General features: G+C 33.4%; 1 protein-coding gene across 4 annotated transcripts; it reads right to left on the bottom strand.

Annotated features, from left to right (window-relative positions):
* Positions 1 to 50747: 50747 nt before the first annotated feature.
* LOC140048621 (uncharacterized) lies at positions 50748 to 56986 on the bottom strand. 4 transcript variants are annotated; one of them, XM_072093380.1, is made up of 9 exons: positions 56932 to 56986; positions 55633 to 55699; positions 54109 to 54177; positions 53776 to 53847; positions 53373 to 53438; positions 52981 to 53040; positions 52579 to 52644; positions 52089 to 52184; positions 50748 to 51513 (listed from the first exon to the last, which is right to left on the bottom strand). In XM_072093380.1, exons 4-9 carry the CDS (start codon positions 53834 to 53836, stop codon positions 51371 to 51373), a joined length of 492 nt encoding a protein of 163 aa, XP_071949481.1. In that variant the 5' UTR covers positions 53837 to 53847; positions 54109 to 54177; positions 55633 to 55699; positions 56932 to 56986; the 3' UTR covers positions 50748 to 51370. The 4 variants fall into 4 exon arrangements, with proteins under 4 accessions (XP_071949481.1, XP_071949505.1, XP_071949489.1 ...); XM_072093404.1 differs by lacking the exon at positions 52089 to 52184; XM_072093388.1 differs by lacking the exon at positions 52981 to 53040.
* Positions 56987 to 72089: the final 15103 nt, after the last annotated feature.

Below are 72089 nucleotides of genomic sequence, written 5' to 3'. Positions count from 1 at the left end.
TATTTGAAAATAAATATTGTTTTTGAAAGTGAGATATTTTTATGGTTTTAAATGTCAAGCCTAACCAAGTGGACCTTTTTTAAATCAGAAACAAAATTGCATAACATCATTTTACATTGATGGATTATTCCGCATTTCATATAAATAGACTATTATCAGCTCTTCATTCACCTACTGGTTTGTGGCGTAACCGGTAATGCTCAGGTTTGAGTTCTATCAGTAGTGGGTTCAAAGCTCTATGAATATTTTTTTTTCTTTTTTTTTTATTTCAAAATAAATATTGTTTTTGAAAGTGAGATATTTTTATGGTTTTAAATGTCAAGCCTAACCAAGTGGACCTTTTTTTAAATCAGAAACAAAGTTGCATAACATCATTTTACATTGATGGATCATTCATTTCATATAAATAGACTATTATCAGCTCTTCACTCATCTACTGGTTTGTGGTGTAACCGGTAGTCCTCAGGTTTGAGTTTTCGCAGTAGTGGGTTCGAACCTCTACGAATAATTTTTTTCTTTCTTTTTTTTTAATTGAAAATAAATATTGTTTTTGAAAGTGAGATATTTTGGGTGTTGTAAATGTCAGGCATAAACAAGTGGACATTTTTTTCATTCAGAAACAAAGTTGCATGGCATTATTTTTCATTGATTGATCATTCATTTCATATAAATAGACTGTTATCAGCTCTTCAGTCATCTACTGGTTTGCCGGGTAACCAGTAGTGCTCTCAGTAGCGGCTTCCAACCTCTAGGGATATTGCTTTTTTTTTTCTTATTTAAAATAAATATTTTTTTGAAAATGAGATATTTTTTAGGGTTGTGAATGTCAGGCCTAAACAAATGGATCTTTTTTAAAATCAGAAACAAAGTTGCATGGCATTATTTTCCATTGATTGATCATTTATTTCATATAAATAGACTATTATCAGGTCTTCAGTCATCTACTGGTTTGTGGCGTAACGGGTAATGCTCAGGTTTGAGTGCTCTGAGTAGTGGGTCGAACCTCTAGGGATATTTTTTTTTCTTTTTTTTTTAAATTGAAAATAAATATGGTTTTTGAAAGTGAGATATTTTGAGGGTTGTAAATGTCAGGCCTAAACAAATGGACCTTTTTTAAAATCAGAAACAAAGTTGCATGGCATTATTTTTCATTGATTGATCATCCATTTCTTATAAATAGACTATTATCAGCTCTTCAGTCATATACTGGTTTGCGGCGTAACGGGTAATGCTCAGGTTTGAGTGCTCTGAGTAGTGGGTCGAACCTCTAGGGATATTTGTTTTCTTTTTTTTTTTAAATTGAAAATAAATATGGTTTTTTAAAAGTGAGATATTTTGAGGGTTGAAACTGTCAGGCCTAAACAAGTGAACCTTTTTTAAAATCAGAAACAAAGTTGCATGGCATTATTTTTCATTGATTGATCATCCATTTCATATAAATAGACTATTATCAGCTCTTCAGTCATATACTGGTTTGCGGCGTAACGGGTAATGCTCAGGTTTGAGTGCTCTGAGTAGTGGGTCGAACCTCTAGGGATATTTTTTTTTTTTTTTTTTAAATTGAAAATAAATATGGTTTTTGAAAGTGAGATATTTTGAGGGTTGTAAATGTCAGGCCTAAACAAGTGGACCTTTTCTAAAATCAGAAACAAAGTTGCATGGCATTATTTTTCATTGATTGATCATTCATTTCATATATATAGACTATTATCAGCTCCTCAGTCATCTACTGGTTTGTGGCGTAACGGGTAATGCTCAGGTTTGAGTGCTCTCAGTAGTGGATTCGAACCTATACGGGTTTTTTTTTTTATTTTTTTTTAATTGAAAATAAATATTGTTTTTGAAACTGAGATATTTTGAGGGTTGCAACTGTCAGGCCTAAACAAGTGAACCTTTTTTAAAATCAGAAACAAAGTTGCATGGCATTATTTTTCATTGATGATCATCCATTTCATATAAATAGACTATTATCAGCTCTTCAGTCATATACTGGTTTGCGGCGTAACGGGTAATGCTCAGGTTTGAGTGATTTCAATAGTGGGTTCGAACTTCTAGGGATATTTTTTTTCTTTTTTTTTATTTGAAAATAAATATTGTTTTTGAAAGTGAGATATTTTTATGGTTTTAAATGTCAAGCCTAACCAAGTGGACCTTTTTTTAAATCAGAAACAAAGTTGCATAACATCATTTTACATTGATGGATCATTAATAATAATAATAAATAACATTTATAAAGCGCAAGAGACAAAGGTTTCAAAGCGCTGTGTTATCCAAGATCTGTGCAAGTAGTAGCGTGCGATTATGCTTCTCTGAAGAGATGAGTTTTGAGTTTAGTTTTAAATGTGATAACAGATTTTAATGAGCGTATTTCGAGGGGTAGAGTGTTCCAGAGTTTTGGGGCTGCGACAGCGAAAGCACGATCACCGTAAAACCGAGTTCTGGAACGGGGTTCATGTTTTAGAAGAAGTCTGCTGGATGAACGAAGCGAAGAGTTGGTTGACGGAGTAATGATGTCACATATATAGGCTGGAGCACATCCGTTGATGGCCTTATATGTCAGCAACAGGATTTTAAAACGAATGCGCTGATCAACAGGCAACCAGTGTAAGTCACGTAAAACGGGAGAAATATGTTCATGTCGTTTAGTGCCAGTGATAAGTCTTGCGGCGGAATTTTGGATTCGTTGAAGAGGAGACAGATAAGAAGTTGGTAGGCCGTACAGAAGCGAGTTATTACAGTCCAGACGAGATGAAACAAAAGCATGAACAAGACGTTCAGTTGATGTTTTGTCAAGGTACTTACGAATCTGGCCGATATGGTAAATTCCAAAGGAAGCACCACGGCAAACATTACGAATGTGTTCTTTTAAACCGAGGCTGTTGTCTAGTTGGACGCCTCGATTTCTGGCTGAGCTGGAGGTAGAGACACTAGTATCTCCGATATGGACCAAAGGAAAGGATGATGCCTAACGGAACTTTGAATGAAAATGGATCATTTCAGTCTTGGAGTCGTTGAGCATGAGTTTATTTTGAATGGCCCATGAGCGAACATCTGCAATGCATGATTCAAGGCTGTTAACAGATTCAGAGTGATGTGTAGGTTTCATGATTAAATATAGTTGATTGTCATCTGCATAGATCATATGACGAACTTCCGGGTGGAAATCAATGATTTTGCTGAGTGGTCCAGTGTATAAGATGAAATCAAGTGGACCTTTTACGGATCCCCGCGGTACACCCCAGGGTAGAGCGAACTCATCAGACATCGAATCACCCACAATGATTGCTTGTATACGATTCTCAAAATATGAAATAAACCATTTCAATGCGGTTCCGCTTATGTCGTATCTTTTCTGAAGACGTTGAAATAATAAATCATGATTGATAGTGTCAAATGCGGCGGAGTAGTCGAGTAGAATAAGTACCGCTTCATTACCTTTGTCTAAAGCAAGTAGTAGATCGTTTGTAATACGTAATAAAGCGGTTTCAGTTGAGTGGAAGCGGCGGTAGGCTGATTGGACTTTTGAAAATAGGAAATGTTCATCCATATATGCTTTTATCTGAGCAGTTGCAATTCTTTCCAAGACTTTGAAAAGGAAGGGAAGATTTGCTATTGGTCTATAATTTTGTAGGACGTTGGAGTCGAGATTTTGCTTTTTCAACAGTGGCATAACGAGGGACAATTTAAATGCAGATGGTACAGTACCTGATGACAGCGACATGTTGACGATTTTAGTGATATGCGGTAGTAGAGCGTCAATGCAGTTTTTTAGTAACCGTGTTGGAATTGGGTCAATTCTACTGGACTTAGATGCGCTTTCAGCGATGACTTTGCATACCGTATCTTCTGATGTTTGCTCAAATTCAGCGAAACTACTATTACATGACTCGTCGACGTTGATAGTTATTATTCAGCATTTCATATAAATAGACTATTATCAGCTCTTCACTCATCTACTGGTTTGTGGCGTAACCGGTAATGCTCAGGTTTGAGTTCTCTCAGTAGTGGGTTCAAACCTCTAGGAATATTTTTTTTGAAAGTGAGATATTTTTATGGTTTTAAATGTTAAGCCTAACCAAGTGGACCTTTTTTTAAATCAGAAACAAAGTTGCATAACATCATTTTACATTGATGGATCATTTCTCAGGGATATTTCTTTTCTTTTTTTTTTTATTGAAAATAAATATTTTTTTTGAAAGTGAGATATTTTGAGGGTTGTAAATATCAGGCCTAAACAAGTGGACTTTTTTTTAAATCAGAAACAAAGTTGCATGGCATTATTTTTCATTGATTTATTATTTATTTCATATGAATAGAGTATTATCAGCTCTTCAGTCATCTACTGGTTTATGGCGTAACGGGTAATGCTCAAGTTTGAGTGCTCTCACTAGTGGGTTCGAAACTCTACGGATATTTTGTTTCTTTTTTCTTTTTTAATTGAAAATAAATATTTTTTTTTGAAAGTGAGATATTTTGAGGGTTGTAAATGTCAGGCCTAAACAAATGGATCTTTTTAAAAATCAGAAACAAAGTTGCATGGCATTATTTTTCATTGATTGATCATTCATTTCATATAAATAGACTATTATCAGCTCTTCATTCATCTACTGGTTTGTGGCGTAACGGGTAATGCTCAGGTTTGAGTGCTCTGAGTAGTGGGTCGAACCTCTAGGGATATTTGTTTTTCTTTTTTTTTAAATTGAAAATAAATATGGTTTTTTAAAAGTGAGATATTTTGAGGGTTGTAAATGTCAGGCCTAAATAAGTGGAAATTTTTTTAAATCAGAAACAAAGTTGCATGGCATTATTTTTCATTGATTGATCATTCATTTTATATAAATAGACTATTATCAGCTCTTCAGTCATCTACTGGTTTGTGGCGTAACGGGTAATTCTCAGGTTTGAGTGCTCTGAGGAGTGGGTCGAACCTCTAGGGATATTTTTTTTCTTTTTTTTTTTAAATTGAAAATAAATATGGTTTTTTAAAGTGAGATATATTGAGGGTTGTAAATGTCAGGCCTAAACAAGTGGACCTTTTTTAAAATCAGAAACAAAGTTGCATGGCATTATTTTTCATTGATTGATCATTCATTTCATATATATAGACTATTATCAGCTCCTCAGACATCTACTGGTTTGTGGCGTAACGGGTAATGCTCAGGTTTGAGTGCTCTCAGTAGTGGGTTCGAACCTATACGGGTATTTTTTTTCTTTTTTCTTTAATTGAAAATAAATATTGTTTTTGAAAGTGAGATATTTTGAGGGTTGCAACTGGTAGGCATAAACAAGTGAACCTTTTTTAAAATCAGAAACAAAGTTGCATGGCATTATTTTTCATTGATTGATCATCTATTTCATATAAATAGACTATTATCAGCTCTTTAGTCATATACTGGTTTGCGGCGTAACGGGTAATGCTCAGGTTTGAGTGATTTCAATAGTGGGTTCGAACTTCTAGGGATATTTTTTTTCATTTTTTTTTTATTTGAAAATAAATATTGTTTTTGAAAGTGAGATATTTTTATGGTTTTTAATGTCAAGCCTAACCAAGTGGACCTTTTTTTAAATCAGAAACAAAGTTGCATGGCATTATTTTTCATTGATTGATCATTCATTTCATATATATAGACTATTATCAGCTCCTCAGACATCTACTGGTTTGTGGCGTAACGGGTAATGCTCAGGTTTTTGAGTGCTCTCAGTAGTGGTTCGAACCTATACGGGTATTTTTTTTCTTTTTTTTTTAATTGAAAATAAATATTGTTTTTGAAAGTGAGATATTTTGAGGGTTGCAACTGTCAGGCCTAAACAAGTGAACCTTTTTTAAAATCAGAAACAAAGTTGCATGGCATTATTTTTCATTGATTGATCATCCATTTCATATAAATAGACTATTATCAGCTCTTCAGTCATATACTGGTTTGCGGCGTAACGGGTAATGCTCAGGTTTGAGTGATTTCAATAGTGGGTTCGAACTTCTAGGGATATTTTTTTTCATTTTTTTTTTATTTGAAAATAAATATTGTTTTTGAAAGTGAGATATTTTTATGGTTTTTAATGTCAAGCCTAACCAAGTGGACCTTTTTTTTAAATCAGAAACAAAGTTGCATAACATCATTTTACATTGATGGATCATTCATTTCAGTTCAGTTGCAAGTAGTGGGTCGAACCTCTAGGGATTTTTTTTTAATTGAAAATAGATATTGTTTTTGAAAGTGAGATATTTTTATGGTTTTTAATGTCAAGCCTAACCATGTGGACCTTTTTTTTAAATCAGAAACAAAGTTGCATAACATCATTTTACATTGATGGATCATTCATTTCATATAAATAGACTATTATCAGCTCTTCACTCATCTACTGGCTTGTGGCGTAACCGGTAATGCTCAGGTTTGAGTTCTCTCAGTAGTGGGTTCAAACCTCTATGAATATTTTTTTTTCTTTTTTTTTATTTGAAAATAAATATTGTTTTTGAAATGAAATACATATAAAAAGACTGCCATAAAGCCTCCAAAAGAAGCCAATGTGCTCCTTCATATTCAGTACTCATGGGTGAGCTTCTTTTCCACCTGAAGTTCTTTTCGAGAGCTGCTGGGTTCCCGGCCGGAAAATATTTTATTTACATTATTTGAACAATATTCTAATGTAAATATTAACAGCATCAAAATTTAACAGTGTGGCGTGTTGACCGCGAATGATTAACATATTATCTTCCCCATAATACACGTGCACAAGCTCATTTGCATAACAACCACGACGGCATACCAAACTGTTTAAAATAAAAAAATAGAGTTGCACAGACTCCCGCCTGAAAATGGTACTTTACATGATTTGAAATTATATGAAACAAAATATATAAGACTAACAAGGACAATAGAGCTTGTCCCCGGAAAGTGCACCTATTCATTGAAATATGAAATTAAATATTAGGTCTCCAGTAGGCCTACTAGCCCACCGTGTTTGGGGCAGAGCTAATAATGAAAATAGAGCCCAGAATTGCACTTATACTTATACTTATTACCATACATAATCACCTATGATATTTATGATATTTGTTAAAAATTCAACTATCCAGATGCGAATTCAAAAGTTTAGGTAGAGTTTTCTACTTTAAAAACTCGACTTCGTATATGCCTAAGGCCCAGCCCGGCGGCGGAATTAGTCTAAGTTTCGAAATTAGTCTGGAAATCGGCATCTTTGCAAATGTTCTATATTTGATCTATTTCACTCTCCATTAACCCCATACAAAATCATCGGAGACAAATTATCTGTTAAAACATGTTTATTCTGGGACGGTGCGGCCATACACACCAATTACCATCCATAAATGTTTATTCATAACATATTACAATACAATATCTTGCATGAATCGGACATTTCACTACCAATGTAGCAACATTGATTAACAAAATCAAAATTCAACAGTGTGGCGTGTTGACCGCGAATTACTAACAATACCATCTTTCCCACTACACCTGCAAAAACTCATTTGCATAATAACAAACGGCATACCAAACTACGGTGAGACATACATTCTCTTCTAAACACGTAACGAAGATAAATTAATTTCTTTTTACATTAAATTGAGGGCGCTAAACATAAAATTTACGAGATCAAATACATGTAGCGAAAGCCCCAAAAAAATTTTAAAAATGTGCTCTCCCTGCCTCAGCACTAAGGCCCTGCCACGGCCTTGTGGTCGTTTCCACCACATCATCACCAGATGCATTGCTAGTGCCTTCTCAAGATGTGTGGTGGAAAGGGGGACGTAAATTCTGTGAACCCCAAACACAGTTGGTCGCATACCTTTAACTCTATTCCACCGACCAGCGTGGGAATCGAACCCACGACATACGTGTTGTCAACACGACGCTCAGTCGTCTGAGCTAACTGGCCATTTTGGTTTTAAAAAGGTTAATATGATATTTATGACGTAATGATGAATTACGTAATACACTTATAAATAGACTATTATAAACTGTTCTGTCGTGTACTACATTATGGCATAACGGGTAATGCTCAGTTTTGAGTGCTCCCAGTAGTGGGTTCAAACCTGTAAGGATATTTTTTTTTTATTTGAAAATAAATATTGTTTTTGAAAGTGAGATATTTTGAGGGTTGTAAATGTCAGGCCTAAACAAGTGGACATTTTTTTCAATCAGAAAAAAAGTTGCATGGCATTATTTTTCATTGATTGATCATTCATTTCATATAAATAGACTGTTATCAGCTCTTCTGTCATCTACTGGTTTGTGGTGTAACCGGTAGTGCTCAGGTTTGAGTTCTCGCAGTAGTGGGTTCGAACCTCTACGAATATTTTTTTCTTTTTTTTTTTTAATGGAAAATAAATATTGTTTTTGAAAGTGAGATATTTTGAGTGTTGTAAATGTCAGGCCTAAACAAGTGGACCTTTTTTAAAATCAGAAGCAAAGTTGCATGGCATTATTTTTCATTGATTGATCATTCATTTCATATAAATAGACTATTAAAATAAAAGCGTCTAAATTTGGCCATTTTTCGTAAATTTCCCGGAGGGGAACCATAAGATTTTTTTTTCGAAAAATGGCGAAAATTTACACTTTTTAAAATTCGAAAATTCAATAATTATGCTATAATATTGCCCTTTTTATATTGGGGAGGGGTGGGGACCATAGGAATTTTTTTCGAAAAATGACTAAAATTCCCACTTTTTTAAATTCAAAAATTATGCTATAATATTGCTATCTATGCACATATATTGTGCTAACATCATCTTATAGAGCCATAGTAACTAGTTATCTTAAAAAGCAATAGTAAATAGTTATGTCAAAAAATAAAAGGTTTGAAATTTGGCAATTTTTGCGAAAATTTCCCTGCGGAAAACTGGCCAAAATTTCCACTTTTTAAAATTCAATAATTATGCTATTATTTTATTGGCATTTATGCAAATATATTGTGTTAGCATCATCTTCTTATAGAGCCATCGTAACTAGTTATGTCAAAAAATAAAAGGATCGAAATTTAACAATTTATCGAAAATTTTTTCCGAAAAATGGCCAAAATTTCCACTTTTTAAAATTCAGAAATTATGCTATAATATTGCCATTTATGCACATTGTGCTAACATCATCTTATAGAGCCATAATAACTAGTTATGTCGAAAAATAAAAAGGTCTAAATTTGGCCATTTTTATAAAATTTCCCAGAGGGGGACCATAAGATTTTTTTTTCGAAAAATGGCGAAAATTTACACTTTTTAAAATTCGAAAATTATGCAATAATATTGCCATTTATGCAAATATATTGTGCTAACATCACCTTATACAGCCAGAGTAACTAGTTATGTCAAAAAATAAAAGGGTCGAAATTTGGCTTTTTTTCCTAAATTTTCCTGCGGGGACCACAGGAATTTTTTCGCAAAATGACCAAAATTTCCACCTTTTAAAATTCAATAATTAGACTATAATATTGCCATTTATGCACATATGTTGTGTAAACATCAACTTATAGAGCCAAGGTAAATAGTTATGTCAAAAAATAAAAGGTTTGAAATTTCGACATTTTTGCGACAATTTCCCGGCGGGGGACCATACGATTTTTTTCGAAAACGACCAAAATGTCCACCTTTTTAATTTCTATAATTAGGCTATAATATTGCCATTTATGCACATATATTGTGTTAACATCATCTTATACAGCCATAGTAACTCGTTATGTCAAAAAACAAGGCCAACAACAATAAGTTGCGTGCTCTCAGAAATAATTGAACTTTCAAAAAGTAATGTACTTTAAAACTTTTCTGTACATCAAAACAGTTCAAAAGTACAGAAAAGCGATAAAACGCAAAGTGATACCGGACCGACAGACAGACCGACAGACCGACCGACATAGGGAACTGTAGAGTCGCGTCCACGCGACTAATAAAAGGTTTGAAGTTTGGCCATTTTTGCGAAAATTTCCCTGCGGGGGACCATAGGAATTTTTTCGAAAAATGGCAAAAATTTCCAATTTTCAAAATTCTATAGTTAGGCTATAATATTGCCATTTATGCGCATATATTGTTTTAACATCATCTTATAGAGCCATAGTAACTAGTTATGTCAAGAAATAAAAGGGTCGAAATTTGGCCATTTTTGCGAAAATTTCCCTGCAGGGAACCATAAGATTGTTTTTCGAAAAATGGTCAAAATTTCCATTGTTTAAAATTCATAAATTATGCTATAATATTGCCATTTATGCAAATAACTATATTGTGCTAACATCATCTTATAGAGCTATAGTAACTAGTTATGTCAAAAAATAAAAGGATCAAAATTTGGACATTTTTTGAAAATTGCCCTGCTGGGGACCATAGGAATTTTTTCGAAAAATGGCCAAAATTTCCACTTTTTAAAATTCAATAATTATGCTATAATATTGGAATTTATGCAAATATATTGTGTTTACATCATCTTATAGAGACATAGCAGCTAGTTATGTCAAAAAAATAAAAGGGTCGAAAAATGGCCAAAATTCCCACTTTTTAAAATTCAATAATTATGCGATAATATTGTCATTTTTGCAAATATATTGTGCTAACATCATCTTATAGAGCCATATTTACTAGTTATGTCAAAAAATAAAAGGGTTAAAATTTGGCCATTTTTGCGAAAAATTTCCCTGGGGGGTCCATAGGAATTTTTTCGAAAAATGACTAAAATTTCCACTTTTTAAAATTCAAAAATTATGCTATAATATTGCCATTTATGCACATATATTGTGCTGACATCATCTTATAGAGCCATAGCAACTACTTATGTCAAAATATAAAAGGGTCGAAAATGGCAAAAATTTTACACTTTTTAAAATTAAATAATTATGCTATAATTTTGCCATTTATGGACATATATTGTGTTAACATCATCTTATAGAGCCATCGTAAATAGTTATGTTAAAAAAGAAAAGAGTCAAAATTTTGCTAATTTTCGAAAATTTCCTTCTGGGGGACTATAGGAATTTTTTTGAAAAAGGGCCAAAATGTCCAATTTTTAAGATTCTATAATTATGATAAATTATAATATTGCCATTTATGCAAATATATTGTGTTAACATCATCTTATAGAGCCATAGTAACTAGTTATGTCAAAAAATAAAAGGTTCGAAATTTAGCCATTTTTCGAAAAATGTTCCTGCAAGAGGCCATAAGAATTTTTTTTCGAAAAATGGCGAAAATTTACTCTCTCTCGCAGATCTATCTCTCTCTCGCTGATCTATCTCTCTCTCGCTGATCTATCTCTCTCTTGCTGATCTATCTCTCTCTCGCTGATCTATCTGTCTCTCGTTGATCTATCTGTCTCTCGCTGATCTATCTGTCTCTCGCTGATCTATCTATCTCTCGCTGATCTATCTATCTCTCTCTCGCTGATCTATCTCACTCTCGCTGATCTATCTATCTCTCTTTCGCTGATCTATCTCTCTCTCTCGCTGATCCATCTCTCTCTCGCTGATCTATCTGTCTCTCTCTCGCTGATCTATCTATCTCTCTCTCGCTGATCTATCTATCTCTCTCTCGCTGATCTATCTATCTCTCTCTCGCTGATCTATCTCTCTCTCGCTGATCTATCTATCTCTCTCTCGCTGATCTATCTCTCTCTCGCTAATCTATCTATCTCTCTCTCGCTGATCTATCTCTCTCTCGCTGATCTATCTATCTCTCTCGCTGATCTATCTCTCTCGCTGATCTATCTCTCTTTCGCTGATCTATCTCTCTCTCGCTGATCTATCTTTCTCTCGCTGATCTATCTACCTCTTTCTCGCTGATCTATCTCTCTCTCGCTGATCTATCTCTCTCTCGCTGATCTATCTATCTCTCTCTCGCTGATCTATCTCTCTCTCTCTCTCGCTGATCTATCTCTCTCTCTATCTCTCTCTCTCGCTGATCTATCTCTCTCTCGCTGATCTATCTCTCTCTCTCTCTCTCTCTCTCGCTGATCTATCTCTCTCTCTCTCGTTGATCTATCTCTCTCTCTCGCTGATCTATCTATCTCTCTCTCTCCCTGAACTATCTCTCTCTCGCTGATCTATCTACCTCTCTCTCGCTGATCTATCTCTCTCGCTGATCTATCTCTCCCTTGCTGATCTATCTCTCTCTCTCGCTGATCTATCTATTTCTCTCTCGCTGATCTATCTCTCTCTCTCTCGCTGATCTATCTCTTTCTCGCTGATCTATCTCTCTCTCGCTGATCTATCTCTCTCGCTGATCTATCTCTCTCGCTGATCTATCTCTCTCTCGCTGATCTATCTATCTCTCTCTCGCTGATCTGTCTCTCTCTCGCTGGTCTAGCTCTCTCTCACTGATCTATCTAACTCTCTCTCGCTGATCTATCTCTCTCTCGCTGATCTATCTCTCTCTCTCTCGCTGATCTATCTCTCTCTCTCGCTGATCTATCTCTCTCTCCCCCGCTGATCTATCTCTCTCTCGCTGATCTATCTCTCTCTCGTTGATCTATCTCTCTCGCTGATCTATCTCTCTCTCTCGCTGATCTATCTCTCTCTCGCTGATCTATCTCTCTCTCGCTGATCTATCTCTAATTTTTGAATTTTAAAAAGTGGGAATTTTGGTCATTTTTCGACCCTTTTATTTTTTTGACATAACTAGCTGCTATGTCTCTATAAGATGATGTTAACACAATATATTTGTATAAATTACAATATTATAGCATAATTTTCGAATTTTAGAAATTGGAAATTTTGTCAATTTTTCGAAAAAAATTCTATGGTCCCCTGCAAGAAAATTTTCAAAAAATGGCCAAATTTCGATCCTTTTATTTTTTGACATAACTCGTTACTATGGCTCTATAAGATGATGTTAACACAATATAATATGTGCATAAATGGCAATATTATAGTCTAATTATATTGAGTTTTAAAAGGTGGACATTTTTGTAATTTTTCGAAAAAATTCCTATGGTCCCCCGCAGGAAAATTTTCGAAAAATATCCAAATTTCGCCCCTTTTATTTTTTGACATAACTAGTTACTCTGGCTGTATAAGATGATTTTAGCACAATATATTTGCATAAATGGCAATATTATAGCATAATTTTCGAATTTAAAAAAGTGTAAATTTTCGCCATTTTTCGAAAAAAAAATCTAGTGGTCCCCCGCAAGGAAATTTTCGAAAAATGGCCAAATTTAGACCCTTTTAATTTTTGACATAACTAGTTACTATGGCTCTATAAGATGATGTTAGCACAATATATGTGCATAAATGGCAATATTATAGCATAATTTTTGAATTTTAAAAAGTGGAAATTTTGGCAATTTTTCGAAAAAATTCCTATGGTCCCCGGAGGTAAATTTTCGCAATAACGGTGAAATTTCAAATTATAGCCTAATTATTTAATTTTAAAAGGTGGAAATTTTGTTTATTTTTTGTTTGTTTTTCCAAAAACTTCCTATGATCCCCGCAGGAAAATTTTCGAAAAATAGCGAAATTTCGACCCTTTTATTTTTTTAACTATGGCTCTATAAGATGATGTTAGTACAATATATTTGCATAAATTGCAATATTATAGCATAATTTTCGAATTTTAGAAATTGGAAATTTAGTTCATTTTCGAAAAAATTCTTATGGTCCCCCGTAGGAAAATTTTCGAAAAATTGTCAAATTTCAACCCTTTTAATTTTTGATATAATTCGTTACTATGGCTCTATAAGATGATGTTAGCAAAATATATCTGTATAAATGGCAATATTATAGCATATTTATTTAATTTTAAAATGTGGAAAATGGTGCCATTTTTCGCCCCTTTTTTTTTAAACATAACTAGTTGCTATGTCTCTATAAGATGATGTTATCACAATATATTTGGATAAATGGCAATATTATAGCATAATTTTCGAATTTTAGAAATTGGAAATTTTGTCCATTTTTTGAAAAAAATCCTATGGTCCCCCGCAGGAAAATTTTCGAAAAATGAGCAACTTTCAACCCTTTTATTTTTTGACATAATTCGTTACTATGGCTCTATAAGATGATGTTAGCACAATATATTTGCATAAATTACAATATTATAGCATAATTTTCGAATTTTAGAAATTGGAAATTTTGTCAATTTTTCGAAAAAAAATCCTATGGTCCCACGCAGGAAAATTTTCGAAAAATGGCAAAATTTCGATCCTTTTATTTTTTGACATAACTCGTTACTATGGCTCTATAAGATGATGTTAACACAATATAATATGTGCATAAATAGCAATATTATAACATAATTATTTAATTTTAAAAAGTGGAAAATGTTGTAATTTTTCGATTCTTTTATTTTTTTGACATAACTAGCTGCTATGTCTCTATAAGATGATGTTAGCATAATATATTTGCATAAATGGCAATATTATAGCATAATTTTCGAATTTTAAAAAGTGGACATTTTTGCCATTTTTCACAAAAATTCCTATGGTCCCCCTCAGAAAATTTTTCGAAAAATGGCAAAATTTCGACCCTTTTATTTTTTTGACATAACTAGTAACTATGGCTCTATCAGATGATTTTAACACAATGTGCATAAATGGCAATATTATAGCATAATTTTCAAATTTTAGAAATTGGAAATTTTGTTCATTTTTCGAAAAAAATTCCTATAGTCCCCCGCATGAAAATTTTCGAAAAATGGCCAAATTTCAAGCCTTTTGTTTTTTTATATAATTCCTTACTATGGCTCTATAAGATGATGTTAGCAAAATATATATGTATAAATGGCAATATTATAGCATAATTATATAATTTTTAAAAGTGGAAAATGTCGACATTTTTCGATTCTTTTATTTTTTTGACATATCTAGTTACGATGGCTCTATAAGATGATGTCAACACAATATATGTGCATAAATGGCAATATTATAACATAATTATTGAATTTGAAAAAGTGGAAAATTTTGCCATTTTTCGGAAAAAATTCATATGATCCACCGTAGGGAAATTTTCGAAAAATGGCCAAATTTCGACCCTTTCATTTTTTGACATAACTAGTTACTATGGCTCTATAAGATGATGTTAATACAATATATGTGCATAAATGGCAATATTTTAGCCTAATTATAGAATTTTGAAAATTGGAAATTTTTGCCATTTTTCAAAAAAAATTCCTATGGTCCCCGCAGAGAAATTTTCGCAAAAATGGCCAAACTTCAAACCTTTTATTAGTCGCGTAGACGCGACTCTACAGTTCACTATGTCGGTCGGTCTGTTGGTCTGTCTGTCGGTCCGATATCACTTTGCGTTTTATCGCTTTTCTGTACTTTTTGAACTGTTTTGATGTACAGAAAAGTTTTAAAGTACATTACTTTTTGAAAGTTCATTTATTTCTGAGAGCACGCAACTTATTATTGTTGGCCTTGTTTTTTGACATAACGAGTTACTATGGCTCTATAAGATGATGTTAACACAATATATGTGCATAAATGGCAATATTATAGCCTATTTATAGAATTTAAAAAGGTGGAAATTTTTGTCGTTTTCGAAAAAAATCGTATGGTCCCTCGCAGGGAAATTGTCGCAAAAATGGCGAAATTTCAAACCTTTTATTTTTTGACATAACTAGTTACTATGGCTCTATAAGTTGATGTCTACACAACATATGTGCATAAATGGCAATATTATAGTCTAATTATTGAATTTTAAAAGGTGGAAATTTTGGTCATTTTGCGAAAAAATTCTTGTGGTCCCCCGCAGGAAATTTTTCAAAAAATAGCAAAATTTCGACCCTTTTATTTTTTGACATAACTAGTTACTCTGGCTGTATAAGATGATGTTAGCACAATATATGTGCATAAATGGAAATATTATAGCATAATTTTCGAATTTTAAATGGTAGACATTTTGGTTACTTTTCGAAAAAATTCCTGTCGTCCCCTGAACGGAAATTTTCGGAAAATGGCCAAATTTTGACCCTTTTATTTTTTGACATAACTAGTTACTATGGCTATATAAGATGATGTTAGCACAATATATTTGCATAAATGGCAATATTATAGCTTAATTATTTAATTTTCATTTTTAAAGCCTTTTACTTTTTGACATAACTAGTTACTATGTCTCTATAAGATGATGTTAGCACAATATAATATTTACATAACTGGCAATATTATAGCATAATTATAGAATTTTTAAAATTGGAAATTTTGGCAATTTTTTGAAAAGATTCCTATGGTCCCACAGAGGGAAATTTTCGATAATTGGCAAAATTTCGACCCTTTTATTTTTTGACATAACTAGTTACGATGGCTCTATAAGATGATGTTAACACAATATATGACCATAAATGGCAATATTATAGCATAAATATTTAATTTAAAATATTGGAAAATTTTTGCCATTTTCGACCCTTTTATATTTTGACATAAGTAGTTTCTATGGCTCTATAAGATGATGTTAGCACAATATATGTGCATAAATGGCAATAATATAGCATAATTTTCGAATTTTAAAAAGGGGAAATTTCGCAAAAATTGCCAAATTTTAACCCTTTTATTTTTTGACATAACTAGTTACTGTGGCTGTATAAGATGATGTTAACATAATATATTTGCATAAATGCCAATATTACTCTCTCTCGCTGATCTATCTCTCTCGCTGATCTATCTCTCTCTCGCTGATCTATCTCTCTCTCTCTCTCTCACTGATTATTCAATTCAATTCAATTCAAGGAACATTTATTCACGTCCAAAAGACAAAATTAACAAAAACAAAATGGCAAGTGATAAAACAAGAAAATGGACGAAGGCAAATCCCAAAAAGATTACAATCTTGTGACGGGATTGCCTTTACAAAATATTTAAATTAAGAGAAGAAAAAAATATATAAATAAAGAAAATAAATTAATTAAACAATAAAGAAATACAAAATATATATAAAACCAGTAGATAAAAGTTGGAATAAAAAATAAAAAAAAGAACAGAAAAAAGTACAGCTGCATGGCAAATAGCGAATATGATGACAATTGAATAATAAAGATAGCAAGTCACGGAACATGGAAACAACGACCATATCAAACAGATCGATCAGTAATGAGACAAAAGGTAATTTTTTATGTTATTATTGAATGAATAGCGGTTAGCAGCACAGGAAATTGAGGGGGGTAAATTGTTAAACAATAGAGGTCCAGAATATCTAATGCTATGTTGAAAATAATTGGTGTTATGGTTAGGGATATATATGTTATTTCTTGTTCTAGTATAATATTTATGAACGGTATTATTAGGAGCGAAAATGTCGTTAAGATGGCAAGGTAGAAGTGAGTGAGTGGCCAAAAAAACAAAGACACCTTGCTGGGATAGGTTAATGTCCGAGAGTTTGAGAAGATTGAGTTTGGAGAATAAGTGGGAGGAATGTGACAGTGGATGAGCGCCAGATATAGTCCTGATAGCTTTTTTTTGTAGGATAGAGAGTTTAATGATGTTTGAAGGGTAAGTGTTGGCCCAGACAATGTTACCATAGCTCAAATAAGGAAGGATGAGTGTGCAATAAAGGGTCCTGAGAATATTAGTTGGGAGGAAGGAAGAAAGCCTAGAAATGATCCCAAGGTTCTTAGACACTTTGTTCTCAATTTCTTGGATATGGGGTTTCCATGAGAGAGAGTTGTCGATGATAATGCCAAGAAATTTATTATACTTAACAGAGGGGATTTCTTGATTATCAATAACGACTTTAAGTGGGGACACATCAATACCTCTAGTCAACTGCGGGGTTTCGAATAGGATGTAACTACATTTATTATGATTGAGGGAGAGTTTGTTGGCAATAAAGTACTGGGACAAGGGGATAACGTTGGTATTAAAGGTGTCAAAAAGAGTTTGGATATTTTTGTTGGCATGAAAAACTGTAGTGTCATCAGCATATAGAAAAAGATTTAGCAGGTTTGAGGTTCGGTGGATATCATTAATGTAAAAGGTGAACAGAAGCGGGCCAAGTAAGGAGCCCTGGGGAACGCCACAGGTGATAGGGCAAAAATTAGAAATAGAGTTAAAATATTTAGTACATTGGGAGCGGTTAGTGAGATAGCTTTTGAAAACGTTTAAGGCGGGTCCTCGGATTCCATAGTGAGACAATTTAAAAAGAAGAATATTATGATCAATGGTGTCGAAAGCCTTGGAAAGGTCGATGAAAAGTCCGATTCCAAATTTACGATTTTCGAATGCATGAATAATTTTGTTAGTGAGGTCGATCAAAGCCATGGAGGTGTTATGTCCTTTTCTAAAGCCATATTGTCTCTTGAAGAGGATGTTATGTTTGCTGATAAATGAAAATGTTCTATCATAGATAATTCTTTCCAAGGCTTTCGAAAAGATTGACAGGATGGAGATAGGACGATAGTTAGAAAGGTTGGATTTGGGGCCAGATTTGTAAACAGGGGTAACGCGCGCCAGCTTCAACCTGTTCGGAAAAACACCTTTGCAGAGGACAAGATTAAAAATGTGACACAAGGGAAGGGAGATAAGGTTGATAACATGTTTAATGGCTTTAGTATGGAAATCATCAGTACCAGGAGCTTTATTGTTATCGAAGGAGGAGATAATTCTTATGATATCATCTTCTAGGACGGGGGTTAAGAACATTGATTTCGGATTTGGTTGAGGAAGAAATTCTTTGAAAGAAACATTGCTGGGAGGGATTTTGTTAGCAAGGGAGGGTCCGATTTCGACAAAAAAATCATTAAATGCTTTAGAAATAATGACGGGGTCTTTAGTTGGTACTCCGTTACAGTTGACAGGGGTATTGCCTTTGTGTTGGTTTCGGTTTTTATGGTTCAATAAAGAGTTAATTGATTTCCAGGTTGCCTTAATATCATTTTTTTGCTTGGTGAAAATATCATGAAAGTGGATTCTTTTGGCAATTTTGATAGTGGAGTTAAGTTTATTACGATATCGTTTATATTTGATTTCATTGGCAGGAGAAGGGCGGTGAAGAAATTTTGCATAGAGTTTATGTTTATACTTTATTGATTTTAGCAGTCCATGTGACATCCAAGATTTAATTTTTTTGTTCTTGTTTGTATTGTTCCTTTTCAGTAACGGGAAGTGTTGGTCATAAAGGGCTTTAAGTGTGTTATCAAAGAGGTCATAAGCAAATTCAGGATCATTAGAATTAAGGATATCAAACCAAGTTTGATTAGAGACATCATGGTAAAAGTTGTTAAGAGACGTATTGTTAATCTGTCTGAGAGATGGGATCTCTTCATTGTTTGAACTAGTGGCAAAACTATCAGAGAGGTTTGAAATATTAAAAACAGGGAGATGATCAGAGATATCACTATATAGCAGACCACTTATATGAGAACAATCAAATTGATTTGTAATAATATTATCTAATAATGAGGCTGTGGAATTTGTTATTCTGGATGGTCTGTCGATAAGTGGAAGATAGTGATTGCTAAACAGTGTGTTAATGAATTGACGGGCAGTATTGTCGGATTCATGTTTAAGAATGTCAATGTTAAAGTCTCCAAGAATATAAACATTTTTATTTTCTTTTGTTAAATTGGAAAGGACAATGTCAAGTTCAATTAAGAATTGATTTGGGTCAGAGGAGGAGGGTCTATATACAGTACCCACTATAATGTTTTTGTGATGAGGCCGTTTAATTTCAATAAAGATGGATTCGCAGTTGGAAGGGTGTGGGTGTAGGTCACTTCTAATGGAGAATTGTAGAGTATCAAGGATATACATGGCGACTCCTCCACCGTCTTTATGGGTTCTGTGGTTAGAGACAAAATTATAATTTGGGAGTTGGACCAAAGGATTATCGTACTTGAGCCAAGTTTCACTTACTCCAATAATATCGAAAGGCAGATTAATGGATGATAGGAGTTGTTTAATTTCATCAATGTGCTTGAGGATGCTTCTAGAGTTGAAATGAATAGTGGAGAAGCAATCAGAAAGTGAGTCAACAGGAAATTCATTAGGATCATAATATTGAGAGGGACTGTGGTTGCTGTTGGTGAAAAAATTAGAGTCGGGATCAATGTTAGATGTAGAATTGCCAAGGTTCCTGTTAATGTTACGGTTGTCTGAATAGCTGGGCAAGGGGAAGAAGTTTATGTTTGATAATCGGTCGTGGTACGATGTTCCGTCATCTGCGTTAAGGTTGTACATCAAGTAAAAATGAAAATATAAAAAGAGAAATCTGTTCAGTGAAAATACTAGTTAATATATAATTTAAAATATATGTATAAAATATATATAAATAAATATACACTGTATAAATAAATAAACAAATATTAGATCAAACTGAATATTGGAAAAAAGAAAAATTAACAATGCATAAAAACAAGACTGTCAAAGTAAGGTGAGTTAAGCAGAACTCCGGCAAGGAACTAAAAATTGCAAAACAACTAGAGAACATTATGGAATGGTATAAACAATTATGAAAACTACATGAATATGGCAATCAGGCACTTAAACACTTGGATGATAATAGTGTTCAAAGCTATGACACATGGCAATGATCTATCTCTCTCTCGCTGATCTATCTCGCTCTCGCTGATCTATCTCTCTCTCTCGCTGATCTATCTCTCTCTCTTGCTGGTCTATCTATCTCTCTCTCGCTGATCTATCTATCTCCTCTCGCTGATCTATCTGTCTCTCGCTGATCTATCTATCTCTCTCTCGCTGATCTATCTATCTCTCTCTCGCTGATCTATCTCTCTCTCGCTGATCTATCTATCTCTCTCTCGCTGATCTATCTATCTCTCTCTCGCTGATCTATCTCCCTCTCGCTGATCTATCTATCTCTCTCTCGCTGATCTATCTATCTCTCTCTCGCTGATCTATCTATCTCTCCCTCGCTGATCTATCTATCTCTCTCTCGCTGATCTATCTCTCTCTCGCTGATCAATCTATCTCTCTCTCGCTGATCTATCTCTCTCTCGCTGATCTATCTATCTCTCTCTCGCTGATCTATCTCTCTCTCTCGCTTATCTATCTATCTCTCTCGCTGATCTATCTCTCTCTCACTGATCTATCTATCTCTCTCTCTCGCTGATCTATCTCTCTCGCTGATCTATCTATCTCTCTCTCGCTGATCTATCTATCTCTCTCTCACTGATCTATCTCTCTCTCGCTGATATATCTCTCTCTCGCTGATCTATCTCTCTCTCTCTCTGATCTATCTCTCTCTCGCTGATCTATCTCTCTCTGGCTGATCTATCTATCTCTCTCTCTCGCTGATCTATCTATCTCTCTCTCGCTGATCTATCTCTCTCTCGCTGATCTATCTATCTCTCTCTCGCTGATCTATCTATCTCTCTCTTGCTGGTCTATCTATCTCTCTCTCGCTGATCTATCTATCTCTCTCTCGCTGATCTATCTCTCTCTCTCGCTGATCTATCTATCACTCTCTCGATGATCTATCTCTCTCTCGCTGATCTATCTATCTCTCTCTCGCTGATCTATCTCTCTCTCTCGCTGATCTATCTATCTCTCTCGCTGATCTATCTCTCTCTCTCGCTGATCTATCTATCTCCATCGCTGATCTATCTATCTCTCTCTCGCTGATCCATCTCTCTCTCTCGCTGATCTATCTATCTCTCTCGCTGATCTATCTCTCTCTCGCTGATCTATCTATCTCTCTCTCGCTGATCTATCTTTCTCTCTGTCGCTGATCTATCTATCTCTCTCTCGCTGATCTATCTCTCTCTCGCTGATCTATCTATCTCTCTCTCGCTGATCTATCTCTCTCTCGCTGATACATCTCTCTCTCTCGCTGATCTATCTCTCTCTCGCTGATCTATCTCTCTCTCGCTTATCTATCTCTCTCTCGCTGATCTATCTCTCTCTCGCTGATCTATCTATCTCTCTCTCTCGTTGATCTATCTATCTCTCTCTCTCGCTGATCTATCTATCTCTCTCTCGCTGATCTATCTATTTCTCTCTCGCTGATCTATCTATCTCTCTCTTGCTGGTCTATCTATCTCTCTCTCTCGCTGATCTATCTATCTCTCCCCCGCTGATCTATCTATCTCTCTCTCGCTGATCTATCTCTCTCTCGCTGATCTATCTATCTCTCTATCGCTGATCTATCTCTCTCTCGCTGATCTATCTATCTCTCTCGCTGATCTATCTCTCTCTCGCTGATCTATCTATCTCTCTCGCTGATCTATCTATCTCTCTCTCGCTGATCTATCTCTCTCTCGCTGATCTATCTCTCTCTCGCTGATCTATCTCTCTCTCGCTGATCTATCTCTCTCTCGCTGATCTGTCTCTCTCTCGCTGATCTATCTCTCTCTCGCTGATCTATCTCTCTCTCGCTGCTCTATCTCTCTCTCGCTGATCTATCTGTCTCTCTCGCTGATCTATCTGTCTCATTCGCTGATCTATCTGTCTCTCGCTGATCTATCTGTATCTCTCGCTGATCTATCTGTCTCTCGCTAATCTATCTGTCTCTCGCTGATCTATCTGTCTCTCGCTGATCTATCTCTCTCTCGCTGATCTATCTCTCTCTCGCTGATCTATCTCTCTCTCGCTGATCTGTCTCTCTCGCTGATCTATCTCTCTCTCGCTGATCTATCTCTCTCTCGCTGATCTATCTCTCTCTCGCTGATCTATCTCTCTCGCACTGAATTATCTCTCGCTGATCTCTCTGTCGCTTACCTCTCTTTCTCTCTCTCTCTCTCTCGCTGATCTCTCTAGGTGATCTCTCTCTCTCTCGCTGATCTTTCTCTCTCTCTCGCTTATCTCTCTATCGCTGATCTCTCTCTATCTCTCGCTTATCTCTCTCATTCGCTGATCTATCTGTCTCTCGCTGATCTATCTGTATCTCTCGCTGATCTATCTGTCTCTCGCTGATCTATCTGTCTCTCGCTGATCTATCTCTCTGTCGCTGATCTATCTCTCTCGCTGATCTATCTCTCTCTCGCTGATCTATCTCTCTCTCGCTGATCTATCTCTCTCTCGCTGATCTATCTCTCTCTCGCTGATCTGTCTCTCTCTCGCTGATCTATCTCTCTCTCGCTGATCTATCTCTCTCTCGCTGATCTATCTCTCTCGCACTGAATTCTCTCTCGCTGATCTCTCTGTCGCTTACTTCTAAAGTGTGGTATTCACACGATAAAGCTAGTTATCAAATTTGGAGTACAAATACAAGCGAAGGAAACTAGCGCCAGGTTTATTAGTACGTACATGGACAACAATAAATAAAAGTCGTAATATGCCTAGCCTACTAAAACAGGAATAGTGTATCAATATTAAAATATTACACCAATTATTATTATATTAAAATTGATTTTTTGCATAGGCCTCTAGGTTAGGGGTAAGCATATTAGCTAAAGTTTAATTTTAGGCCTAGTATTACGATTGTCGGACGTAAGTCTTTCTCACACGCGCTCCAGAATTCCCTCGCAATTTTTTTTTCTTTGCGGCATGTTATTTGATCGGCATATCAGTTACTTTTATTCACCGCCAGTTATTGAACTTGTCCTGGCCATCGCTGTTCATTTCATTTGCGAGAGAGGTACACGTGTTGATTTCCTAGAGAATGGAATGTCAAAAATGTCTTTGGTACTACCCCATAGTCTCTCTGAAAATAAAGTTTGGGGAAAAAAGCTTATTTTATGCTTTATATATATATTTTTTTAAATATATTTATCGGCTTTGAAATGCATTTATAAGTATGAAACAAACTTCATTTTCAGAGAGACTATGGGGTAGCACTACTAGGGATAAAGATGCAATAAAGCAAACATTTTCGAAAATAATCATTTTTTAGTCACGCGAACGATGTAAACAAGTTACGCCCTCTGTTGGCCGCTTGGAAATAAACAAGGTTTTCGAAGTAATAAATTGAATATAAAATTACGTTTTTTTAGTAATTTATTATATATATTATATCAACTTTGTCAATATCAATAAAATACGGATTGTTAAACACCTTTAAAAACTTGATAAATAAAAAAAAATGAATATGAATTTGGTCTAAAGTGAGACATTTCTACCCACAAAGTGGGATGTTTCGGCCCAAAGGTGGGCCGAATCGTCCCACCAATAGTAGGCCGAATAGTCCCGGGCCGAATCGTCTCAGGGCCAAATCGTCCCTGAATCCGATGACGCTCTGAATATACCTCACAATAGACACGGATGAACGCGTTCGTTTCGCATTAGGCGCAGGAGCCCCGGATAGCGTTACGAAGTCGTTAACTCTGTCAGCCCATGGTCAACCCAACTAATGTGTTTTTCCCAAGGACAATTTATCAATAACTAAACTTTGTCACCACCCATAAGTGTGCTGTTCATTTCCTATTGACCAATGAACACCAATGTAACTGGACCTGAGTTTCTTGCTATTCGACCTTGGGTCCAAATTATACAATTAATTGATGTTAAGGTCACTGACTACTCTTTTCTGTATAGAAACACTGAATTGACTGAATAATAAGAAAACCCTACAATAATTTCTACTACTACTTGATATGGTGTTATACAAGAACTATATTAAAAGAATTGAATGTATGGAGAATGAAAAGTTAAACGTTATAACTTATATGTAAAACATCACTTAGATGATATCTATCAGATATATCATTTTCTAAAAATTGTTTCATTAGTTAGAATAGATCACAGAAAACCAATACCAATACTGATCTGGACTCGGAAATTCAAAATGTAGCAGGCAACGTTTCACCAATGAAAACTTTCAAGACAAACAAAGTATCATAATTATCATGATATCCATTTTTATTTAATAACGATAAATGGATATAAATTTCGTCTTTTTTGTTATTTTGTGATGGAAAATATATTGAGTGAACATTGGCACTGAGCTTAAACGTTCCCCGTCCCCTTAATGTCCGCTTTATAGGAGTGTCCCCTCAGTAAGGATTTGCTGTTTTGCCCCTTAATAATAAATTATGATGTCCATCTTATCCTCTCAATTTTAATGTGCTACACCCGATAATAGAATACACATCTAGCTCGTGTGTACTTTAAAGAACCTAGTACATCTTTCGAGACGAGTGGGGGGTTACCCCGGTGTATTATCACAGCCACTGATCACCAACTGGGCCCTCTGGGAGACCAGTCTTTGACTGAAGAGGTTACCCAGTATAAATATATATTTCAATTCAATTCAATAGAATAACTGTACAGTAGGCTCCCATTTGATGCAATGTGTTACCCAATGTGCTCAATTTGATTGTGCTACCCAAATCCATGCTATCCATATGAAATAATTTGCTATCCATTTGAAAGAATTTGCTACCCGATAATCCGTATAGAATAATGTACAGTACAATTACATATATCCATTTGATTGTGCTACCTAATGTGCTATCCATTTGAAATAATGTGCTATCCATTTGAAAGAATGTGCTATCCATTTGAAAGAATGTGCTACCCGATAATCCGTATAGAATAATGTACAGTACAGTACTATATCCATTTGATTGTGCTCCCAATGTGCTATCCATTTGAAAGAATGTGCTATCCATTTGAAAGAATGTGCTACCCGATAATCCGTATAGAATAATGTACAGTACAATTACATATATCCATTTGATTGTGCTACCTAATGTGCTATCCATTTGAAATAATGTGCTATCCATTTGAAAGAATGTGCTATCCATTTGAAAGAATGTGCTACCCGATAATCCGTATAGAATAATGTACAGTACAGTACTATATCCATTTGATTGTGCTACCCAATGTGCTATCCATTTTAAAGAATGTGCTATCCATTTGAAAGAATGTGCTACCCGATAATCCGTATAGAATAATGTACAGTACTATATCCATTTGATTGTGCTACCTAATGTGCTATCCATTTGAAAGAATGTGCTACCCGATAATCCTTATAGAATAAAGTACAGTACTATATCCATTTGACTGTGCTACCTAATGTGCTATCCATTTGAAAGATTGTGCTACCCGATAATCCGTAGGCTATAGAATAATGTACAGTACAATTATATCCATTTGATTGTGCTACCTAATGTGCTATCCATTTGAAATAATGTGCTACCCGATAATCCTTATAGAATAATGTACAGTACTATATCCATTTGATTGTGCTACCTAATGTGCTATCCATTTGAAATAATGTGCTATCCATTTGAAATTATGTGCTATTTGAAAGAATGTGATACCCGATAATCCGTATAGAATAATGTACAGTACAATTACATCCATTTGATTGTGCTACCTAATGTGCTATCCATTTGAAAGAATGTGCTATCCATTTGAAATAATTTGCTATCCATTTGAAAGAATGTGCTACCCGATAATCCGTATAAAATAATGTACAGTACTATATCCATTTGACTGTGCTACCTAATGTGCTATCCATTTGAAATATTGTGCTACCCGATAATCCTTATAGAATAATGTACAGTACTATATCTATTTGATTGTGCTACCCAATGTGCTATCCATTTGAAATAATGTGCTATCCATTTGAAATAATGTGCTATCCATTTGAAAGAATGTGCTATCCATTTGAAATAGGCCTAATGTGCTATCCATTTGAAAGAATGTGCTACCCGATAATCATAGAATAATGTACAGTACTATATCCATTTGATTGTGCTACCTAATGTGCTATCCATTTGAAATAATGTGCTATCCATTTGAAAGAATGTGCTATCCATTTGAAAGAATGTGCTACCCGATAATCCGTATAGAATAATGTACAGTACAGTACTATATCCATTTGATTGTGCTACCCAATGTGCTATCCATTTGAAAGAATGTGCTATCCATTTGAAAGAATGTGCTACCCAATAATCCGTATAGAATAATGTACAGTACTATATCCATTTGATTGTGCTACCTAATGTGCTATCCATTTGAAAGAATGTGCTACCCGATAATCCTTATAGAATAATGTACAGTACTATATCCATTTGACTGTGCTACCTAATGTGCTATCCATTTGAAAGAATGTGCTACCCGATAATCCGTAGGCTATAGAATAATGTACAGTACACTTATATCCATTTGATTGTGCTACCTGATGTGCTATCCATTTGAAATAATGTGCTACCCGATAATCCTTATAGAATAATGTACAGTACTATATCCATTTGATTGTGCTACCTAATGTGCTATCCATTTGAAATAATGTGCTATCCATTTGAAATTATGTGCTATTTGAAAGAATGTGATACCCGATAATCCGTATAGAATAATGTACAGTACAATTACATCCATTTGATTGTGCTACCTAATGTGCTATCCATTTGAAAGAATGTGCTATCCATTTGAAATAATTTGCTATCCATTTGAAAGAATGTGCTACCCGATAATCCGTATAGAATAATGTACAGTACTATATCCATTTGACTGTGCTACCTAATGTGCTATCCATTTGAAATATTGTGCTACCCGATAATCCTTATAGAATAATGTACAGTACTATATCTATTTGATTGTGCTACCCAATGTGCTATCCATTTGAAATAATGTGCTATCCATTTGAAATAATGTGCTATCCATTTGAAAGAATGTGCTATCCATTTGAAATAGGCCTAATGCGCTATCCATTTGAAAGAATGTGCTACCCGATAATCATAGAATAATGTACAGTACTATATCCATTTGATTGTGCTACCTAATGTGCTATCCATTTGAAATAATGTGCTATCCATTTGAAAGAATGTGCTATCCATTTGAAAGAATGTGCTACCCGATAATCCGTATAGAATGCACAGTACAGTTATATCATAGTTATATCCATTTGATTGAGCTATCTATTGTGCTATCCGTTTGAACTAATGTGCTGTCTGTTTGAAATAATTCAGGTTTTTTTTTTAAATATGTTTTGCTATCCATTTTAAACGTGCTAAACAAGTTACATATTTGTTGATATAAATTTGCGGTACACCACGTAGGCCTATATTAGTTCTGAAAAGAACTGTTGAGTTGCTTGACGTTTTTCGATTTAGGCCTACTCCAAAGTCAAAGTCTCCAAAGCTATTCCATCATGCCGTATTCGGGGAATCGGCCACAAGTGTTTTCTCAGAGAAGGGTATGTTCTGTATGGGGTTCTGTATGCTATTTTTTAATAATGTACAAAAAATGAAATGAAAAATCATATTAATTATCGGTATGTACGGAGGAAGCTCGAACAAGACGAAGCGCGAAACAAATAAAAGCGCAGCGCGAAACATCTGAAATGATATACAATTTCTCAAAACATGAAAACACAGAATATATTATATTAATATAACTTTTTAATATTTCCAAAGGCTCGGACAAGGAAGAAGGGCCTTAAAAAACTGAATTGCTATATGTTAGACCACATTTCCATAACTTTTCAAAACTCATCGAACCCTCTGCTAGTAGGCCAAATTAATATAGGAGCGTATCGCCAAATCATTAGAGAAAAAAAAACATGGCATGAAGATGTAATTAATCAAACAACGGCCAAAGAATACCAACAATTTTAATTTAGGTTTCGATTCGTAATTACTAATGTGGTGGACTAAGCCTAGTTTGAAACTATAGTGACCATTTATTTTAGAAAGAAAGATAGACAAATTTGTTTCCATCTCCATGTTATTGTAATGTTAATACCAAGGCACTTTTCAATTAAAAATTCTGGCCTAGTATTCTTGCAAGGTCGTCACAGCTCCAGTTACAAAGGTCGTCACAGCTCCAGTTACAAACGGTGATACAAAGTGTCAATCATTTGACCAGTGAACAGCCCACTGGTAGGATAGTCCTTGAAACCGTCCGTAAAACACATTAATCACTCACATCAGTCATGCCGCTAATGGTTGAAAACCTCACTTTTTGGGGTTTTCAAACGTAACGCTATCCGGGGCTCCTGCGCCTAATGGTTACTGTTACGAAGATCAAACGCATTCGATTCTGGAATTGCGACGGCGAGAAATTCACTTTTAACTTCAATTTTATCAGTTTCTGAAAGAATTAAACCTTGGAATTTGTAATATACCATTAATAATACATTCCAAACAGGTGGCTGCTCTGGTGGTAGGACTTGTTGCTCTGGTAGGTGGTATTTTGTGGTATTTGGTGGTATCTGGTGGTGTTTAGTAGGACCCGTCGTAATATTCTATGCAGAAGTTTGAAATTAAATTGAGCAACTTTAGTTAGGTAAATGTTTTATTCTATGAACTGTATAATACCAAACTTTACTCCAGGCATTGTCTACCTTACGTCCGAAACACGGTATCGGAAGTACAGAGTTAAAAGGTCAAAACTGGGCAACGCCATTTCACAGCATGCAACAACATTATTTTCTGCATATTTTTTTGTTATGTTATCTATTACAAAATATATTGCATGTTTAATGAAAAGAGTTATTTAGTTATGAAACGTTTGTTAACTTATTGTGTATCTTTCAGTTTATATATTTGTATTTGATTTGCCCTTTAGGGAAATGCTTAACAGTAGTATACCAGGCTGTCACAAGAAATGGCACTAACAAAATTGAAACATATGTTGGACTGACAGAAAATACATTTAAGTGTATATACAATGGGCATACAAGCTCATTCTGTAATAAAAAGTATAACTAGATTTGAACTCGTCACTACGGACGAGTTAGGTTATCCGCAGCGCAAAAGCCACGTGCACGTCATACGTTAGAATATTGCGCGCAAAAAAACGATAAAAATGTTAGTGCGCTCTCGATTTTGCGTCACGTCTAAGTATATACGGTATAACACTATATACTGTATACGTACTACATACAGTGCAGAATAGGTGAAAATAAGTGACCAAAGTTATTGACGCATTTGAACATGATGACGTCATCACAATTTTAAAAATGGTGAATCATGGGAAAGATAATTGATTGACCTAGACAATAATAAAAAAAATGATGGAATTGGAACACGGATAAAGGAGATGCGCTCTATTAAATGTGACGAGCTATGACGAAAGAGAAAAAAATCCTATATTTCATATTCGAGTGACCAAACGATGACGTCACAATGTCCGGTTAGCCATATCGATACATGATTCTACATCTACAACTCATCAACTTTCAGAATGTCTAATTTAAAAAAAGTTCACCTCGTAGTTTACAATCTATGACTGTTTTAAAAAAGACATAATTTTGACGAATTTTTGAACTTTTTCTTCAAAAACGCGCGCAAATTGTTCAATTCTACGTGCTCGTATGACGTGATTTTAAGTCGAAATTGATTGAAAATTGGTAAATTTACTAGAAAAGGCTGTAAAAACAAAAATCAAGCAAAAAAAAGATGTTTTTGCGCTACGTGCGCACGCGCGCGTAAAAAAAATGCGCACGCGTGGGAATTTTTGAAATTCTCAAAATGACCGGAAACGCGTAGAAAGTTGATTAGAAATTGATTTTTCTCATTTTGAAATTTTAAACGCGCGTGCGCGCGCAACTTTTTGTAAAACATGCTATTTTTAATCCATAGAAAGTTTGCGCATGATATGACTTAAATTTTCACCAAGTTTCAATACAAAATGACTTTTAGTTTTTATTCTATGATCAATCATTGAAATTCACAAAATCGCGCGTAACTTACGCTGCGCGACTCGAAATTTGAAAAAAAAAGTTTCTTGCACATCTACAGCTACATATCAATCTTATGAACAAGTTATACAATCATATGTTGCCCAAAATTAGAGATATGCGACCAACAAAATTCGTGGAAAGAAAGAAGAAAATAGAAAAAAAAAGAGAAACTAGATTTGAACTCGTCACTACGGACGAGTTAGGTTATCCGCAGCGCAAAATCCACGTGCACGTCATACGCTAGAATATTGCGCGCATAAAAACGATTATGCCATTGAAAAAAAATGTTAGTGCGCTCTCTATTTTGTGTCACGTCTGAGTATATACGGTATACACTATATACTATATACTGTATACGTACTACATACAGAGCAGAATAAGTGAAAATAAAGGACCCAAGTTATTGACTCTTTTGGATATGATGACGTCATCACAATTTAAAAAATGGTAGATTATGCGAAAGATAATTGATTGGCCTAGATAATATAACAAAATGGAGGGAAATGGAATACGGATAAGTGGAGATGCGCTCTATTAAATGTGATGAGTTATGCGAAAGAGACAAAAATCCTATATTTTATATTCGAGTGGCCATACGATGACGTCACAATGTCCGGTTAGCCATATCGGTACATGATTTGATATCTACAACTCATCTACTTCCAGAATCTGAAATTTTAAAAATGTTCTCCACGGAGTTTAGAATCTATGACCTTTTAAAAAAAGGCATAATTTTCACGAATTTTTTAACTTTTTCATCAAAAACGCGCGCAAATTGTTCAATTCTACGTGCTCGTATGACGTGATTTTAAGTCGAAATTGATTGAAAATTGGTAAAATTACTAGAAAAGGCTGGAAAAACAAAAATCAAGCAAAAAAAAGATGTTTTTGCGCTACGTGCGCACGCGCGCGTAAGAAAAGTGCGCACGCGTGGGAATTTTTTAAATGCTCAAAATGACATGAAACGCGTAGAAAGTTGATTAGAAATTGATTTTTCGCATTTTTAAATTTTAAACGCACGTGCGCGCGTAACTTTCTGTAAAACATGCCATTTTCTCTCCATAGAAAGTTAGCGCATGATATGACTTAAATTTTTACCAAGTTTCAATACAAAATTACTTTTAGTTTTTATTCTATGATCAATCATTGAAATTCATAAAATCGCACGTAACTTACGCTGCGCGACTCTAAAGTCAAAAAACGAAACGTCCTGCACATCTACCGCTACAGGTTAATATTATGACAAAGTTACACAATCTTATGTTGGCCAGAATTAGAGATATGCGTGCAACAAAATTCGTGGAAAGAAAGAAGAAAATAGAAAAAAAAAGAGAAAAAAAAAAAGAAAAAAAAAAAAGATCCTGACAATAACAAGGGGTTATCCGCCAAGTGCGGATAACCAAAAAAAAAAAAAAGATCCTGACAATAACAAGAGGTTATCCGCCAAGTGCGGATAACCAAAAAACTAGACATGTAACTCGTCACTTTGACGAGTTTGGTTATCCGCCGCGCAAGTGGTGCAACATTAACATTAAGGGGATAGGTTGAGGACAAAAGGAAGTGTTCACGTTGGCATTATGACCTGAACTGAAGAATATGATATGTTGTTATTGCTGAATTTTATTATTTAAATTCATATATAGTATATACACAGTATAATCTGTATCCATATCACATACAGTGTAGAATAGGTGAAATTACGGGACCCGCTATTTATTGCAATTTTTAACATGTTGACGGTTTTAAAATGAAACGCGAAGGTAGCAATTCCGAAAGGAAATTATCTCAGCAACAACGTATTAGCGTGTAGAAGAAATTTGAATACGTGAAATATTGATGCGCGCTCTTTTAAATGTAATGAATTATGACGCAAAAGATGAAAATACGACCTTTTTTATTTAACTGGCCATATGATGACGTCACAACATCCGATTGGCAACATTTTTACATAATTTCGTATCTACAATCCAATAGCTTCCAGAAAAAATTTTAATCGTGATTATCACATTTTATTCTTACGAGCTATAACAGATTAAAATTTACTGTAAAGATGAAATTAATGCCACACGTGATTTAAATTTTTAGGCATGATGACGTCAAAAAAATTAAAATATTTTTAACTCATGCGAAAGATACTTGATTGACCTAGACAAAATCAAAATCGGGGTGAAAATGGAAAACGGATAAGTGGAGATGCGCTCTATTCAATGTGATGAGCTATGACGAAAGATACAAAAATCCTAAATTTTATATTCGCATGGCCATACGATGACGTCATAATGTCCGGTTAGCCATATTAATACCTGATCCGATATCTACAACTCATCTACTTCCAGAATATGCCATCCATAAAAAGTTGACCGTCTAGTTTAGAAATTACGACTGTTTAAAAAAAAGGCATATTTTAAACGAATTTTTTAACCTTTTCATAAAAAACGCGCGCAAATTGTCCAATTCGACGTGCTCGTATGACGTATCTTTAAGTCGAAATTGATTAAAATTTGGTAAAATTACTAGAAAAGGCTGGAAAAATATAAATCACGCGAAAAAAGTACGTTTTCAATACTACGTGCGCACCGCACACGTAAAAATGTGCGCACGCGTGGGAATTTTTGACATGCTTAAAACGACATGAAACGCGTAGAAAGTTGATTAGAAATTAATTTTGCGCATTTTGAAATTTTAAATGCGCGTGCGCGCGTAACTTTGTGTAAAACACGCAAGTTTTTTCCAACAGAAAGTTAGCGCATGATATAAATTAAACTTTTGCAAAGTTTCAAGTTGAAATGTTATTTGGTTGTCGAGCTATGTTAAATACGACAAAATCGTTAAATCGCGCGTAAGTCACGTTGCGCAATTGTAAACGTCAGGAAAAGCTTCGCTTGACGACGTTACGTAAATGTCAATATGTTAAGATAGTTACCGAAATGTTATGTTTGCGAGTTTTAGAGAAAAGCGTTACACAAAAATCATACAGAATGATTTCGTACAATCACAAGAGGTTATCCTGCAACTTCGTTGCGGATAACCAAAAAAAAACTAGATTTGAACTCGTCACAGACAAAGAGAAGGGGGTGTAAGACCATCCACTGACAAAGAAAGGGGTGTAAGACCATCCACAGACAAAGAAGGGGGTGTAAGACCATCCACTGACAAAGAAAGGGGTGTAAGACCATCCACAGACAAAGAAGGGGGTATAAGGCCATCTACAGACAAAGAAGGGGTGTAGGACCATCCACAGACAAAGAATGGGGTGTAAGACCATCTACAGACAAATAAGGAGGGGTAGGACCATATTAACCGAGGAAGCATATACAAAAAGAAGATGCAATCAAAATAGGCCTACCACTTGGAAAACAATAAATTTTAGAATAACTGAGGCTTGATTATTGAAATATAAAGGGTTCATTGTAATGTAAGGTCATTAATAATATATTGATATAAACACGATCATCATACTATTCAATTGACATTCAAATACAGTCTATCTCGAAAAGAAGCTCATATTATCACCTTTTCGAGGTTTTACGGTATTCCATAACATGTATGTTATTTCCTCTGTCAAACTATTAAAACTTGTAGCGAATCAGAAGGTGTCATCAACATTGAACTAATATGGTACCACCAAGCACAATTTTTACCAATTTTATGTACTATATGCAATTTAAGTCCATTAATCATTTAATATAATTACGCCTATCAGGTCAAAGTTCAAAATTAGATGCATTTAAGACCAACAAAAACCATATACAGTATATTCACATAATTAAAAAATAAATAAATGTCAAAGGTCATAAATTGTATTTCCGGTCATTTTATGTGAAAATGTTTTATTACTACAAATATAAATGTATTTATTCTAAACAAAATGACACCAAAATCGATTGAAAATTACCAGTAATTACAGAGATATACAAATACGAGGTCAAAGGTCAAACTGAAAGAAACGTCAATTCCGGTTATTTTTGGACGAAACTTTTTATTAGAGCAAATAGAAATATATAGTTTGTGAACAATTTGAGACCAAAATTAAGTCTCTAATGTGTATAGTTCCCAAGATATGAACATTTTTGGTTTTTATGGTGGCCATTTTGAAATCAAGATGGCCGCCATACCGGACGTTGGACACTTGGCACCCCGATATTTTGAATCTATATACATTAAAGAAACTTTCAGTTTCATGCTTTGGTAATAAAATGCACAGCTCATGTCATTAACTGCTCTACTATACTCCATGGCTCACAATGGCGCCACCCATAAGCTCTATTCTATCCTACAATGCCTTTCGAAATTGTTACACGCTTTGGACGAACAGGAGATTCGTGTGTTTTAAGTTCTTTGCTTTTATTGATTTATTTTATTCAAATTTAAATAATGTGCTAAACCACCACGCTCCTCTTATTACTAGGCGTTTTAAGGGAAAACTACCAGGTTGGTTAATTCAACGAGAGGACATTTTGGACTAAATGCACAAACGTGATAGAGCTCGAACAAAAGTTAAATTAACAAATCTTACATCAGATTGGCGGTACGCCAACAAATTAAAGAATAAAGTAACCAGTCTATTCCGATGTGCTAAACGTAGTTTTTACTTAAAATGGATATGAAACAATATCAAAATATCAACAAAAAATAATTTTATATGAATGCTTTAGATATAAAATAGCAACACACAAAAAAATTAGGTTTAAATACATTGTAAAACTTGAGAAATGAATAAGATAAAATTCAGTGTAAAACCACCGAAAGATGGCCGACCAACCATCATGCCATCTTGGATTTCATTAACGTTCTAAACAAACGTACGCGGAATCTTCCGATTAATTTAAAACGCCCGCTTTTGTATCCGCGGCAGCTGTTTCGTGATTGGTTAAGAATGGCCAACTACAGCCAATGAGCTTCTTTCAAAGCGGACAGGAAGCGAACGTAAACAACATACGTCACACGAAACACACATGGTGTCAGCCGATTCTAGGCTAGGCCGGTGTAAGATTGAAATGTGTCCATCATTCAAAAGTGTCCGGGTGGACACTTTTCAGCATTGGATAGTGTCCAATTGCATGTTTCAACGGGTTCGCGGGCGTTTTCCAACAATTTAAGAGCCATTGTCTGTAAGAATCAAAGAAATATCAAAAAGAGTGGCAGACTCAAAAAAAATGGATTTCTTTCAAATTTTGCACATGGCTATATATGTGTTGAGAGAAATCAAATATGAAGTATTTTTTATTCCACACGTATATTTCCATGGCAACGGCCAAATTTGTGTTTTTGACAAATTTTGTCCCTTTTTAAGGTTTTTTAAAATGGATATTGGTACTACTTTGATGAACGATATTTTTGTTTTGTTCATTTAATTATAAAAAATAATTAGTGTATGCATAATAACAATGCATTGTGCACCTGTTTCAAATTTTTTATTTTTTTTTATTTCATACTTTGGGAGATACCATTTATTTAAAAAGGGGTGTTTTTCACTTTTTTTTAATTGTTCAATGCAACTAAACTTTACTTCACCATAACGCCCAAAGTGGTGTATTTTTTTAGCTGATTTATTACAAATAGTTAGTTCCAATGTTTAATAATTGATTTCTAAAATAAAATACTGGGGTAAATTTAAAATCTGCAAGCAGTGTTGCGAGAAACATAGGCATTTTTATATTAAAAAAAACATGGTATATTAGTAAAAACATTTTATTTTCTTTGATTATTTGATTTGAAACTCATTGGTCAGAAAAATTCTTAATGTTTTATATAGTTCTAGTTGTGTTGTGAGAAAAAACTTTTTTTTTTAATTATAGATTCTGTAATTCCCAGTTTTAATGTCATTTTATAGGTTATATCCTCGGGAAATTTGAATAAATTATCAGATCGTTGTGAATTTTAATCTTTGCAACAGATTACTCCTCTCTTATTTTGAAGCTCCTCTTTCATTTGTTTACTTGTTTTATTTGCTAACCTAAGCAGATCCCACATGCCCATCAACCACCATTTTCGACTACCATCCCGCCCCCCCCCCCCCCCCCCCACCCCGACTATAACCACAAAAACATAAACTGCAACACTTTGGTCGATCATCCACTATAGAGTGTCAAATGCATGCATTCAAGCACCACCCACACTGCCGCTACTATCGCCCCAATGAATAGACAGATTCAAACTCCTCCATCCCACCCCCTCCTCCTTTCTCCAAGCCCCACCCACCCCAAGTTAACAATTGCAATGCAAAAGATAGAACATAAAGTTAAGTTTTTAGACCCTCGCCTTCAACCTCCTAACTATTTAAAAGTTCTGGATCCACCACTTTTCCCTCCCCAAAATAGAACCAATCAAAAGTCAATGATATACTCAGGTATGTTAATGCTACATAACAAATATAGAAGCCCTGATTTGAAATTTCATTTCATTTAAGGTCAGCATGTAAAATATCACACTTTATTATTAAATATTGGTTTTAAATTCTATATTTTTTTAACGGTGTGTTTGGATTCAGTATTAATTATTAATTAATAATTATCTGATAATTATTTAATTTCCCTTAGTTATGCATAGCAACAGTTACTATGGTAACTAAAATTGAGATATTCTTTAGATTTTGCATATTTATCTTATACAAATTTTATTTTAATTTGTAGATTATTAGCAGGCAATACCTTATTTGCATTTTTAAATTACCGTTTCACAAGGTCATATTCGTAAGCACTTTCTTCTGTGATTATTTTTATTCATGAAAACCCCATATTTTATTTACAGCGGCCACCTCCCTTAACGGACGCACTTTGAAAAGCCTGTTTGTTCTTCCTATCTAATTAGTGCATTTGGTGCTTACCGTAAGCAGCTGCGGGCACCTTTTTATACAAAAAATGAGATTTTTAGTAAGCGGCCAATCGAAAAATGCAATACTTATTGCATGGACCTATGAATTACAGGTGCATGTTTATTGTATTTCTTTATATATTAGCTTTATTTTGAAGAGGTTTTAAAAACATTACTGTGAAGAGATGAGAAAACTACACTGATTTTGACCGACCATTTTTCATATGATAAAAGTTTTTAAAATTTGTCTGAAAATGCTAAAAAATACTAAACCACCTGATTATAAATAATAATAGGCCTACAATTATAAGCGGCCACTTTTCCAGGTCCCGAGGGTGGCCACTTACGGGAGGTTCTTGAACTGTATTTAAACAAGAATATTTCTTACAAAAAACGCTGCTTGCTTATTGTTATTGCTAAGGTCAAGTCTGGGGGTCACTTCATCAAGCCTAGATACTTCAGGTATCCTATTACAAACAAAAACTTCAATGGACTGTTTTGATAATAATTCAATGATTATCTGACAGTGAATTATAGTAATATCATGGGACTCATAAATACCAGAAATGCTTTATGATTTGTCATTAGACTCTTTTCTCAGCCGTTTTTTGGATTCAACAGGTGGTACCTATAAATTATAGTCGAGTTTCCATTTTTAACAAAAATATCAAAGTGTAGTACTATACTGCTGCTTGATTTCATCTAATGAATGAGTCATCTCGTGTGACGTAGCGGGCTAGAGCAGCAATTATCCTTAGTTATGCATAGAAACAGGTTCTAAGATAACATAAATAATACATTTTGACATAACTTGACCCAACAAATAACCCTTTCACAAGGTCAGACATTTTCTGGGATTCAGTAGATAAGTAAATTTGGGAAAAGGTAGTAAAGCTATGTAATCAAATGTTTGTAGTCATGAAACCCCATATTAAAAATATTGTACTTAGTTAGTATAGAAACAGTTGCTACAATCAATACACTATAGGTAAAATGTTGATGTCATTTGACCTCAATATGTAATTTTTTTTTTTCATGAAAACTCCATATTTTATTTTTTTTACCTTTATTCATATTCGTCAAGACTTTCTTTCTGAGATTATTAGGATTCAGTATTTAAAGTAAATTTGGCAAAAAGTAGAAATGTAAAACTATGTAGAAAAAATGTTTTGTATTTATGAAAAACCCCTTTTCGCATAGAAACAGTTGCTATGGTAAAATGTTGACCTCAAATGAATGAATTTACAAGGTCAAGTTTGTCATTAATGGAATGCAGTAGAAGTAAAATTGAGAAAAATTACAAATGCAATCAATTCTTTGTATTTATAAAAACGCCATTTTTTACATTTTTTTAAAAATTACTTTCCTTAGTTACACATAGAAATGGTTGCTAAGGTAACACATTAGGTAAAATATTAAAATTTTTGAGAATTGTTATGAACTATCTTGTAAATGTTGATCAAACATTAATAGTTGTAGTAAAGTGGGGACCTGTCCTGTTTTGCATTCTGACCCCTTTTGACCTTAAATGACCTATTTACAAGGTCAGATTTTTTGGGAGGTCTTTCTGTATCTCTTTACACAAAATAGATTTAAAAATTTATAAAAACCATTGACGCAATTATTTCCAAGTTTAACATTATTTTCCATCAACTAAATATTTCAATGCAAAATACTGTTTTTCTGGCAATTAATTGAAATAAACCTGGCAACACATTCTCCTATTTTATCTAAACTATTCGTATGACTCTAGTAGCATTATGAAAAGCCACATATACATTTTATTATTGGATTAGCCATATTTAAATTGTGTTTCATGTGTTTTGTTTGTTGATATTTTATTATATTTTTTGTATTTTTCGTATTTTCCTGGCAACATAAAACCTATGTACGAAATTTACCCCATAGTTTTTTCCGTGATTATTGTTGACAAACCTATTGACTATCAAATTAAAAAACCTCATTGATTTAAAAACACCACTTTGGAAGTTATAGGTACGTTTATGAGGTATACTTTTATAAAAAAAATATTTTTTAAAAACACCCCTTTTTAAAATAATGGTATCAACCAAACTCCATTTTGTATTTTTTTTTTTTTTACATTAAATGGAACTCAATACATGTTGTTTACACTGCTACAAACAAAAACTGTATACTGTAAGTATTTTTGGTTAAAATAAGTATACAAGTTTGTACTTTTTCACTATAGAAAATCTGTGAAAAATGGCAAAAACATCAAAATTTGGATAATTGACCGTTGTCATGGCAACGGAGGCTAAAAATTCAAATGAATGATGTAGATATGCTTTTTAGTGAAATGTCTATTCATGGTAAAAATTTAAGAGAAATCCATTTTTTTACATCTGCCACCAAATCTTTGATTTTTACAGACAATGGCTCTTAATGCTGTCCGGCGCGTTTAATAATGTCTGACTCTTGGATTGAATACCGTCCGTGGTTGAGATTTGAGATTCAGGTTTTGATCGTGATTGCGCATGCACTTGTCTTTTTTTAACGACCACTATTTGTTAATAATGCTAAACTAGTTTTTATTTTTCAAAGATTACTTGGCTTAAAACACCTCCAATTAGCGACCATTATATTATTTGGTATGAATAAAGACAAGAAGAATAAATAACAATATAATAATAATCATGTAATAAAAACAAGTAATTATACTGGTCCTCTTCCAATTAAAGAACACTTTAGTTTAGACACTTCCAATTAGCGACCATTTTTATTGTTTTGTATGAGTAAAGACAAGAGTAATAATAGTTTTTAATCATGTGACAAAAAACAAGTAATTGTACTGGTCTTCTTCCAATTAAAGATCACTTAAAATTAAACACTTCCAATTAGCGACCGTTTTATTATTTTGTATGAGTAAAGACAAGAATAATAAATAGTTTATAATCATGTGATAAAAAACAAGTAATTGTACTGGTCCTCTTCCAATTAAAGATCACTTAAATTTAAACACTTCCAATTAGCGACCGTTATTATTGTTTTGTATGAATAGAAACAAGAAGAATAAATAGATTTTAATCATGTGATAAAAAACAAGTAATTGTACTGGTCCTCTTCCAATTAAAGATCACTTTAATTTAAACACTTCCAATTAGCGACCGTTATATTATTTTGTATGAATAAAGGCAAGAATAATAAATATATTTTTAATCATATGACAAAAAACAAGTAATTGTACTGGTCTCCTCTTTCAATTAAAGATCACTTTACTTTAAGACACTTCCAATTAGCGACCGTTATATTGTTTTGTATGAGTACAGACAAGAAGAATAAATAGATTTTAATCATGTGATAAAAAACAAGTAATTGTACTGGTCCTCTTCCAATGAAAGATCACTTTACTTTAATACACTTCCAATTAGCGACCGTTATATTATTTTGTATGAGTACAGACAAGAAGAATAAATAGATTTTAATCATGTGATTGTACTGGTCCTCTTCCAATGGAAGATCACTTTACTTTAAGACACTTCCAATTAGTGACCGTTATATTATTTTTTATGAATAAAAACATGAAGCATAAATAGTTTATAATCATGTGATATAAAATAAGTAATTGTACTGGTCTTCTTCCAATTAAAGGTCACTTTACTTTAAGACACTTCCATTTAGCGACCGTTATATTATTTTGTATGAATAAAGACAAGAATAATAAATAGTTTATAATCATGTGATATAAAACAAGTAATTGTACTGGTCCTCTTCTAATTAAAGGTCACTTTACTGTAAGACACTTCCAATTAGCGACCGTTATATTATTTTGTATGAGTACAGACAAGAAGAATAAATAGATTTTAATCATGTGATAAAAAACAAGTAATTGTACTAGTCCTCTTCCAATGAAAGATCACTTTACTTTAAGACACTTCCAATTAGCGACCGTTATATTATTTTTTATGAATAAAAACAAGAAGCATAAATAGTTTATAATCATGTGATATAAAATAAGTAATTGTACTGGTCCTCTTCCAATTAAAGGTCACTTTACTGTAAGACACCTCCAATTAGCGACCGTTATATTATTTTGTATGAGTACAGACAAGAAGAATAAATAGATTTTAATCATGTGATAAAAAACAAGTAATTGTACTGGTCCTCTTCCAATTAAAGATCACTTTACTTTAAGACACTTCCAATTAGCGACCGTTATATTATTTTGTATGAGTACAGACAAGAAGAATAAATAGATTTTAATCATGTGATAAAAAATAAGTAATTGTACTGGTCCTCTTCCAATTAAAGGTCACTTTACTTTAAGACACTTCCATTTAGCGACCGTTATATTATTTTGTATGAATAAAGACAAGAATAATAAATAGTTTATAATCATGTGATATAAAACAAGTAATTGTACTGGTCCTCTTCCCATTAAAGATCACTTTACTTTAAGACACTTCCATTTAGCGACCGTTATATTATTTTGTATGAGTACAGACAAGAAAAATAAATAGATTTTAATCATGTGATAAAAAACAAGTAATTGTACTGGTCCTCTTCCAATTAAAGATCACTTTACTTTAAGACACTTCCATTTAGCGACCGTTATATTATTTTGTATGAGTACAGACAAGAAAAATAAATAGATTTTAATCATGTGATAAAAAACAAGTAATTGTACTGGTCCTCTTCCAATTAAAGATCACTTTACTTTAAGACACTTCCAATTAGCGACCGTTATATTATTTTGTATGAGTACAGACAAGAAGAATAAATAGATTTTAATCATGTGATAAAAAATAAGTAATTGTACTGGTCCTCTTCCAATTAAAGGTCACTTTACTTTAAGACACTTCCATTTAGCGACCGTTATATTATTTTGTATGAATAAAGACAAGAATAATAAATAGTTTATAATCATGTGATATAAAACAAGTAATTGTACTGGTCCTCTTCCAATTAAAGATCACTTTACATTAAGACACTTCCATTTAGCGACCGTTATATTATTTTGTATGAGTACAGACAAGAAGAATAAATAGATTTTAATCATGTGATAAAAAACAAGTAATTGTACTGGTCCTTTTCCAATTAAAGATCACTTTACTTTAAGACACTTCCAATTAGCGATCCGACCGTTATATTATTTTGTATGAGTACAGACAAGAAGAATAAATAGATTTTAATCATGTGATAAAAAATAAGTAATTGTACTGGTCCTCTTCCAATTAAAGGTCACTTTACTTTAAGACACTTCCATTTAGCGACCGTTATATTATTTTGTATGAATAAAGACAAGAATAATAAATAGTTTATAATCATGTGATATAAAATAAGTAATTGTACTGGTCTTCTTCCAATTAAAGGTCACTTTACTTTAAGACACTTCCATTTAGCGACCGTTATATTATTTTTTATGAATAAAAACAAGAAGTCTAAATAGTTTATAATCATGTGATATAAAACAAGTAATTGTACTGGTCCTCTTCCAATTAAAGGTCACTTTACTGTAAGACACTTCCAATTAGCGACCGTTATATTATTTTGTACGAGCAAAGATAAGAATAATAAATATTTTTGAATCATGTGACAAAAAATAAGTAATTGTACTGGTCCTCTTCAATATAAAGATCTCTTTACTTTAAAACACTTTAAATTAGCGACCGTTATATTATTTTGTATGAGTAACGACAAGAATAATATATAGTTTTTAATCATGGGATAAAAAAACAAGTAATTGTACTGGTCCTCTTCCAATTAAAGATCACTTTACTTTAAGACACTTCCAATTAGCGACCGTTATATTATTTTGTATGAGTACAGACAAGAAGAATAAATAGATTTTAATCATGTGATACAAAATAAGTAATTGTACTGGTCCTCTTCCAATTAAAGGTCACTTTACTTTAAGACACTTCCATTTAGCGACCGTTATATTATTTTGTATGAATAAAGACAAGAATAATATATAGTTTTTAATCATGGGATAAAAAAACAAGTAATTGTACTGGTCCTCTTCCAATTAAAGATCACTTTACTTTAAGACACTTCTAATTAGCGACTTTTGTATTTTTTTGGTATGAATACAGACAAGAAGAATAAATAGTTTATAATCATGTGATAAAAATCAAGTAATTAGTGTACTGGTCCTCTTTAAATTTAAGATCCCTTAACTTTAAGACACTTTAAATTAGCGACCGTTATATTTTTTTTGTATGAATAAAGACAAGAAGAATAATACTAGTTAAGACAAGAAGAATAAATAGTTTATAATCATGTGATAAAAAACAAGTAATTGTACGGGTCCTCTTCCAATTATAGATCACTTTAGTTTAAACACTTCCAATTAGCGACCGTTATATTATTTTGTACGAGTAAAGACAAGAATAATAAATAGTTTATAATCATGTGATATAAAACAAGTAATTGTACTGGTCCTCTTCCAATTAAAGGTCACTTTACTGTAAGACACTTCCAATTAGCGACCGTTATATTATTTGGTATGAATAAAGACAAGAAGAATAAATAACAATATAATAATAATCATGTAATAAAAACAAGTAATTATACTGGTCCTCTTCCAATTAAAGAACACTTTAGTTTAGACACTTCCAATTAGCGACCATTTTTATTGTTTTGTATGAGTAAAGACAAGAGTAATAATAGTTTTTAATCATGTGACAAAAAACAAGTAATTGTACTGGTCTTCTTCCAATTAAAGATCACTTAAAATTAAACACTTCCAATTAGCGACCGTTTTATTATTTTGTATGAGTAAAGACAAGAATAATAAATAGTTTATAATCATGTGATAAAAAACAAGTAATTGTACTGGTCCTCTTCCAATTAAAGATCACTTAAATTTAAACACTTCCAATTAGCGACCGTTATTATTGTTTTGTATGAATAGAAACAAGAAGAATAAATAGATTTTAATCATGTGATAAAAAACAAGTAATTGTACTGGTCCTCTTCCAATTAAAGATCACTTTAATTTAAACACTTCCAATTAGCGACCGTTATATTATTTTGTATGAATAAAGGCAAGAATAATAAATATATTTTTAATCATATGACAAAAAACAAGTAATTGTACTGGTCTCCTCTTTCAATTAAAGATCACTTTACTTTAAGACACTTCCAATTAGCGACCGTTATATTGTTTTGTATGAGTACAGACAAGAAGAATAAATAGATTTTAATCATGTGATAAAAAACAAGTAATTGTACTGGTCCTCTTCCAATGAAAGATCACTTTACTTTAATACACTTCCAATTAGCGACCGTTATATTATTTTGTATGAGTACAGACAAGAAGAATAAATAGATTTTAATCATGTGATTGTACTGGTCCTCTTCCAATGGAAGATCACTTTACTTTAAGACACTTCCAATTAGTGACCGTTATATTATTTTTTATGAATAAAAACATGAAGCATAAATAGTTTATAATCATGTGATATAAAATAAGTAATTGTACTGGTCTTCTTCCAATTAAAGGTCACTTTACTTTAAGACACTTCCATTTAGCGACCGTTATATTATTTTGTATGAATAAAGACAAGAATAATAAATAGTTTATAATCATGTGATATAAAACAAGTAATTGTACTGGTCCTCTTCTAATTAAAGGTCACTTTACTGTAAGACACTTCCAATTAGCGACCGTTATATTATTTTGTATGAGTACAGACAAGAAGAATAAATAGATTTTAATCATGTGATAAAAAACAAGTAATTGTACTAGTCCTCTTCCAATGAAAGATCACTTTACTTTAAGACACTTCCAATTAGCGACCGTTATATTATTTTTTATGAATAAAAACAAGAAGCATAAATAGTTTATAATCATGTGATATAAAATAAGTAATTGTACTGGTCCTCTTCCAATTAAAGGTCACTTTACTGTAAGACACCTCCAATTAGCGACCGTTATATTATTTTGTATGAGTACAGACAAGAAGAATAAATAGATTTTAATCATGTGATAAAAAACAAGTAATTGTACTGGTCCTCTTCCAATTAAAGATCACTTTACTTTAAGACACTTCCAATTAGCGACCGTTATATTATTTTGTATGAGTACAGACAAGAAGAATAAATAGATTTTAATCATGTGATAAAAAATAAGTAATTGTACTGGTCCTCTTCCAATTAAAGGTCACTTTACTTTAAGACACTTCCATTTAGCGACCGTTATATTATTTTGTATGAATAAAGACAAGAATAATAAATAGTTTATAATCATGTGATATAAAACAAGTAATTGTACTGGTCCTCTTCCCATTAAAGATCACTTTACTTTAAGACACTTCCATTTAGCGACCGTTATATTATTTTGTATGAGTACAGACAAGAAAAATAAATAGATTTTAATCATGTGATAAAAAACAAGTAATTGTACTGGTCCTCTTCCAATTAAAGATCACTTTACTTTAAGACACTTCCATTTAGCGACCGTTATATTATTTTGTATGAGTACAGACAAGAAAAATAAATAGATTTTAATCATGTGATAAAAAACAAGTAATTGTACTGGTCCTCTTCCAATTAAAGATCACTTTACTTTAAGACACTTCCAATTAGCGACCGTTATATTATTTTGTATGAGTACAGACAAGAAGAATAAATAGATTTTAATCATGTGATAAAAAATAAGTAATTGTACTGGTCCTCTTCCAATTAAAGGTCACTTTACTTTAAGACACTTCCATTTAGCGACCGTTATATTATTTTGTATGAATAAAGACAAGAATAATAAATAGTTTATAATCATGTGATATAAAACAAGTAATTGTACTGGTCCTCTTCCAATTAAAGATCACTTTACATTAAGACACTTCCATTTAGCGACCGTTATATTATTTTGTATGAGTACAGACAAGAAGAATAAATAGATTTTAATCATGTGATAAAAAACAAGTAATTGTACTGGTCCTTTTCCAATTAAAGATCACTTTACTTTAAGACACTTCCAATTAGCGATCCGACCGTTATATTATTTTGTATGAGTACAGACAAGAAGAATAAATAGATTTTAATCATGTGATAAAAAATAAGTAATTGTACTGGTCCTCTTCCAATTAAAGGTCACTTTACTTTAAGACACTTCCATTTAGCGACCGTTATATTATTTTGTATGAATAAAGACAAGAATAATAAATAGTTTATAATCATGTGATATAAAATAAGTAATTGTACTGGTCTTCTTCCAATTAAAGGTCACTTTACTTTAAGACACTTCCATTTAGCGACCGTTATATTATTTTTTATGAATAAAAACAAGAAGTCTAAATAGTTTATAATCATGTGATATAAAACAAGTAATTGTACTGGTCCTCTTCCAATTAAAGGTCACTTTACTGTAAGACACTTCCAATTAGCGACCGTTATATTATTTTGTACGAGCAAAGATAAGAATAATAAATATTTTTGAATCATGTGACAAAAAATAAGTAATTGTACTGGTCCTCTTCAATATAAAGATCTCTTTACTTTAAAACACTTTAAATTAGCGACCGTTATATTATTTTGTATGAGTAACGACAAGAATAATATATAGTTTTTAATCATGGGATAAAAAAACAAGTAATTGTACTGGTCCTCTTCCAATTAAAGATCACTTTACTTTAAGACACTTCCAATTAGCGACCGTTATATTATTTTGTATGAGTACAGACAAGAAGAATAAATAGATTTTAATCATGTGATACAAAATAAGTAATTGTACTGGTCCTCTTCCAATTAAAGGTCACTTTACTTTAAGACACTTCCATTTAGCGACCGTTATATTATTTTGTATGAATAAAGACAAGAATAATATATAGTTTTTAATCATGGGATAAAAAAACAAGTAATTGTACTGGTCCTCTTCCAATTAAAGATCACTTTACTTTAAGACACTTCTAATTAGCGACTTTTGTATTTTTTTGGTATGAATACAGACAAGAAGAATAAATAGTTTATAATCATGTGATAAAAATCAAGTAATTAGTGTACTGGTCCTCTTTAAATTTAAGATCCCTTAACTTTAAGACACTTTAAATTAGCGACCGTTATATTTTTTTTGTATGAATAAAGACAAGAAGAATAATACTAGTTAAGACAAGAAGAATAAATAGTTTATAATCATGTGATAAAAAACAAGTAATTGTACGGGTCCTCTTCCAATTATAGATCACTTTAGTTTAAACACTTCCAATTAGCGACCGTTATATTATTTTGTACGAGTAAAGACAAGAATAATAAATAGTTTATAATCATGTGATATAAAACAAGTAATTGTACTGGTCCTCTTCCAATTAAAGGTCACTTTACTGTAAGACACTTCCAATTAGCGACCGTTATATTATTTTTTATGAATAAAAACAAGAAGCATAAATAGTTTATAATCATGTGATATAAAACAAGTAATTGTACTGGTCCTCTTCCAATTAAAGGTCACTTTACTGTAAGACACTTCCAATTAGCGACCGTTATATTATTTTGTACGAGCAAAGATAAGAATAATAAATATTTTTGAATCATGTGACAAAAAATAAGTAATTGTACTGGTCCTCTTCAATATAAAGATCTCTTTACTTTAAAACACTTTAAATTAGCGACCGTTATATTATTTTGTATGAGTAACGACAAGAATAATATATAGTTTTTAATCATGGGATAAAAAAACAAGTAATTGTACTGGTCCTCTTCCAATTAAAGATCACTTTACTTTAAGACACTTCTAATTAGCGACCTTTGTATTTTTTTGGTATGAATACAGACAAGAAGAATAAATAGTTTATAATCATGTGATAAAAATCAAGTAATTAGTGTACTGGTCCTCTTTAAATTTAAGATCCCTTAACTTTAAGACACTTTAAATTAGCGACCGTTATATTTTTTTTGTATGAATAAAGACAAGAAGAATAATACTAGTTAAGACAAGAAGAATAAATAGTTTATAATCATGTGATAAAAAACAAGTAATTGTACGGGTCCTCTTCCAATTATAGATCACTTTAGTTTAAACACTTCCAATTAGCGACCGTTATATTATTTTGTACGAGTAAAGACAAGAATAGTAAATAGTTTACTTGTTTAATCTCCAATCAATTAAAAGTTGCACCTTTTTATAATCAACACGATATAGCTGATCTCTTGAAAAAACATAATCAGTTTTACTGAAGTATTATGTTAATTGGTACATTTATCGTCACATCGAGAATATGGTAGGGGTGTCACACTATGTGCGTCTAGGGTGAATGCAAAGATAATGATATTGATATAGCGCCACATCAACACGTTTTTATGCACCTTTGGTGTAAGTATTTATTTTAGTATTTTGTCCTTAAATCAGAATTTATATTCAAAGAAAAAATGACTTGTTATGTAAAAAAACAACAATTCGGTATCTGGAATCTTAAAATTAATGTATCTATAAAAATAATTAATATGGGATAGGCCTGAGACCTCATATATTTGTTAATAGGGCTACTTTATTGAACCTTCATTTTATCGGATGTTATAAGAACGCTTGCTTCAACCGATTCTTTTTTTGAACAGCATTTTGTTTAAAGGCGATTGTGTTATTTTCAATGTTTAATAAACTTCTGGAATTTCAGAGAAACCCATTTTAATAAACAAAAGCTTCTTATAAAATTTGCTTACTGGATAATGTTTCATACAGGTTTGGCTGGTTCAAATTTACTTTACTTTTGCTTTTCCGCTACTCCCCTGTTATACTATATATTTGTTGTTATGTAGAAAGATTGAAAATAAATTCATTCATTCATCTTTTATTTCGGAAAAAAAAAATTCTCCATAGTTCAGTAACAAATTAGTGTACATTATTGTAAATATAACAAATACATATATATATATATATATATATATATATATACCACTAAATTAACACTTTGGGAGACATGCTATTTTTTTTTATATTTGGGAGACAATGACAAAATGGCTGATTATTATACTTTGACATATATTTTACATACACCCTTTCATTTTATTTCATTAAAGGCATGTTACTACATATTTAAAAACAAAAAAAATTATAATAACAATTAAACTGTAAGATATATATGTTTTAAGTTGTTATTTTTGTCTCCCAACTGTTTTTCAAACTCTAAAATGTACATTTGGGAGACTTGACAGTGTACATAACATATTACAGTATAAAAATGTCTTATTTATAGATTAAACAGTGCAAAAATAGTGCAAAGTCAACAATACCAGTACAAAGCTCATTAAAACCATTCCAATAATTACTATTGATAGAAAAAAACATACCAATGTTAAATTGATGAATAAAAAAATGTTTTTTGTTAATTGTTCAGAAGGGTTTTTAAGAGGGTGGGGGCATGAAATGCAAACAATAATTAACCCTCGAAATGAAAATCTACAACACGATTAATATCAAGGTGTTAAAATATGGTACAAATTGTTAAAAATGCTTTGTAAAGATCATCTTCAGACAACAATTCTACTAAAAATATAAATGTGTTATAATACAGTATTCAAAATAAAAATTCTATTTTTTTGAATAAAAGGAACATTTTATTTCGCTTTGTAACCTAGCTGAAAGTTAAACCAGCCCGAATGAATTAGATCAAGCAACAAACTTACTCAAAATAAAGAAGTTCAACAAATTCGCAATTTCTTTAAGATAGATTTATTAAGAGTCCAAATGCCAAACCTATTCAATTTAACAGAATATCTAAACTTTGAAACAATTTTAGCTTGTAAGGTGAAGATTGTACAAACAAAGTAATTGATACTGTTTTCACATTAAATAAAATAATGTATACATAGAGTACACAGTAATTATAGTGTAGCAAGTCTCAATAAATTGCATGCTATAATAATAATATTTTATTGACATATACGATGTACATCGGCGGCAATCAATTTCATAAAAGCTGCGTCAAAAAAAAAATAAATAAAAATCATTTATGCAAGCATTACATATACAATTATGTACAGATAAAAATAAATTGCATATTATTATCAATATTACAGGAAATTGTAATACAGCAAATATATAATTTAATCAGAATCAAATCTTGTGCCATTAGGCAAATTGTTACCACATTGCAGTCTCAATAAATTGCATACTATTATCAATATTACAGGAAATTGTAATACAGCAGTTATATAATTTAATCAGAATCAAATCTTGTGCCATTAGGCAAATTGTTACCACATTGCAGTCTCAATAAATTGCATACTATTATCAATATTACAGGAAATTGTAATACAGCAGTTATATAATTTAATCAGAATCAAATCTTGTGCCATTAGGCAAATTGTTACCACATTGCAGTCTCAATAAATTGCATACTATTATCAATATTACAGGAAATTGTAATACAGCAGTTATATAATTTAATCAGAATCAAATCTTGTGCCATTAGGCAAATTGTTACCACATTGCAGTCTCAATAAATTGCATACTATTATCAATATTACAGGAAATTGTAATACCGCAATTATATAATTTAATCAGAATAAAATCTTGTGCCATTAGGTAAATTGTTAACACATTGCAGTCTCAATAAATTGCATACTATTATCAATATTACAGGAAATTGTAATACCGCAATTATATAATTGAATCAGAATCAAATCTTGTGCCATTAGGCAAATTGTTAACACATTGCAGTCTCAATAAATTGCATACTATTATCAATATTACAGGAAATTGTATTACAGCAGTTATATAATTTAATCAGAATCAAATCTTGTGCCATTAGGCAAATTGTTAACACATTGCAGTCTCAATAAATTGCATACTATTATCAATATTACAGGAAATTGTAATACAGCAATTATATAATTTAATCAGAATCAAATCTTGTGCCATTAGGCAAATTGTTAACACATTGCAGTCTCAATAAATTGCATACTATTATCAATATTACAGGAAATTGTAATACAGCAATTATATAATTGAATCAGAATCAAATCTTGTGCCATTAGGTAAATTGTTAACACATTGCAGTCTCAATAAATTGCCTACTATTATCAACAATACATCTTTAAGAAAATTGTTAATAGAGCTGATATTAGCATGCAATGTATTTGGACTGCTACATCAATATATTAACAATTTGCAAATTGTTAATACATTGATTTTTATGACATCTCACATCTCCATTATCTCCATCCTTTCTTTAATTTGTCTTTGCCTCTTTACTCGTTCATTCATAACTTTTGATCTTACGGTCTTCCATGGATAGCTCTCATGCAGCATATATTTGTTTAAAAATGTCAAAGCTTCATTCTTAGCTACAATACAAAAAAAAAACCAATAATAATATCTCTAATTATTAATTGATGGTTTATTATGTGTTATTACATGAAAAAAAAACATCCAAACTTTTTGAAAAGAGTATGCCCTGTTTTTTTTTTCTTCTCGCATAAGGACTATAAAGCGTAGGTCCAGTGTACACACACTGCTGAACCTAGTACATATTTCGAAGACAAGTAGGGGAGTTACACCTGGTGTACCAGTTCATACAGCCACTGTCGTGGACAGACGAGAAAGCGCCAATCAAGCTGATTGGCAGCATAGACATGATGCTAGATGGTACGCGAGCGAAGCAAGCGTACCATCTAGTTGTTAGAAATTGGCTCTAAATCGCCATCGATACAAAAATGCTTTTCCTCTCCATATTTAAAAGTGACATCTAAAAGGAAGCAGTCAGAAATGATAAATATACATTTTTTGGCCTTAAATGATATCTATAAAAACAGAATAAAAGTATTAACTGTACACAAGGGATTTAATTATCAATAACAGTTAAATACTACTGTTACATAGGATTTACTGTACTAAATAATGCAGAAAAATCATTACTCACAAGGTATAGTCTTATTTGCTGTACCAATTATTATGTCATTGAAGTGTTTCTTTAAGTTTCTTTCATCTTTTGTTTTCCATTTTGTGTACATTCTCCCTGTAAATAAAAGCATTTTCTTTTCATCATTTTGCTCACTTGCAATGAAAAATATGTTAGTTAATTACATTTTTTTAGTGCAATTAAGAGAGGTTAACAATTTAAACAATACATCATATTTTCTTAACTGACAATTCAGAACATTTCGAGCAAAAAACATTTATAAAGCTAAGGGTTACTTTTTCATATTTGCATTTCCCTAAAAATCAATTAATAGAAACCAAGAACAAAGATCTGAATTGACGGGTTCCGACGTTTATATGTACTTTATTGTAGTAGTGGAGTCGCTCATACTCTAGACAAAAAATTTACTAAAGGTTTGATTTCTTTTTGCCAAATTAAAAAAATATTTAGCCACATTTAAAACACAAACAGCCCATATTCCCGCATGTACCTTTCAAACTTTTTCTTCTTTTCTCAATTATCTCCTCTTCCTCTTCCGAATCCATCAACCTGTCATCTGTGAAATATCAAAGAAGTCATAGAGAATTGTTTTATATTTATTCATATATTCCTAAGTCATATTAGATGGTGAACAAAACTGTTCGGTGATATCTGAATTGCCTTCAAAAAATTGATTCTGGGGTACCAAGAGCAAAGATCTGGGTTGGTAATAAAACTTTTGAACCAGACCCTTTATGGGGGTGGAGGGAGTGCAACGTTTCTATGTACTCTATTGTAGTAGTGGAGTCGCTCATACTCTAGACAAAGATTTAACTAAAGGTTTGGTTTTTTTTGCCAAATTAAAAAATATTTAGCCACATTTAAAACACAAACAGCACATATTTCTGCATACCTTTCTTTCTTTTTCTTCTTTTCTCAATTATCTCCTCTTCCGAATCCATCAACCTGTCATCTGTGAAATATCAAAGAAGTCATAGAGAATTGTTTTATATTTATTCATATATTCCTAAGTCATATTAGATGGTGAACAAAACTGTTGATATCTGAATTGCCTTCAAAAAATTGATTCTGGGGTACCAAGAGCAAAGATCTGGGTTGGTAATAAAACTTTTGAACCAGACCCTTTATGGGGGTGGAGGGAGTGCAACGGTTCTATGTACTCTATTGTAGTAGTGGAGTCGCTCATACTCTAGGCAAAGATTTAACTAAAGGTTTGGTTTTTTTTGCCAAATTAAAAAATATTTAGCCACATTTAAAACACAAACAGCACATATTTCTGCATACCTTTCTTTCTTTTTCTTCTTTTCTCAATTATCTCCTCTTCCTCTTCCGAATCCATCAACCTGTCATCTGTGAAATATCAAAGAAGTCATAGAGAATTGTTTTATATTTATTCATATATTCTTAAGTCATATTAGATGGTGAACAAAACTGTTCAGTGATATCTGAATTGCCTTCAAAAAATTGATTCTGGGGTACCAAGAGCAAAGATCTGGGTTGGTAATAAAACTTTTGAACCAGACCCTTTATGGGGGTGGAGGGAGTGCAACGTTTCTATGTACTCTATTGTAGTAGTGGAGTCGCTCATACTCTAGACAAAGATTTAACTAAAGGTTTGGTTTCTTTTTGCCAAATTAAAAAATATTTAGCCACATTTAAAACACAAACAGCACATATTTCTGCATACCTTTCCTTCTTTTTCCTCTTTTACTTTTCTCAATTATCTCCTCTTCCTCCTCCAAATCCATCAACCTGTCATCTGTAAAATATCAAAGAAGTCATAGAGAATTGTTATTCATATATTCGTGGACCAAGACTTCTATGTATGTAGTGATTTGTACATTGGATTCTTCAGTACTGACCACCCGGAAAAATACATTTCACGCTAAATCTGACTAAATCAAGAAAATTCTTATAATTCAACATTGAAAAAGAGCTTAACTTTTTAGAAAAATGGGCTATACAATGAAATGCAAATTAAAAATTACAAACTGAGCAATTCAATTTGGTAAATATTTACATTTCCGTGGTAGTCAAGATAGTAGCCGTTTCTTCATCACTTGATGAGTCGTCATCCCTTATTCTACCTCTGAAATAAAAAGAATATACAAGTCAGAAAATGGTTGTAAAATTCTCATTCAACTAAATTACTAGATTAATATATTCATAGGTCAGCCGAATTTAATTGTACAGAAAATATTTGCATTTGTAGATTTGCAACCTTACCATTTTGAATGTCACTTTTAAACATTAACTAACTCTACTTTTTTAATTGGCCACATCTGGAATGTATAATAATACAGTAATAATGTTTTTTATCTACCAGTAAGTATACCTACTCCAGAGCAAGTTTCAAATGTAATTTAAAACATCATTTATCAGATTCATACTCACCTATATCCTCAGGGTTACTTATTAGTTTGAAGATCGTGCAACCCCTAGTCTTTCAATAAACCCGGACAGACAGACAGACATGGGTTTTATTAATTTGAGTCAAGTTCAATTAAAGTCAACGATTTGATGATAGTCAAACGTAATCAATAAGCTTAATGGAAATAATTGAATTAGGCCTCGTATCAACCCTATCGCCCGTATTCTTAAACCGGACTTTAGTTGTAGTTCGAAGTTCGACTTGAAAAAGTCGTAGTTCGAGCTATTACTTCAATTTCGATTCAAAAACGAAGTAGTCGAAGTTTGCAGTTCGACTTAATGAAGTCGAGCTTTTAGTCGAGTTGCACACGTCTGCGTAACAAAGGCTATACATTGGCCAATGACAAAAGAGTATTTAAGGAGCAGACGAAATTTTGCGCATTGATATCACTTTCCATTTTCTTACAACACTTTTTACGCATCAGGACTATATACATGAAAAGTAATTTTAATCGTTAATTATTAGAACAAGATCAGTATCAATTTAACAGTGAAGTACTTTTGATTAACAACAAACAAAATATTCAAAATATATTCAGGAATCATGGCGGTACGGTAACTTTTATATTTTCTAGGCCCCCAACAAAGTATGATCGCGACAAACCACGCACTTCATCGCGTGACAAGAAAGTGCTAGGCCCCCTAAACATTCCATCGCGTGGTGAATTGCCGCATCTGCCATTGTCGCTATGGCGTGACGTAGTTCAAGTCGGACTTGCGCGAAGAAAATAATGTAATTTGTTTACGGTTGTAAATAAAGATGATTTTCATTATTATAACTTATACCAATATTTAATTAAGCTAATATAAAAATAAATATTTTCATTTTTCAATATCTGGCCAATATAACAACTCGATGACTGTTACGTTTTTCATAAACATCGTTTAAAAACCATTTAGTCGACCATTTAGCCTTCCCCCTCCAGGACTAAAAAAATCGATCAAAATTCGTCTCGATTTAGTCGAGGTTGGCCTGAATTAGTCGGCGATTTAGTTGAAGTTCGGTTTATGAATTAAAATGACGTCATTTTTAAAGTTTTAGCTCGAACTACGACTAAAGTCCGGTTTAAGAATACGGGCGTTAGTGTATATAATTCATATTATGTGTACTTACGATTTCTTTAAATCTCTAAACACATCTTCAAAAGAGAGTGCCATCGGTTTCAGGATTGATTACCTTCCTAGAGTTTAAAAAAAACTAGAATTTGAATAGCTATAAAATCAAAATGCACTTATTTACTGTACACAATGTATACCACAAGCATTGAGTGAGTACACTTGCTAATAACATTACATCTGTTTTGAGGGAAAATTATTTGAAATTGAAAATGAAATTTGTGATACAGCTGAGAATTGACTGTCATTTTAACGTAAGGTTAAAGTAGATTTAGGCTTACTTAGTTTATACAGTTTATACAATATGCTTGTCTGTGTAGTACTAGTATAGGTTACTAAGCACATCAGTTTTTAGAGGGTATGACTTATGAGATGGTAAACCTAAAGACTATCTTTAACAGACAAACAAGTACATAGGCAAGTACAGCACTTTGAAGTGCTGTACTTGCCTATGTACTGCCTTCATAGCCCCCATAATCCATATGAATGAGAATCATAAAAAAAAGTCACAGAAAACCTGGCTCATATCCTACCACTTCTACTAGACTAGAGTACTAAGCATAGCTACCTAAAAAATAGGCTAACCCTCTAAAAGTTAACCTAGACTAGTGCCTACTACTAGGCTACTTTAGGCCTGTAGAAGTAGAAAGTAGCCTAGGCATAGGGTAGGCCTACTCTAGGCTTAGTAGGGGTCTACCTAGGTAGGCCTAGCTCTTAGTAGAGTGAGTTGTATTTTATAACTCTTCTAGCTAGGCATCCTTTTGAATTTGACATTGTAAATGTCAACATTTTTGTAGGTTTAGGCCTAGAGGGCCTATTTTATTATAACCTTTAGTAGGCATAGGAGTCCTTAACTAACCTTCTAAGCTTATTATTATATAGCCTAGGCTAGGCCTAGACTAGTACGTAGTAGGAGTAGGGCTAGGCCTAGGTAGGCCTTACTTAGGCTAGGCTACTCTCTTTTTAGGCTAGACTAGGCTAGGGCAAGGCCTAACTAATAAGGCCCCTCCCGCTAGCTAGTAGTAGCCCTATAGGCCTACCTATCTATTAGCCTAGGCTTAGCCTACCTACCTAGGCCTACTTGGCATAATAGGCTAGGCCTACCTAGCCCTAGAGCCTAGGCCTAGCCCTAGGCCTAGACGACGTATCGTATAGAATAAGGGTACTTGTTTGTAGACCCTCTCGCTGGCCCGGGCCTAGCCTCACTAGCCTTAATAGACCTGTATATTATTGGTTGTTAGTTGTTTTATTTTATTCAAACTAGCCTAGTAAATATTAGTAGTTAATTTATGCATACCAAGCATCAAAAAAGTTTTTCACTACCACCCCACGGCTCGTTTCCCGCCGATCCTCTTCTCGCTTCGCGCGCCGCCCGATGCATGCACACTGCGCATGCGTGGAGGAGTGGGATCTTTGAATTCAAAGTTTTAATTCGCCTGATGATGGTGTTGTTTTAATTAAACTTCAATAAATACAATGTTTATTTTAAATTTCAGGTATAGCAAATTTTCCAGATTTAGAATCATTAAGGAAACATTACTAAACTAATTTGCTAAACATATAATCCGTTTTTTGTTGAAAATTCAAGAAATACTGAATGTCTACCAAATGTCATATACATACAACACGACATATAACCCCCTTTATTCTTATAGGGTTTAATTTTATTAATAAACACCCCTACGACTAAAATCAACTATTCTAAGTGTTTAGACATGTACTTGAATAGAAAGACTGCTTCAAATCTTAAGTTACAACTGCAGACGGTGTTTTTTACGGTATGTTAACATTAGGGAGACATCAAAATGTCTCCCAAAAGTATTTGTCTCCCAAGTATCAGATTGAAACGCCAAATTGTCTCCCAAGTGTATAATTAATACACATATATATATATATATATATATATATATATATATATATATATTGTGTTCCAACCGTACCACGCCGAGAATGTTAAAGGGTCGTTATCCGGTCGAGTTAAAGAACAATACCATGAAAGCCCCAGTGGTCTAATGGTTAGGGCAACTGCATATCAAGCAGGCGGTCCGAGTTCGAGTCTCGGTTGGGGCGACTTTTTCTCATTCTCACAGATTTCCTCATCTTTATCGTTTCAAATTAATTAATTAAATTTCAGTATATTACCGGGCGGTTTAGAATTAATGTTCTATGCCTGATTTGTTTATATATATATATATATATATATATATATATATATATATATATATATATATATATATATATATATATATAAACCTACGCTACATAGTCACGTGGTTAGAACAATAGCTTCATCCATCTACTATGTAGATTGGATGAAGGAAAAGCAAATTCATGAATACATTACAAATAAATGTATGAATTGTGAATTACAAAAATATTAAATGTTGTTGTCTTGTCAGAATGAGTTGTAAATATGAACGAGTTTTGTAAACATAAATTATATATCATTGATCATTACTTATATTAACAGGATAAAATAATAATAGTGTAATAATAATGAACAATAATTACAGAAAAATATTTATTTATTTATTTATTTATTGCTATTAAAACTTGTTTCAGTAAGTGTGTTTGTATTTATTTTACTTTGTTATTGATCATCATTGGTCTGGCTACCAATACATTGGAAGCACGCAAGCCTCGCTACCACGTCAAGGTTGATGATCATAGCGAGGGTAGGTTGCACGTTTGTATGTGCCCCTTTGACCAAAGAAAACATATTATAGAAGAAAATTGCATAACATTATGAAACAGAATCATATAAGTTGTAAATATGAAAAAGTTTTTTAAACATAAAAATACAATAAAAATAAACACTATTTACAATCTAATTCACGTACTTTTACCTTACCTTTAGTCGCGTTATTCTTTTATACAATCTGCTTTTTAATTAATTTTTTAATCCTTGTAGCGATCAAAGCAGGGCGCATGACACATCATTGCATGTTTACACTGGACACACTGTATTTGATCTGTTGTTATCTGCCATTAGACCCCTTGAGCCTTTGACGTACTTATGCTCAGATATTCGTCTTCTGTTGATTCAATGAAAGATGGTGACGCTTTAATTAGCCGCTGTGGTGAATCTATGTTCTCCTTTCTGGTCCGACAAATGCAATTGGTATTTCTTCGTCGATGAGTTTCAGACAAAGCCGACAATCTCCTCTTGACGGAAGCACCTGTAAAAAATCAAAGCATTAACGAAATTTACCTCTATAAGGTAAACAAATACCCTTTTCACCATTTAATGCTTCTGTGTATGTTGAGATTACCGGTCATAGGTAGGCCTACAGTTAAAGAGTGACGTTGTATGAATCAACATATAATTGTCCAGGTACTTCATTGTTGCTCTGATGAATCCTTTCCGGAAAATGTTCCATGTCACAAAGCAAATTGAATATATTTGGATCGATATCATCTTTTAGATGGTTGACTGCTTCAATGTCATAATGTGTGTCCGTGAATTCAGATACGTATATAACGTCCATAATGCCTTCGGAACGCATTACCGCTTCATCTTCGTAATTATCTACCAGAGCAGCATTGAGGGTCACATCGGATACAATATCCCAGTATTTCCGTGCAAGGTGGTTTTTGATTGGTGCGTATGGTGTACGAGTGTATTTTAATTCAGCGTCATAAGTTTTCTTGTCTACATCCAGGACAGGCTCAAAGTGTGCACATAAGTTTGATAGGTAGATGTTTCTTTCAGATACTAAATCACCAAACTGATTACTTATTGGTGCATATTTCAACCATTCATAATGTGGAAGCCCTTTCCTTCTTCCATATTTACTGTAAACATAAACATTCGTATTTGACATGGTCGCAAATGCCATGATTTCGATGTCCGAACCCCATGTCCCATATTCCCCCATTCTCGTGTCTTCCACGTATCGTTCAAATAATCTGGATTCAATTTTTTCAAATAGGTTTTTGTTCATGGACATATAGTTTAGTATGTAATCCCGTACAACTACATGGTAGTTCTGGACACCAAAGAGAATATAACTCAAAGCCCTAAAAAGACAGTTTCCGTCCCCTCTCATATTAACAACTTTAGTAGGCCTGGCTGCCTTGTCCATTTCACATTTTAAGTGAGTTTTGTGAAAATTTTTGACATTGATACCAAATGGTGCTGCCTTTTCAAGCTGCCAATTGGCATCGACAGGAAAGAATAACTTTCTTGAAGTTTTCGTGTTGAGGTATACCACATCACTATCAGATACAGGCCTACTGTTGTCATGGTCATCATCCGGTGCGACATTATCATTGTCTAATGTAGGTATGTTATCGTGATTATCCAGTGTGATATCATCGTTCTTGGATGTAGGTATGTTAATGTGATCATCCGGTGTGATATCATAATTCTTGGATGTAGGTCTGTTATCGTTATCATCAACATTCTTGGATGTAGGTATGTTAATAATGTGATCATCCGGTGTGATATCACCATTCTTGGATGTAGGTCTGTTATCATGGTGCGTTACTTCAGGTGGGATGTCTGGCGTTCGCTTTCGTTTCTTTGGAGGGAGATGCTTATCATTGGTATTACATTTCTGTTTAGTGCTTGATGATGGACAGTTCAAAGAGGTTGTTTTATCGGACTTGTAATGTCTGATCTTGTTTCCGTTAACAATAGCCCTTCTTCCTTTTAGTCGATATGTATTGTGAGTGAGGACTTTTTCTAAAATATATGGACCAGTCCATCGAGCATTAAGTTTGCCTCCCTTTCTTGACAAATTTCTGGAATTCTGCAAGAGCACTTGATCTCCTGCATAGTACGTGTTGCTTTTAACACCAGCATCATGATAATGTTTTTGCTTTTTCTGTGCTTTTTTGATATTTTCTGATGCCCTTCTCCTTGAATCTTTGAGTTTCAAAAAAGCGTCCACTCTTATTTTTAAAGGAACAGTTCCGGATATGTCATCTTTATTAGACGAAACGATGGGAATACGTAATTCTACAGGCAACACAGCCTTTCTACCGTAAACTAATGAGAATGGGTCACATTTCGTAGACTTGTGCCCGGATGTTCTGTAGGCAAACAACACGTATGGGAGTTGTATATCCCAGTCATTTTGGTCTGCGTTGGTCAACGTCATAAGCATTGTGCAAAGTGTTCTGTTAAAGCGCTCCGTTTGCCCGCCTGTTTGAGGATGGTATGGTGAGGCAACTCTGTGGTCTACCCCAATCAGCTTACAGAAGCTGTCATTCAGCTCATTACAAAACTCTCTACCCTGGTCTGTAATCAATATAGAAGGTGTTCCATGTCTGCAGACAAAATCAATAAAAGATCTCAGCACTGTTTTAGCAGATCTATCTGGAATTGCATCAGCTTCCACCCATTTGGTAAGGTACTCCGTAAATACAAGTAAGTACCGATTACCTGAAACACAGCAAATAATAATATAATAAGCCGTAATAATAGTATCAAAATGTCATGATGAGATGTACAACACCCGAACTGTACGAATGAAATAACAATAATAATAACAATATTAATATCAATAAATATAATAAGAACAAGAACAATAATAATATCGTGGATTTACATAGCGCCTAATGTTGTAAAACCTCTATGCGCTGAACAGTATTACCCCAGTCATGGTTTGGATCAAATTAAAACAGGCAGAAATAAAGATTATTACTGTATAGCCATAATCGATGTAAATCCGGCGACAATAATAAGAGCATCTGATTCTTGGTAAATCTAGTTTTTGTTGACAGTGTAAAAAAGAGAACTGTCATAATTTTAGTTTAGTTAACAATTTCAAGAAACCTCACAGAAATTGCGCTTGTGCCTTTACAATAATAAATTTAAGTTCAGCCCTATTACAATAAAGGCCGAACAGAACTAATTATTAACTGTAATTTTAGGCCCTGAAGAATGAATTACAGAGTTTTCTGAACGTATTTCATTCATGTCTTCTTGCTTTTTACTTTTACGTTTTGATTTAGCTTTTTTATCCAGTCACAGCATTTTTGTTTTTCAGTAATTTGTCATGAGATACCTTGCCATTTTCTGTCTTTACCAAAGGCCCAACAATATCCATACCGATCTGTCTGAAAGCAGTATCTGTTACGGGTATAGGTTGAAGTGGCACTTTTGCTTTTTTTTAAACTTCTTTCCGTTTGCACTGATCACAGGCGGCTATAAAATTACGAACATCATCAAATGACCCCTTCCAATAATACCTTTCGCGTATCTTTTTCCAACTGTTAAAAAAAAAAAAAAATGTGTTTATTGTATTGATGATATTCAATCTCTTTGTAGGTTTACTATTGACCTTAAAACTGTATTATGGATTCTTTAAATATTTTAATTTTATTTTGTTTTTTAATATTATTTATTATTTATTACCGCAGTTCACATCACCATTCTCATCAATGCATTATAATAACATTACAGTTTGGCGTTCCATATATTTTAACTTTTCGTTTAAGGCAAGCACTGGGCACAACTGATTAATTAACTTTTAATATTTATCTATGTTTCTAGTTTTTTTTATTTGACAATGATAAATGAATATTGAAAAGAGAAAAGATACCTTCTATGAAAAATGTCCATCAGTCCGTGATGATTCCGTGTCACATTGTACCAGGGAGATTTACATCTCCCTGATTGTACCGTGTTTACATTCTAAATACCCCCATATAAACTTCAAATTGAGTGCAGCCTCCCATACAAAATAACTACGCCCTCAATCTGGTAATAATTCACTCAGGCAATAAAAAACTAACTTGAAAAGTATAAATAATTAATTGTCCTACTAGAATTATTGTGTACGCTTGGTGAATGTGCGACAGAGTAGATATAAAAATCGCCACTTTTTTTTAAAAAATAAACAAGGGGAAATATATACGTTTTAACACTACATACTGGTTAAATTTATTTATTTTTAAAATGTAGAGGACACCCTATTAAGGAAACCGGGTACTTTTTAGTGAGCCAAAATGGTAGATTGCGAGAGGTAGTGGTCCTTTAAAATAGGTGGTCACTTACGAAAGATGTGGTCGATAAGGGAGGTGGTCGCTTACGAGATGTGATCGATTATGAGAAGCGGTCTCTTAACAGAGAGGTCGTTCATTAGAAGTGGTCACTTAAGAGAGGTGATTTATACAAGAGTTGGTATATTATGAGAAGCGGTCCATTTAGAGATATGGTGGTCTTCTAAAAGAGATCATCACTTACGAGAGGCGGTCGAAAATAAAAAGCGGTCGCTTACGAGAGTTGTGGTTGTTAAGAGAGGTGGTCGCTTACTACTGTAATATAATGTTGCGTTGTTGAGGTACTAATGAAGACTCTGACTCGCTTGACTGTCGTAACACATATATTGTTTATTCAGTATAATACTTCAGTACAATATACAACTATAAGTATAGATAAGGAACGGACAATCAATGATGCTGTCAGTGAGGTGTGGTGTGTGTAGGTCTGCTTCTGAAGAAGTGGCTGTGAGGTGTGTCTGGGCCCTTCTGAAACTTGGGAGTATATTGGCTTAGTTCATTTGCATATGTCACTACGTAATATTAGAGGGTAACGATTGGTCCTAAGTTGATCCAGGGGTGTTTAAGTGGGAGTGATTAACGGTATAATAAGGTATTTCTGTGATGGATGACACTGTCAAATCTGTACTTAAATAGTGTCAGTCACTCCTGGTTTAACGATGGGAAAGTCACAAAATTAAGCTAAGTGTTTTCTTTAGGGACTCTATTATAAACTAAATGGTCATTAAAACATCTGGACAAACTCTCCTCTGGACTTTCTGGGTCAAGTTTGTGAACCTATTTGAATTCCGATACAAAGGTCAATTTCTTAAATATAACAGTATATCGTTATATTACATCCCTCTGTTTCCCTTTTTTTTTTTTTTTTTATCTATTTAAAATATAAAAATGGTTATAATAGTGGCATGCAAATTTAAAGTTATATAAGAGAAAAAAAACATTATTATACATATAAGCAAAAATTGAGTTAGCCAAAACCATTGACTCTGAAGTGTAACCTTATCACTTTCATTCTCTCTCTTCTCTCTCTTAAAAAAAATTTAAATCAAAAATGAATTTGGTATAAAAATTCGCGTAAATCAAACATAAATCAGTTAAAAATAAAAATACAAAACTTAAAAATAGTATGTTACATTGAACATACGTCAAATTCGTGCGACAACTCATCGCGTTCTAATGGCCTTCAAACATAAATCATCAAATCAAAACATAAAACTCAAGAAACTGTGGCTGATTAGCCTAAAATCAAAATATCAAACTTAATCACTTAAAGCTTTAAAGAAACAAATGTGTGTGTCCCGTTGACACAAACTTATCCACAATATATCGTTATCGTCACAACTTTATCGATTTACGCATTTATATTCACAGGTAATTACGATTTCAATCAATCGACAAATTCGACTTTTGTACTCAATTTAAAAAATATTAAAATTAAAAGTACTAAGAAAATCTCCTGTTCTTGTATATCAATTAATTAATGCTTGAGATTAACGACTCAAAGGTTAAACAAAATATTTGTTACAAAATGATTGTCGTTCTTTTCAATATCTCAATATATCGATCATCAAAATTCAAAATTAATCATTATCAAACTCGTTACAAAATCAATACTTACACATAAATTCAATTCTCTTTTAACTGAAATCACATCATTACTAAACAAATCTCATCAAATACGTAGACTATGCTATCATTAATTTAGCAAATGTCGTAATTAAAAAAAAATCTTGCAAAAAAAAATTAAATCAGTAATTCGTTGCATTATACAAACGTTTTATGAATCGTTTTGGCGATCCACTTATCGGTATCTGTTTATCTTTAATGATCTCTTTAATCAATTTATCTGTATCGTTATATCTGTCAATATTCCACCAAAATTTGCGATCATTAGATTCTTGTTTTGTTTTATCGGTGTTGCGTTTAGCTGAAGTCGGTTTAGAATATGAAACTAAAACTTGGAAATGTCCTGCTTTAAATCTACCTCGGTTTAATGTCATATTTGAATCATTAGGTGCTGTCATAATTAGATTAGTTTGTTCCTTAATTTGTTCTTCTTTCATTTGGAATGGGGCTGCTAATCCCATGTTATTCTCTACACAGTCCATGTAAGGTTGCAAGTTAAGGGGTTCTACTTTAGTTGGATGTGTAAGGGTATCGGATTGCAATTGGGCTGGTGTTCTATCATGTTCGTCTACAAATTCAACATTGATTTCGTCATTTACTACATTAATGGTGTTTTGGATTTTCTCGTTATTATCATCAGTGGGTTCATTCAACAATTGTTTAAGTTTTTGTAGATGTGTAAAATTTTTGCGTTCTTTAGGCGTTCTCATAAAACAGGGTTTCAGTCTGTTATAATTGAATACGTCGCGAAGTATTTCTCCTTTAATCGTTGCTAGGATGTAGTGTGTTCTGTCTAGTACTTCATGAATTACTAATGGTCCGACCCATTCTGCGGCGATTTTCTTTGAATTTGCTGTTAGTGATGATGATGTTGGCTTGTATAAATATACGAGTTGTCCTACTGAGTAAATTGGACTTTTTTCTAAGCGTTGGGAAATCTTTGAGTTTTGGACGTTTTGTTGTGTTCGCTGTAATTGTAGCATTGTCTGTGAAATGTTTTGAAATTTCTTCTTGAGATGTTCAAAGTATTCTTCATAGGAATGAGACAATCCTGAAATAGGGTTAAATGCTAATGAGGTCAAACTTGGAGGTTGGCGGCCAAAAACTAATTCGTAAGGGGAGTGGTTTCCTAGATGTGGGGATGAAAACGAGTTATAAGCATAACATGTTGTTGATACAAATCTAACCCAATCTGTTCCGAATTGGTTAAGGTTGACCTTTAACAGGTCCGATACGGTGCGGATATGACGTTCAACTTGTAAACTACCGTGATTGTGGACGCTGATGATTTTCCTATCAATATTAAGGGTGTTACATAATAGTGTTAATAATTTTCCTGTAAGGGAGGTTGCTGCATCTGAAATAAGACGAGATGGGGGTCCAAAAATACTGATGACCTTTTGAATTAGTGCTTCACAAATTGTTTCGGCATCAATGGATTTCAAAGGTACACAAATCAAAAATCTAGTTATCTCATCACATACTACCATAATATGTTTAAAACCTGAAGGTGATGTTGGCATACTCTTAAAATCTAGACTGAGTGTATGAAAGGGACGGTAAGTTGCTGGTACTCGATCGTGTAAAGGACGTAATTTATCGGTTTTGGGACGAAATTGTTGACATCTAAGACACGCTTGGGTATAATTGTTGACTTTCTCAAACATAAGGGGCATGTAAAATAATTTCCTAATAGTAAGGTAAGTACGCATCGTACCTTGGTGGCTACTTAACAAATTGTCGTGATACTGAGAAATAATAGTCTCGGCTAAGTTTTCAGGAACAGCTAATTGCAATACAAATTCTCCACCTTTATCTTGGAAAAATAAACGGAATAGTAAACCGTTGCACAATATGTACTGCTCTGACTTATTCTGAACTGCACGAGCTGCTTTCTTATCAGCTGGAAGGATATCATGAGCTAAATAATCGTAAACTGGCTTAAAAAATGGTGAAGTTTCTTGTTCAACGCGTAATTGTTTAACATCTACTGGGAGGTTATAATCTCTAATTATCTTTCTTTGAATAACATCCATTAATCTATCTAAGTCTTGTTGTTTTGGGATGTGTGCTGACTTAAATTCAGTTATGTTTGGTACTAGTGGTTTGGGAGATGTATACAATTCAACTGGTACATTTCGATGTGTAGTATCTTTGCTTTGCTTATTTTTGTCTACTAGTCGTTCCTCTGGAGGTTGTCGAATGTTTACATTACGTATTGGGGGTGGCGTTACGATAGGTGGCGTTATGATAGGCGGTGATCGATGTGCGTTTGTTTGTTGTCTCGTGATTATCTGTGGTGTAGCGGTAGGTTGAGGTGTAGGTCGCGTGTTTGGTGTCACTGGGTTTTGATTAATGACGGGCGTTTGTACTGGTTTGGGTTTATGTAGGTCAGGTATATTTATTCCCATTTGCTTGGCGTATGACCTTGTTACTGGTCTGCAAGTAGATGTGTTTGTAATCGGGTTAAGAGATTCAGTCTCTGTAATATTAAATGCAATGGGTACAACTTGATCAATTTCGGAATCGTCGTCACGAGGGGCTCGGGAGAGAAAATCTGCTAAAACTAATTCAGTTCCTTTCTTATAACCAATTTGGAAAATGTATCCGGACAATCGTAATATTAGTTTCTGTAAACGGGGTGTACATGGCTGATCTTTTGAATTCCAAATTTGTACAATTGCTGAGTGGTCTACGAATGCATCAAATTCGCAACCCTTTAGTAAATGTCGAAATGCTGAAACGTTAATGTAAAGTCCAAATAACTCTAATTCTGTGACGCTATATCGTTGACAGGCTTGTGGTAAGATTTTGGAATAATAACCTATTATGTGTTCTTTACCGTTTACTGTTTGTGTTAAATATGAACCTGTTGCGGTTCTTGAAGTGTCGCTATATAGCGTAAATCTACCTTCTTTTCTAGGCATTTGAAGAGTTGGTGGTTTAACCATTAAGTGTTTAATTTCGTCAAATGCTTTCTGGTGATCAGTAGACCAAACAAATTTTCGGCGTTTACTTGCGAGTGTATGTAACGGACGTAAAATTGATTGTATTTGAGGGAAAAAATGGGATACATAATTTACTGCACCAATAAATCGTTTAGTTTCTTTATGGGTTCGTGGGACTGGCAAATTTCGGATAGCTGCACACCTGTCGCCTAATGGTGTGATACATGCGTGTCCTGAAGAATTAATCAGGATGGTGTGTCCCATATATTGCACTTTATTCTTGAATAACTTACATTTCTTTGGACAAATTCTAAAACCATTTAATTGTAGGGCTTGTAAAACGGAAACGAGGTGCTGCTTATGAGCAAATTTGTCTTGGCTAAATAAAATAATATCATCATGATGGGCGATACAGAATTCTCTAGAATTTGGGATTTCATTTAAAATTTCGTCAATCTTTGCTTGAAATATACCTGGCGAAACGTTTAATCCTTGTGCTAATCTCTTATAATAATAATGCTTTCCACCATGATATGAAGCTATACCTGTATATTGTTGGGCATGTTCGGCTAATGGTACACAGTGGAACGCTGATTTCAAATCAATTACGCTAAGAATCTGTGCATTAGCGTTACCTATTGTTTTCAGAGTTTCGGCTAATAATGGGAATGGGTGATTAATACGTTTTATCCTGGAATTTAGATAGCGAAAGTCTGTGACAACTCTTTTATCTTTCGAATTTTTCTTTGAAACAAGAAGGACAGGGGAAGTATACGATTGGTGTCCTACTGCTAAGATTCCTAATTTGACTAATTTGTTCAATTCGGCCTCAATAACATGTTTGTCTTTGTCTGTCGCGAAGTATGGTCGAATGAAAAATGGTTCATCGTTAGAGAGGTGTATGTCAGCTTTGAAGTTTGGGCAGCTAGATAGTTCACCATAAAGTGAAAATGCGTTTCTGTTTTGTTGTAATGTTTTATACAAATCTTCTTTTTCTCTATGTGTTAAAACGCTGTCTTTTAAATCAACTTGTTTTCTAATTATTTCTTCCTCGGTTAAAGTTAGCAATGGGTCTGTACGTTCTAAATGTGGGTACTTGTTTGCGTTGTCATTGGTCAACTTTATTCTATCAATTGGTAGGTCATTAGTAACTGTTACAAGGTTGGTTAAATGAAGGCTCGCGATAGGTTGATGTGTATTTAGAGATACGTTTCTGTTTGTGTTGTTAGTGATATCAATGTTGGTTTCTCCTCTGTGTAATTTTACTAACATATCTGATGGACAAAGTTTTGAAATATGGGTGGTTGCATGTAGAACAACATCAGAATTGCGTACAAAGGCGGGAACCCTTCCTTTTAATTTAACTGTTTTAGTATCACCGGGTTTAAGAAAAATCTTGTGTACTGGACGAAAGCTAAAAATCTTTGGTCTAATGCGAAATGTGTTTTCCTTAAAATTTAAAGTACCGTCGAGTTCAGACAATGTTTCGGTTCCAAGTATCAGGTCAATACCTGTCAAATTTTTAACGATTAATGCTGAAATTTTAAATTTGTGTCCTTGGATAAATAATTCGAATTGCACTAAGTGGTTGGCATATAAGAAGTCACCGTTACCTAATCGAAATTTAGTTGTGTTCACTTTAACTGGCTTTAAACGCGATAAATAAAGTGAGGAATTAACGTACGATTGTGAGATTATAGTTCTAGTTGAACCACTGTCAAATAAAGTTAAAACATTTCTACCATCTGGTAAATTTCCTTTAACGTAATTTCTGTCGTTAAGTAACAAATCAATATTATCTGAATTTCCTAAGTATTTTGCCTTAAAATTGTCGTATTTAGTATGGGGGGCCAGATTATAGGCGGCATCTAGTCCCCTTTTTAAAAATCCTGCTGGTGGCTAGGGTAGTAATTGTTTGACTGTTGGTATGGGTATGGCGGGGGATAGTTTCCGTAAGAGCGGTTTTGTTGTCGGCAGTGCCTTGCTATGTGGCCTGGTTTCCCGCAGTAATAACAGGTTGGGGGAGGTTGTCTATATCTTGGGGTCGGTGGGGTCTGGAATCGGGGTTTGTATGGGCTTGGGCTTCGGTTTCGTCTTGGGATATAATTTCGGGTGGGGGAACGTGAGCGTCGAGTATCATCATTAAGGGATCGTTTTGTTGTGGCCATGTCTAACTTGAGAGAATTTATCTCATGTTGGAGCGATTCGAGACTATTAGGCCTATCTGTTTCCTTATTGATATTGAATGAAACTTCCCGTGTGGCATCATCTACGGAAAGGTCAAGGTAATTTTGTGTGCTATTTACGATATTTTCAATAGTGGCATCGATTGGGGTGGACATGGCTACAGCTGCTCTACATTTTGGTGGAAGGGTCGAAATAAATTTATTCTTTATCTGCTGGTCAGCGTATCCAATTCTGTCTGCGGCTTGTTTGATTTTGGTTAAGTGTTTTTCGGCGTTGTCGCCAGTGGTGTATGTAATTGAATCGTATTCTCTTATGTGCGCATAGATTGATTTGTTTTTACTAAACCTGTTGATGAATTGGGTTTTTAGGGATTCTAGTGAATCGAACTGCTTTCCCTCAATCCAGAGTCTAGCTTGGCCCTGAAGGCTACGTTTAAAAATACTTATTACATTAATTAATTGGGCATTGTTTACAGGGTTTTCTAACGTGTGGGCCTCAAGGTAGTCGGTAAACGATAAGTAGTGTGCACTACATTGGTCGTGATCGGTTATGGAACCGTCATATCTTTTGGGAAGGAAATCGGTTTGTCTTAGGTGGGGCACGGGGTGAGGATTGACGGGCTCATTTAAAATTACTTCGTTATCAACAACGTTGACCATACTTTATAATATTAATTATTAATCAAATATCAAAAACAATTTAGTGTATATATATGTAAACTCTCACTTTTCAATCAAGGTTACAAATCAAAAATCAAAATGGCTTTGACTTACCCCAAATGCTTCGGATCCAATTAAAAATGAATTAAAGGAATGCAAAAAGTGTTCAAAAATGTTTAAATGTTCAAACAACGAATTAAAGAAATGTTAAAGTGCTCATCAATGTTCAACTTTTCAAACAACGAATTCAAAAAAATGCGAAAGGTGTTCATCAATGTTAAAAAAAAAGTAAATGTTAAAAAACGATCGAAAAAAAAAACGGCGTGAAGTTGAAAGTGTCCAAACGAAACAGTTCTTGTCCGCTTGCTTCTGTTTTGATTCTGCTTGGGTCTTCCTCGATTATCTTCTTTGTCTTTATCCAATGGTTATAATTTGATAAAATTTCTGCTTGTCTCGATCTCATTCAAATATAATTTCAGCTTGTCTTTTGTGTCTTCCTCGATTATCTTCTTTGTCTTCATCCAATGGTAATAATTTGATAAAAATTTCTGCTTGTCTCGATCTCATTCAAATATAATTTCAGCTTGTCTTTTGTGTCTTCCTCGATTATCTTCTTTGTCTTCATCCAATGGTAATAATTTGATAAAAATTTCTGCTTGTCTCGATCTCATTCAAGTATAATTTCAGCTTGTCTTTTGAGTCAAAGTAAATTTCTGGTTTTCTCCTTTCAAACAAATATGGTTATTTTTGTCTTCGTCTTCGTCTTCGTGTCTTGTTAAGTGTTTATTTCTTGTTTTCTCACTCCGTTCCTTATGAAATTTGGGTCTTCCACCATGTAATATAATGTTGCGTTGTTGAGGTACTAATGAAGACTCTGACTCGCTTGACTGTCGTAACACATATATTGTTTATTCAGTATAATACTTCAGTACAATATACAACTATAAGTATAGATAAGGAACGGACAATCAATGATGCTGTCAGTGAGGTGTGGTGTGTGTAGGTCTGCTTCTGAAGAAGTGGCTGTGAGGTGTGTCTGGGCCCTTCTGAAACTTGGGAGTATATTGGCTCAGTTCATTTGCATATGTCACTACGTAATATTAGAGGGTAACGATTGGTCCTAAGTTGATCCAGGGGTGTTTAAGTGGGAGTGATTAACGGTATAATAAGGTATTTCTGTGATGGATGACACTGTCAAATCTGTACTTAAATAGTGTCAGTCACTCCTGGTTTAACGATGGGAAAGTCACAAAATTAAGCTAAGTGTTTTCTTTAGGGACTCTATTATAAACTAAATGGTCATTAAAACATCTGGACAAACTCTCCTCTGGACTTTCTGGGTCAAGTTTGTGAACCTATTTGAATTCCGATACAAAGGTCAATTTCTTAAATATAACAGTATATCGTTATATTACACTACGAGAGGTGGTCGATTATGAGAAGCGGTCCATAATGAGAGGATGTGATCACTTACAAGAGTTGGTCGATTATGGGAAGCGATCCCTTAACAGAGACGATGGCCGTTTAATAGAGGTGGTCACCCAAAAAAGTTGTCGTTACGAGAGAGGAAGTCGATTATGAGAAACGGTCCCTTAAAAGAGTTGGTTGCTTACGATGTGTGGTCGTTTTAGAAAGTTGGTCGGTTACGAGACGTGGATAGATGGATAGCTAAGTAAACAGATGCATTTGCACATGATTTAGACATTTAGGTTTGTAAAATATATATTTTCTACATTAGCTGGCGATAGTCCTACATTAGCTGGGATGCAATTTTCGTTCCTACATTCGTTGTTGATCGTTCTACATGGTGTTAATTTTTTTCATTACATAAGCTGCAGGTGGTTTTACTCCATTACCGGGGGATTGGAAACTAGTTTTGTTATTGAAAATGCGTTTTTTTATAAAGAAGTATTCCCTAAAAAAAAATGTAATAATCCACTTTAAAGTTACATAATAAAAGTCTTATTCCTAACCTTTTTTTTTGTCAAATTGTATTTTCTTTCATAAGTATACATTTTAAACGA

Source organism: Antedon mediterranea, chromosome 1, assembly GCF_964355755.1.
Source record: "Antedon mediterranea chromosome 1, ecAntMedi1.1, whole genome shotgun sequence".
NCBI classification, from domain to species: domain Eukaryota; kingdom Metazoa; phylum Echinodermata; class Crinoidea; order Comatulida; family Antedonidae; genus Antedon; species Antedon mediterranea.
The sequence above is the reverse complement of the archived record's forward strand: the minus strand, read 5'-3'. Positions and strand labels throughout refer to the sequence as shown.

Excerpts from the sequence above, each read along its gene's own strand:
- LOC140048621 (XM_072093380.1), bottom strand. The coding sequence starts at position 53,836 with ATGGATTTGGAGGAGGAAGAGGAGATAATTGAGAAAAGTAAAAGAGGA. Across the intron at positions 53,041-53,372 it reads AAGAAGAAAAAGAAAGAAAG|ATGACAGGTTGATGGATTCG; the intron begins GTATGCAGAAAT and ends GATATTTCACAG. Across the intron at positions 51,514-52,088 it reads AGCAAATAAGACTATACCTT|CTAAGAATGAAGCTTTGACA; the intron begins GTGAGTAATGAT and ends TTTGTATTGTAG.